This window comes from Nomascus leucogenys, chromosome 19, assembly GCF_006542625.1.
Source record: "Nomascus leucogenys isolate Asia chromosome 19, Asia_NLE_v1, whole genome shotgun sequence".
NCBI lineage: Eukaryota > Metazoa > Chordata > Mammalia > Primates > Hylobatidae > Nomascus > Nomascus leucogenys.
Window position 1 is genome coordinate 21636059 of NC_044399.1, and position 72089 is coordinate 21708147.

Genomic DNA, 72089 nt, shown 5'->3' on the forward strand with positions numbered 1-72089 from the left:
AAATTGACTATATAGAACTTCTCAAAAAAATTATGAAAATATTTCTGGGTCAAAAAGATGGAGAATGATTTTGTACCCATAAGTATAGATGTATTAGTCCATTTCCACACTGCTGATGAAGACATACCTAAGACTGGGAAGAAAAAGAGGTTGAATGGACTTACAGTTCCATGTGGCTGGGGAGGCCTCACAATCATGGTGGAAGGCAAGGAGAAGCAAGTCACGTCTTACATGGATGGCAGCAGGCAAAAAGAGAGCTTGCAGAGGGAAACTCTCATTTTTAAAATCATCATATCTCATGGGATTCATTCGGTATCATGAGAACAGAACAGTAAAGATTTGCCTCCATAATTCCATCACCTCCCACTGGTTCATCCCACGACATGTGGGAATTGTGGGAGTTACTAATCAAGATGATATTTGGGTGGGGACACAGCCAAATCATATCAGTAGGCTACCTTCAGTGATCATTTTATGAATAGTACAGTATAGAAAGAAGGGTGGGAGTAACTTTACAATGGGAGATCTTGGAAAATACTACCTTATTTTGCTTGGGTCAAGGTTTATATAATTAGTGATAAATACTGTTGATAGCATGTACCTGTGAATGATATGTTGAGAATAGCATGTTTTCTCTGTTGTCCTTCTCCCAAGAATCTATAACCACAGTCTTATCATGGGTCAAACATGAGACAAACATAAATTAAGGGAAATTTTAGAAAACACCTGACAAGTACCCCCCAAAACAAAAAGGGCAACAAGAACAAAATAGTCTATTAAATCCTTATAGCCTAGAGAAGCCTAAGAAGATATAACTAAATGCAGTATGGTATCTTAGATGGGACACTAGAATAAAAAAGACATTAGGAAAAAACTAGGGAAATCCAAGTAAAGTAAGGACTTCAGTTAATAACAACGTATCAATATTATTTCACTAGTTTTGACAATATGCAATAGTAAGGTAAGATATTAACAATATAAGAAATAGTGCATGTTATAAAAGAGTTATCTGTGCCATCTTTGCAACTTTTCTGTAAATATAAAACTACTTAAAAGTTTATTTAAATTTTAAAAGGGCAAAAATAATATTATAACTAATTTCCAGTAAATGTATTAACTTAATTAAAATCTACAATTTCCTTGAAAGAGAGAAACTACCAAAATTTACTCAAGAAGAAATAACAAACTACATAGAATGACATCTACTGATATCTAATTGAATTCATAGTTAAAAACCTTTACCCAAATAAAAATTTGAGTCCAGTGACTTCTCTGATGAATTCTACCAAATATTTAAGGCAAAAATGTAACTGACCCTTAAAACTTTTTCATAAAAAGGCAGAAGCACTTAATTCATTTTGTGAGGCCAATATTGCTGCAATATCAAATCCGGGCAATGAAAATAATAGAACATAAAGCTACAGACCAATACTCCTCATGAACATAAATGCAAATAATACAGCAAACTAAGAAGGATAATACATCATGACCCAGATGGAATCATATAAAAAAATGCAAGATCGTTTTTACATTAAAAAAATCAGTATATATAATCCACCATATTGACACAAATACATCATATAATGATACTAAAATAGATAAACATTTGCTATATCTCAACAGCTATTAATAATAAAAGCTCTCGGTAAACTAAGAGTTGAAGGTATCTTCATCAATCTGATACAGGGCCTACTTACAGATATTTAATGGGTTAAAGATCATGTTTTTTCTTTTCAGATTAGAAACAAGGCAAAGCTGTCCTCTCATTATTTATATCCAATATTGATTGGAAGTCCTAGATATTGCAGTAAGTCAAGAAAAAGAATATCTTCTTTAATATGTTATCTCCTTGTTTTTTCCCTCCAGTTTTATCCCTACAGAAGAAATAAGGAAAATAGAACAAGGCATGGTCACAGAGACACAGAGGAAGGAAAGAAGGAAGGCAGGCAGGCAGGCAGGCAGGCAGGCAGGAAGGAAAGAAGGAAAAGGAAAGGAAAGGAGGGAAGGAAAAGGAAAGGAAAGGAAAGAAGGAAGGAAAGAAGGGAGGAAGGAAGGAAGGGAGGGAGGGAGGGAAGGAATTATATTGTACCAACCAGCACTACTATTTTCTCTGTTTTCTGAATCTTCAGTACTAGCAAAGAAGGGAGGAAGGGAATTATATTGTACCACCACTACTATTTCCTCTGTTCTCTGAATCTTCAATACTAGCTAGGAAGGAAGGAAGGAAGGAAGGAAGGAAGGAAGGGAGGGAGGGAGGGAGGGAGGGAGGGAGGCAGGCAATCATATTGTACCATCCAGCACTGTTTATTTTTATTTATTTAATTTATTTATTTGTTGTTGTTGTTTGAGGCAGAGTCTGGCTCTGTCGCCCAGGCTGGAGTGCAGCTGCACTATCTTGGCTCACTGCAAGCTCTGCCTCCTGGGTTCACGCCATTTCCCTGCCTCAGCCTCCCAACTAGCTGGGACTACAGGTGCCTGCCACCACGCCCAGCTAATTTTTTTTTCTTTTTGTATTTTTAGTAGAGACGGGGTTTCACCGTGCAGCACTGCTATTTTATCTTTTCTCTGAATCTTCAGTACTAGCTAACATCCCGGCTCTTTGTGAGAGACCTAACTGTAGCACTTTTCAAGATATTTTTTCAAAGATATTTCCCTTTGATGAATTCAAATGCCAGTTAGAATAATACTTTTATTTTTCACAGAAAATGGACTGTATTTAGGAATCTAGGTTAATCTCTCCTTTCTACAAGAAAGTACAGATGCAAGGAACAGCTCAGTTGATCACTGTAAAGTCTGTGGTAACTGCCATTTAGCATCAAGATGGAAAAGGATGTACAGCCAGCCACTCATTAACCACACCCCCTGTTTATCTTCATGCCATGGATCCTTTTTAGAAATTCACTTGTTTAGTATTTTCCAACTGCTAGTCAAGAACCATTAATGGCTCAAGGCTGTGATATTTTTTTTAAATGAAGTGGAAATATACTAGAAAAGATAATGTAAGCGTGAATACCTCACATATAGAAGTACTACTAATTGTTTAATGGAAATTTTGACTTGGATGTATATGTACATTTACACATAGGAGTTTTAGATTACAATATTTAACTTATGCTTTATTCCAATTAAAAATTAAAAATCTTTAAAATAAACTGCATAAGTTGTTTGCTAATTATTCATTTAAAAAGAACGTTGGTTTTCCCCTACTAAATTTCTAAGTGCTTGCTTTAGAAATCAAACTGAGAATTTACATAATTAAATTGTTTTAATTTGTATTGTGAAGAAGTATCACTATATGTCTCTTATTTTAATAAGGAGATTTTCTTACATTTGTATATGTGTAGTTGTGTTTCGCCTCTTGAACTAGAAGGTATGCCTCTGTGGATGCAAATAATAAAATAAATACTGTAACACAGCCGTCATGCAACTTTACCTTTTCTGAAAAGATAAAACAAATAACTTCATAGAAAAGTTTTCTGAGCAGCCAAAAACAGTTATCACAAACAGTTATCACAAACAGGCACTAAGATCTGTGTACATTATTCCTAGAACAACTTTAGATTTTCATGTATACAGAAATTTAGCAATTGCTATTATCTGTAACAGGTATCTGGCTAAATAATTTCCACACACTGTCTAGTAGAATGTGTGTTGTTTTCAACTATTAAATATGTTTTAGAGAGAGTTGAAATAGTGGAGAGGCTTTCAACACTTTGTTTTAACTATAAAAGCCAATAAAGAGTTATCCATTTTGGAAAACCTAAAACCAAATATGCGTATTTCACTTGAACTTTGTGTAAGTTAGTTTAGGTTGAAATGCTAAAGAATAAGAGTTTTATGAGGTTAAAAAAAAGCCACATAAAATTTCACACTTTAACCATTTTTAACTTTACAATCTAGTATTATTAATTACATTCACTATGTGATGCAACTATAATCACTATTTTTTTCAAAACAACTACAAACAGACACTCTGTACCCATTAAGCAATAACTCCCCGTGCTTCTTTACCCTTAGCCCCTGATAACTTTTAATCTAGTTCCCATCTCTGCAGATTTGCCTAATTTAGATATTTTATATTAATGGAATTGTAAAATATGTGTTCTTTTATGTTTGGCTTATGTTGTTTAGCATCATAATTTCAAGATTCGTCCATGTTGTAGCATGTGTCAATTATACCACATTTTTATTATCTATTCATCTGTTGATAGACACAGATTATTTCTACTATTTTGCTATTTTGAAGAATGTTTCTATCAACATTGATTTACATGTTTGTTAGAGTCCCTGTCTTCAGTTTTTAGGGGTATATACCTGGGAGTGAACTTGCTGGGTCATATGATAATTTTGCTTAGCTTTTTGAGGAATTGACAATTTTCTACAGTGGCTATGACAGTTTGCATTTCCACCAGTAATGTGTAAGAGCTCCCATTTCTCCACATCCTCATCAATTCTTATTGTTATTACTATTATTATTATTGCCCCTAATGGTGGTGAATTGGTAACCCATCATGGTTTTGATTTTGATCTCCCTATAGATGAATGATGTTGAACATTTTTTCATGTGATTATTGGTCATTTGTATATATTATTCATAGAAATATATATTCAAGCCCTTTGCTTATTTTTAATTGGGTTGTTTATCTTTTTGTTTTTTAGTTATAGTAGTTCCTTATAATCTGAATATTAAACCTTTATCAAATAAATGATTTGCATGTATTTTCTCTCATTCTGTTGGTTGACTTTTTACTCTGTCAATAACGGTATTTGATATACAAAAGTTCTTTTAGATTTTGATGAAGTGCAGCTTCATATTTTTCTTTCATTGACTATGCTTTTGATGTAATCATTACAAAAAAATATAGCCAAATGCAAGCATGAAAGTTTTGTGTTAGCTCTTAAGTTTAGGTTTATGATCTAGTTTTAGTTAATTTTCTCTGTGGTGTAAGACAAGGGTCCAACTTCATTCTTTTACATTTGGATATCCAATTTTATCATTATCATGTTGAAAAAACTATTCTTGTCCCATTGAATTGTCTCAGCGTTCTCGTAGAAAATTAATTGGCTATATACGTGTTTTAAAAATAAAAACAGCCGGGCACAGTGGCTCACGCCTGTAATCCCAGCACTTTGAGAGGCTGAGGTGGGCGGATCATGAGTTCAGGAGCTCGAGGTCAGCCTGACCAACATGTTGAAACCCCATCTCTACTAAAAATACAAAAATTAGCTGGACGTGGTGGTGCATGCCTGTAATCCCAGCTACTCAGGAGGCTGAGGCAGGAGAATCGCTTGAACCAGGGCTGCAGAGGTTGCAGTGAGCTGAGATCACGCCACTGCACTCCAGCCTCAGGGACAGAGTGAGATTCCATCTCAATAAAATAAAATAAAAATAAAAATAAAATAAAATAAAATAAAAAGAAAAAACAGGATTTGTTGTAATCCCTTACATTTGAAAGTCTGGAAGCAAAGTTAGACATAAAAAATGTCAGCTAAGTACTCAGCATTTATAAAAGTCTAGGAACAGGACTAACATTTAGATTAGGGACAAAAAATGTGATACTAAATTCAGTAAACCTACAAGATAAACACTGATAATCTTTCTTTCCTTTCCCTAACTTATAAAGAACACATTTTAAACAATCATCTGAAAACCACCCCTAGATTATAAACGTGACTTTGAATGGTAGAGGTTGAAGAAACTAGAAATAATTAGAAAGGCAATGACAGCTTTTTTAATGAGTAAAATCAGCATTTACAGGGAAAGTCAGTTTCATTTTCACCTCAGTGTAAAACTTTCTTCCAGAAAACTTAGGAGAATGTCATTACATAAAATACTGGTTTGACAAATACATTAGAATTTGGGTCAGGCTGATAAATTATACTGGAGATGGCATAACTACAAAATGTTATGTCTCATATAGCTACATCAAATGACTATGTGTAGAAAATTATGCCCTGTCCACTTAAAACTAGATTTTTTTTTCTGATTTTATTGAACAGAATTTACCATTTGAGTGGACACTGAGAGACCTTGATTTTTTTTTCCCATATTCTGCCACAATTTTATTTGACACCTTGGAAAGTAATTTAAACTCAATAAAATGAAGATAATTGCACTTACCTCAGAGAGATGTAGAGAGTGTTAATGAGATCATGTCTACAAAGTGATTCAAAGTCTTTAGTTTGTAATATAAATAGCAAGCATAACTATATTTTTCCAGATGTCTAATAATGATAACTATAAATATGATGAACTGAAAAGTTAAAAGGCTGCCAGTAAAATAAAACGTTTTCATTTTAATTACTAGGCATTTAAATATTCCCTCTTGCATGTTTGGATTACAGGAAATGCACAGAAACATTACTTATGAGTTCCATTTTAATAAGGACATGTCCCCCAAGTTTCAACTCAAGAGTACTTAACTTCTAGCCAAATACGGAAAAAACTGAACTACCTTTTTTTTGGTTTTTTGCAATAATGTCTCATAAATCACTGCAGAAGTTCAATAAAATAAATCACAGCATAAATTTTAATGAAACCTATACATTATTTCTTCAAAATGTTTCTTAATATGAAATAGAAGATCATGGCTTCAGTTCCAAATCTCATTACTCAATTGTCATACCTTCAGTGTGTCTTTATTCCTGAGCTGATAAAGCCAAATATTAATATCCTCTAATCAGTTCCTATCCTGTTAAATATTTCTCAGTGCAGAAATTCATGTAATCAGACCCAAACTATTTTTAAGTTCATAGCCTACACTAATCCTAGTGCTGTCAACCATTTGTGAATTAAAGTACTTATCTTTGAAACTGAACTGCATTTTACATTAAATGAGCCAGAAAAAGCAACGTTGATTCTAACGGGAACAGGCATGATAATCTCCTGGCAAAGATGCTCTTCAAAGTACTAATTTTTGGCAGCTGTGGTTCACTGCCTACTGCACTTGGCCTTGGGATAGACATTGCAGACAGGGCCTTGAAATGAGACCAGACATTAGGTCTGGATTCAATAATTACCAGAGTAAAGGAGGTCATTCTCTGCAGCAACCAGCAGGGTAATTGCATCCTAAAGGACAGCAGAATTTCTTGTCATGTCCTGTGACGGCAGTCTGAGTTGCGTTGATTTGATTGGTTATGTTGGACCACATCCAACGTGTTGCGAGGAGTTAGCAGCAAATCACACTCCACACACACACACACACACACACAATTAAAGTACTCCGAGAGAAAAATTTCAGTAGCTTCTTGTAACAGTTTTATTTTGTTTTTAGCTGTCTTCTGTAATCCATCAAAATTAATGAGTCCATTACTGTGTACTGGATTTAAAAAAAAAAAAAAACACATTCTTCGTCTATCCACCTAGACATTGTTTAAAGGACAACTGATTCAGAAAATATTTCTTTTCTCAAAATCAGCCACATTCTTAGTAGCTTACTGGAAAAAAATCTGTTAGAATTTCAGATTGACAATTGTTAGTGATATTCAAATAAAAATTATCAGTATTTACCCACATATGCACACACACACACACACACACACACACACACACACACACACACACTCCAAACCAGCACCTTTATTTTCATTACTATTATTAGCAGCTGTAGTAAAATGGGTTTATGTCTGCCTCCGATGAGAAACAAGGAGGTCTGGAAAAGACGGGAAATCTTCATTTGAAATGTAAGATTTGTTCCATAACAAATAACTAATCTTCTTGCCAGAATTCAAAAGGCAATAACAAACACAACAAAACCCCCCAACTTTCTGGTAAGAAAGTGAGCCAGGCATCCCATAATATTAGGTAAGGATGTGTCCTTCATATTAGAAATAAATTAAACAAAGTAATACAGATCTTAAATTAAATCTAACCTTTATTTAAATATTAAAGGAAAAGAAGAAGTTTCTGCCTAGTTTTTGGTAATGAACAATTGATGTAAAAGCCACTCGAGTAAACGTCAACTGTATTTATATACAGTAGCAATGAACAATTTGAAATGAGACTAAGACAATGAGTCCATTTACAGTAGCATAGGAAAAGGAGCATACTTACGAATAAACCTAACAAAAGAAATGCAAGACTTATACACTGAAAACTACAAAACCTATTGAAAGAAATCTAAAACCTAAGTAAGTAGAAAAATATCCTGTGTTTATGAATTGGAAGACAATATTCCTGGGATGACAATGCTCCTTATACTGATCTCCAGATTTACTGTAATTATTATCAAAATCCTAGTGGAATTTTTGCAGAAATTTCCCTGCTGATCCTAAAATTCATATGGATATTCAAGGTACCCAGAATAGTTAAAAGAGTCTTGATTTTAAAACTTTCTACAAAGCTATACAAATCAAGATAGTGTGTACTGGTCTCAAGATAGACAAACAGATCAATTAAATAGAATTGAGTGTCCAGAAGTAAATCCATACTTTGTGGTGAATTGATTTTTGCCAAAGGTACCAAAACAACTCAACAGGGAGGAAATGGTATTTTTTAACAACTGGTGATGGAATAACTGGATATCCACATGCAAAAGGATGCAGTTGGAGTCTTCATAGAATATACTATCATTAACTGACAATAGCTTTAAATCATTTAACTACTAAAATTATGATTACCTTAGAGGAAAACGAGTGAATATTTTATTGCTTTAGCTTTAGTGACATCTAAAGCTAAAGCAATAAAATTAAGAACAGATAAATTGGACTTTGTCAGAATTAAAAATCTTTGTATTTCAAATAGCAGGATCAAGAAAGTGAAAGGAAAACTTACAGAACGGGATAAAATATTTGCAAATCATGTATCTCATGAAGTTTAATATCTACTCCCCAGAAAATATACATATGTTCTGAAGAAATATATATATTTCTTACTACTCAATAATAAAAGGGCAGATAACCTAATTTAAAAATGGGCAAAGAATTTGAAATAAGGTGCCTCCAAAAGATGATATATAAAAGGTCAATTAGCATGAGAAAAGATGTTCAACATCATTAATCAATAAAAAATGCAAATAAGAACCATGCCACAACATCAGGATATCTAAAATAAAAAAGACAATAACAAGTATTGAGAGGGACGATAATACAGAAATTAAAATCCTTATACAAGGTTGGTGGAAACATACAATGATGTAACCACTCTGGAGAAACGGATTGACAGTTACTCAAGATGTTAAACATAGCATTGGCAGATGACCCGACATTTCCAATCCTAGTTATATATCCAAGAAAAATAAAAACATATGCTCACACACAAAAATTACACATGTATTTATTGCTGTATTATTCCCAGTGGAAAAAAAGTTGGAAAGAAACAAAAACTCCATCCACTAATGAACAGGTAAATAAAATGGAATATTACACAGTCATTAAAAGGGAATAGAATACTGATGTATGCTACAACAATGGACAAAGCTTGAAAACATTATGCTAAGTCAACCAAGTCAGACATAAAATGCCATATATATGATTCTGGCATATGAAATGTTCAGCATAGGCAAATCCATAGAGATAAGGAATTTGGTAGTTGCCAAAGGCTGGAAGTGGGAAGATTAGGCAAATGAGGAAGAGCAGCGACTCATAATGGGTATGAGGTTTCTTTGGGGGATAAGGAAAATGTTCTTGGATTAGATACGATCATTGTGCAACTTTGTGAATGTATTAAAAACTGCTGGATGTTGCATTTAAATGGTAAATTTTGTCACATATGAATTATCTTTCAACTAAATTATTGGATAATTACATTAAAGTATGTGTCAATAAAGGAATAGTGTATGAGAGCACATAGCAATCATTAAACTAGAAATGTAAATAATTTTTATTTTTTAAATTTTTTCTCCATGTACCCCCTAATAAAAAATTCTGAGAAATAAATGTTCTTGGAATTACTAACTTCTGTATGAAAAGTAGGTATTAGACATATTGTCTGGTATCAGAAACATATTTCTTTTGTGAGATAGTAACTGTGAAATTTTATTAGAGTCTGTATCCTTTTCTCCTGTCAACATCAGGGAGAATGTGTTGTGATTTGTGCTCACACTAAAGACCCCAGTTTTTCTAGTTAAGAGATAAGCAATGTCATGTTACTTGATTTATCAGCAGAATTTGCCCTATTAATTACTTGTTGTGAAGTGGTTTTTATTTGCATTTTCGCTTTCTTCAATAGGTTTTGAGGGACCCTACTTGGTTTTCATCCTCTATTACAGGCCATTCCTTCTCAATACCTTGTTGAGAAGGTATGCTGGTTCCATCCCTTTTCTCTGACCTTACACTTGCATTGCTTAGGATTCAGTCCTTGGTCCACTTATCAACTTTCCATATTTACTATATCAGTACTTATATACATTTCAGAGTTTTAAATATCATCAATGTACTAATGGCCTTCAAATGTATACCCCCAGACCAGATCCGTCATCTAAACTCTAAGCTCATGTATGCAACTACATACTTAATAAATCATCAGAACATTTAATAGAAAATTTGGGCTTAACATGGTTAACTGATTCCTCAATTAGCATGAGAAAAGTTGTTCAACATCATTAATAATTAAGAAACACAAAGAAATGGATAAGTTCCTCAACAAATACACCCTCCCAAGACTAAACCAGGAAGAAGTTGAATCTCTGAATAGACCAATAACAGGTTCTGAAATTGTGGCAATAATCAATAGCTTACCAACCAAAAAGAGTCCAGGACCTGATGGATTCACAGCCGAATTCTACCAGAGGTACAAGGAGGAACTGGCACCATTCCTTCTGAAACTATTCCAATCGATAGAAAAAGAGGGAATCCTCCCTAACACATTTTATGAGGCCAGCATCATCCTGATACCAAAGCCTGGCAGAGACACAACCAAAAAAGAGAATTTCAGACCAATATCCTTGATGAACATTGATGCAAAAATACTCAATAAAATACTGGCAAACTGAATCCAGCAGCACATCAAAAAGCTTATCCACCATGATCAAGTGGGCTTCATCCCTGGAATGCAAGGCTGGTTCAACATACGCAAATCAATAAATGTAATCCAGCATATCAACAGAACCAAAGACAAAAACCACATGATTATCTCAATCGATGCAGAAAAGGCCTTTGACAAAATTCAACAACCCTTCATGCTAAAAACTCTCAATAAATTAGGTATTGATGGGATGTATCTCAAAATAATAAGAGCTATCTATGACAAACCCACAGCCAATATCACATTGAATGGGCAAAAACTGGAAGCATTCCCTTTGAAAACTGGCACAAGACAGGGATGCCTTCTCTCACCACTCCTATTCAACATAGTATTGGAAGTTCTGGCCAGGGCAATCAGGCAGGAGAAGGAAATAAAGGGCATTTAATTAGGAAAAGAGGAAGTCAAATTGTCCCTGTTTGCAGATGACATGATTATATAGCTAGAAAACCCCACTGACTCAGCCCAAAACCTCCTTAAGCTGATAAGCAACTTCAGCAAAGTCTCAGGATACAAAATCAATGTACAAAAATCACAAGCATTCTTATACACCAATAACAGACAAACAGAAAGCCAAATCATGAGTGAACTCCCATTCACAATTGCTTCAAAGAGAATCAAATACCTAGGAATCCAACTTACAAGGGACGTGAAGGACCTCTTCAAGGAGAACTACAAACCACTGCTCAATGAAATAAAAGAGGATACAAACAAATGGAAGAACATTCCATGCTCATGGGTTGGAAGAATCAATATTGTGAAAATGGCCATACTGCTCAAGGTAATTTATAGATTCAATGCCATCCCCATCAAGCTACCAATGACTTTCTTCACAGAATTGGAAAAAAAACTAAAGTTCATATGGAAACAAAAAAGAGCCTGCATCGCCAAGTCAATCCTAAGCCAAAAGAACAAAGCTGGAGGCATCATGCTACCTGACTTCAAACTATACTACAAGGCTACAGTAACCAAAACAGCATGGTACTGGTACCACAACAGAGACATAGATCAATGGAACAGAACAGAGCCCTCAGAAATAATGCCACATATCTACAACTATCTGATCTTTGACAAACCTGACAAAAACAAGCAATGGGAAAAGAATTCCCTATTTAATAAATGGTGCTGGGAAAACTGGCTAGCCATTTGTAGAAAGCTGAAACTGGATCCCTTCCTTACACCTTATACAAAAATTAATTCAAGATGGATTGAAGACTTACATGTTAGACCTAAAACCATAAAAACCCTAGAAGAAAACCTAGGCAATACCATTCAGGACATAGGCCTGGGCAAGGACTTCATGTCTAAAACACCAAAAGCAATGGGAACAAAAGCCAAAATTGACAAATGGGATCTAATTAAACTAAAGAGCTTCTGCACAGCGAAAGAAACTACCATCAGAGTGAATAGGCAACCTACAAAATGGGAGAAAATTTTCACAACCTACTCATCTGACAAAGGGCTAATATCCAGAATCTACAATGAACTCAAACAAATTTACAAGAAAAAAACAAACAACTCCATCAACAAGTGGGCGAAGGACATGAACAGACACTTCTCAAAAGAAGACATTTATGCAGCCAAAAAGCACATGAAAAAATGCTCATCATCACTGGCCATCAGAGAAATGCAAATCAAAACCACAGTGAGATATCATCTCACACCAGTTAGAATGGCCATCAGTAAAAAGTCAGGAAACAACAGCTGCTGGAGAGGATGTGGAGAAATAGGAACACTTTTACACTGTTGGTGGGACTGTAAACTAGTTCAACCATTGTGGAAGTCAGTGTGGCGATTCCTCAGGGATCTCGAACTAGAAATACCATTTGACCCAGCCATCCCATTACTGGATATATACCCAAAGGACTATACATCATGCTGCTATAAAGACACATTCACACTTTTGTTTATTGTGGCACTATTCACAATAGCAAAGACTTGGAACCAACCCAAATGTCCAACAACGATGGACTGGATTAAGAAAATGTGGCACATATACACCATGGAATACTATGCAGCCATAAAAAATGATGAGTTCATGTCCTTTGTAGGGACATGGATGAAACTGGATACCATCATTCTCAGTAAACTATCACAAGGACAAAAAACCAAACACTGCATGTTCTCACTCATAGGTGGGAATTGAACAATGAGAACACATGGACACAGGAAGGGGAACATCACACTCCAGGGACTGTTGTGGGGTGGCAGGAGCGGGGAGGGACAGCATTAGGAGATATACCTAATGCTAAATGACGAGTTAATGGGTGCAGCACACCAACATGGCACATGGATACATATGTAACAAACCTGCACATTGTGCACATGTATCCTAAAACTTTAAGTATATAAAAAAAAAAAGAGAAACACAAATCAGAACCATGCCACAACATCAGGATAGCTAAAATAAAAAACACAGACAATAACAAGTATCCCTCCCAAACTCCCTCAAAACAAAACAAAACTATGTCACCCACAGGTTTTCCAAGTTATTTCATGGCTAGCTCATCTCTCTAGTCTCTCAGGACAAATCATTTGGAGTCATGTTTTATGCTTCTCTTTTACATGCACCATATCCAATCTGATAGGAAATGGTGTTGGCTCTACCTTTAAAATACATCTGAAATGTGTCTACTTCTCACCATGTTGATTGCTTCCTCTCTGATTCAAGACACCACCAACTCTCACTATAATAATTTCCTCAAATGTCTCTCTACTTCTACTTATTTAATGTTCCATGCTATATTCTTACCCAGAAACAAGGTAATTATTTAAAAATATAAATTGGTTTACATCACTTCTCTGCTTATAACCCTCTAGTGGCTTATTGTTTCACTCAAAAAGCTTCAGTTAGTATAAAGTCTGTAAGACCCTAAACGAGAGTGGGATTGTAAGTTTTGGTTGCTATCAGTCACTTGTACAATATTAAGAAAGCTATTGTTCTCTTCTGGATCTAAGTTATTCATGTGTAAATTCAAGAGGCAGACTACAAGATCTCAAACATCTTTTTCAATGATAAATTTTTCAGCTTATCAAAATATTTTTCATACTTTTTATGCTCCAGCCAAGCAATTAGGCAATAGAAAGAAATAAAGGGCATAAAATTGGAAAGGAAGAAGTTAAATTATCCCAATTTGCAGATAATAGGATCTTAAATATACAAACTCCAAAGATCCCACCAAAACAACTGTTAGAATTCATAAATACATGAATTTAGCAAAGTTCCATGACACAAAATCAACATACGAAAACCAATAGTGTTTCTGTACACTAAGAATTAACTATCCAAAAACAAAATCAAGAAATAATTCCATTTACAGTAGCTACAGAAAATTTAAATACTTAGGAACTAACTTAATGAAGAAGGTGAAAGATTTATACAATGAAAACTGTAAGACATTAATACAAGAAATTGAAGAAAACACAAATAAAAGATATCTTGTGTTTATTGGCTGAAAAATTTAATGTTGCTAAAATATCCATAAAATCCAAAGCAATCTATAGATTCAATGCAATACTTATCAAAATTCCAATGACATTTTCCACAAAAATATTTTAAAAATCCTAAATTTCTTATGGAAGCACAAAAGCCCTGATTAACCCAAATAATCCTAAAGTCATTGGAACAGAGCTGGAGGTATCACACTAGCAGACTTCCAAATACACTACAAAGCTATATTAATCAAAACAGCACAGTACTTGCATAAAAACAGACACTTAAAGCAATGGAACAAAATACACAGCCCAGAAATAAATCCATGCATCTACCATCAATTGATTTTGGGAAATGACAGTCTCTTCAATAAGTGGCATTGAGAAAACTGGATATCTGCACATCCGCACGTGGAAGAATGAGTTTAGAACCACATCACATCATATACAAAATTAACTGTGCTCACAGGGAGATGATTAATATCACATGGAATTTTAAAGGAATATACACAACATTTGAGCTCACTGTAATGGCAACAGGAGGTGGCTAAGAAATTATTATAGTAGTACAGTATGTACTGCAGTTAATTTTATATGATTTAATACTGTCTCTTTATATTTGGTAACATATTTCTCAACCATACACTCTGTAAATGTTTTGTGCATATGTTTTGATAAATTCTAACTTTTTATAATAGATATATGTATATATTTATGCTAATAAATTATAAACCAGGCTAGTGGCTACACATATTGTATGCATTCATGACATACCTAGCTTTTTCTTTTTTTCATTTTTTTTTTTTTTTTTTTGAGACAGAGTCTCGCTCTGTCGCCCAGGCTGGAGTGCAGTGGCGCAATCTCGGCTCACTGCAAGCTCCACCTCCTGGGTTCACGCCATTCTCCTGCCTCAGCCTCTCCGAGTAGCTGGGACTACAGGTGCCCGCCACCACACCCGGCTAATTTTTTTTTTTTTTTTTTAGACGGATTCTCGCTCTGTCGCCCAGGCTGGAGTGCAGTGGCGCAATCTCGGCTCACTGCAAGCTCCGCCTCCCGGGTTCACGCCATTCTCCTGCCTCAGCCTCTCCGAGTAGCTGGGACTACAGGCACCCACCACCACTCCCGGCTAATTTTTTGTATTTTTAGTAGAGATGGGGTTTCACCGTAGTCTCGATCTCCTAACCTCGTGATCTGCCCGCCTCGGCCTCCCAAAGTGCTGGGATTTCAAGCGTGAGCCACCGCGCCCGGCTGCTTTTTCTTAATTAAAAAAATATTTCTACACTACGTGGTTTTTCTGCAAGATTTTCAAATTGTTGCAAATCTCCAAAACATTTTTTAATACATTTATTGAAAAAAATATGCATATAAATGAACCCATGGGGTTCGAACCCATGTTGCCCAAGGGCCACCTGCATAAAAATTTTATCTGTCAATTAAAAATAGAAATAAACTAAATAAGCTTTTTTTATGTTTACATTATAAAACAAAATTCTGAGAAAAATTACAAATAAAAATGAATCAAATCATAGAAAAATGGATTTTCTACTTAATATTTACAGTAACTACTATTGACATTTTTTCTACACATGCTAAAAGATATTTTTTTCACTGAGGAATCATTTACATGCAATTAAATGAGTAGATATTTAGATTACAGTTTCATGAGTTTTGAGAATTGCGTACAGCCTGTCCCCACACTCTTATCAAAAGGTAAGCTATTCAGGTTTCCAAAAAAGAGACCAAGTACCTCTTTCTTGTTAATCAATACGCTTACTCCGGAAAACACTGTTTTGATTTTGTTTGCTATGGATTAGTTTTGGTTGTTTTGAAATTACAAATAAATGGAATTATACAGCCTGTACTCTTGTGTGTTTGCCTTCTCTAATTTAGCATAATCCTTTTAAGAAAGTAATAACTGTAAAATAATGTTATAATAAAATGGGCCTCATCAAAACTGAAAACTTGCCAACAAAAGACAATAAAAATATGAATAGGCAAGTCACAGAATCATAGAAAGTATGCATAAGTATTTCTGGTAAAGGTCTTATATTCATAATGTATAAATAACTGCATCACAAATAGCAAAAAGACAAATCAATGAAAAGTTTGCTCAAAAAGCTTGAACAAGCATTTTACAAGGAAAATATGCAAATTTTCCATGCTCTTGCATAAAATACTGCTTTATTCTTTTTTATTACTGAATAATATTTCATTGTAGGGAAATATCACAACTTATCAGTTATTCTATTGACGGACATACTCTTTAGTGTACATGTATTTTCATTTATTTTGGTATGTATGTGTGATATTGCTGGCTACAAGGCACCATAATACTCCTCCAACAAGGTATGAGTGTTCCAGGATCTATAAATTCTTAATAAAATTTGTGTTTAATCTTATTAATTTTAGACATACTGGTAGACATGTAGTGGTATTCAACTGTAGTTTTAATTTGTATTTCCCCGATAACTAATCATATGGAGCACATTTTTATTTGTGCATAAGCCATTTGGATATTTTCCTTTGTAAAATGCCTGTTCAAGATTTTTGTGCAAAGTTTTCATTAGTGTGTCTTTTTGTTATTTGTGATGCAGTCAAATACATATCCAAATGGCTTATGGGCAAATAAATAAAAATGCACTCAATACCATTATATATAGGTCATATATATATATAAAACCTTTATCCCAAAGCTTTATAAATACTTTCCATGATTCTGTGACTTACCTATTTGTATTTGTCTATATTATATATAGATACATATTATCTATATATAATATAGATAATATTATATTATAGGGCCATAATATATATATTATATAGATAATATATATTATCTATATAATATCTATATAATACCATATATTATATATATAGTGCCTATCAAAGAATTCAGAATAGCAGTTATAAGGAAGCTCAAGAAGCTCAAGAAGGAAGCTCAAGAAACTTTGAGAAAGCACAGAAAAATAATTGAGAAATTTATTAAAGAAATTTAACAGAGAGATTGAAGTAATATAAACTCAAGCAGAAATCCTAAAGCTGAAAAACAATCAACAAAATAAAAATGCAAGAGAGAACACTGACAGAATAATTTGTTACAGTAGGTAGCTAGTCAGACATGAAGCAAATTGTTACAGTAGGTAGCTAGTCAGGCATGAGCAGGGCAGGGGAGGGCTCCCCCAACCCACCCCATCAGGAATGTCAGGTGACCATCAGGTAATTGTCAGGCAGTTGTTACACTGTCTCTCTAAAATAATGATTGGTTGCAGCCAGAGCCAAGGAAAGGCAGACTCCCTATGGACAGAAAATCCTGAAACTGGTTATCAGCAACTTCCTGAAAAGATCTCAGGAGTTGGGTGACTGGGCTCAAGCATGTGCATTAAGAGACAAAATGGTAGAGTTTAACTGTTAAATGATATATGACCTTCCAGGGACATTCCCCCAGTAAAAAGAACGCCTCAAGCGAGCATGAGTAAAATTCCAGTAAATGGACTGTGCATGCTCCCCTCCCAAGCAGGCCACTGTGCATGTGCACAGCCCACCCCAAGTGAAGAATCAGGAGAGAAGGGACACAAGACCCCAGAAATATGCCAACATGTAAAACCCCAAGTCAAAAGGTCAAATCATGCACTTGTCTTTTAAGTTGTCTGCTTGGCCCTCTTTCAAATGTACTTTCCTTCCTTTGTTTCAGCTCTAAAGCTTTTTAACAAACTTTCTCTCTTGCTGTAAAATTTGCCTCGGTCTCTTCTTCTGCCTTATGCCCCTCAGTCAAATTCTTTCTTCTGAGGAGGCAAGAATTGAGGTTGCTGCAGACTTATGTGGATTCACCGCCCTAACATATTTTGGTGCCGTGTGACTTGGATAACTTTCACCACCAACATACTTTGGTACTGCATAACTCAGACACATTGACTCAGACACATTCCCTAGTGCCTCGTCTCTATGCCTTACCTTCTTCAGCTGGAGGTGTTCAACATCTATACACGGTTTTCTTCTCCTACTTACTATCCAATCCCCAGAATAATCTCTTAGTCATAAGTGACTCTCTCCTCCCAGATAATCTCTCAGCTTACCCTGATAGGTGACTCACAGAGGTGGAAAGGACCCTGGAATTAGAACTGAGGCACTAATTGCTCTCCTGGACAGGAGGCTCATGAGAGCGGTAGGGCTAAAGCCTAAAATCATACAATGTCTAGGGTTTCCACTGCTTTTTCAACTAAAATCGGCTCTTTCCCAAGAACCCATACTGCCTATTCTTCTATCTTTCTCTCTGTGTGTTCTGAAATGGCCTTGTGTACCCACCAGACTGTCTACCTTGGGGGCAAATCTGCCTCTTTGCTTTCATTTCACATACCACATGACTTCTTAAACACACACTCCCTTTTATTTGTATGCCCATGACTTTTACTCCATTTGTGTGGAGCAAAGACATGGGCTCCCTTGCAGACATCCCTGAGATTTGTATTTGTTTTTACCCTACCAGCTCAGATGACCTCCAACCCTTCACCTGTCTGTGTGCTAGTACATTGCCCAGGCAGACACTAATTGGAACTCCATCTCTGTCAGCAACTTATGACTTAACATATGCTTTTTCTTCCTGCTATTACACAGGGCCAAGTTTTCTATTGACTTTTGAAGTAGTTTGTTTGCCTGCATAAGGCCTCACTCTGGCCTTTTAAGGATCCCACCCTTTTTTTTTTGAGTTAGCATACCTTTGGATAACAAAAAATTCTTCCTTTGCCATTTGTGAACTGTTATCTCAAGCCCCAAGTCCTCTGGAGCTTACTATTTTGCCCTCTCGAATCCAAGGGCTGCTGTTTTTGTGAACGTATGAAGCCTTTCCACGAGTATTCCTTTTCCTTCCTTCCACTTCCTCCTGTAGCCTCCATTTCTGTAATTACTTGCATGCCCTTCTCAATCTGCATCAAGACCTTCAAGGTCATATTCAAAGGGAGCTAGAGGGCAGTCCAGCCCCCTTGTGGCAGTTAGCTGAAAAACAGAATTCTCATCTACTTAAGGAATGTGGGAAATTGGGATCTGAGAAAAGAGATAATCATTTTATTGCACAAATGCTGTTGATGAGAGTCACTCTAAAGTCATGGAGACAAGGATATAGGCCAGCCCAAGGATGCAGGTGCAAGAGACTCATAAGACAAAGATGTAGGTTGGTCCCAGGCTAACAGATTACCATTAGAACAGAGATGAAACATTAGGAGTACATGGTAAGACCAGTTATTCTGGAACCCTAAGGATGAATGGGGTCCAACTCTTCACTCCAGCATCTCATATATTCTGAAGTGGGAAATTGTGATGAGATGGTACCAAGGGTACACAGTAAGACTGGTTTATTCCAGAACCCAAAGAATGATGGGGGATGCCCATCATGATAGTAGTCAAGTAGAGGGAAAGCTTTATTTTACTCTTTTCCTTTTTCTGCTCTGTTCTCTCTTCACAGATGGGTAATCACATCTCCATAACATAGGACGTGCCCCTTGGATGCTTCCCCAAAACTGGGAAAAGTTTGATTTCCCCAAACCTTAAAAAACTAGTTTTCCTTTGTAATACTGTTTGGCTTAAAAATGACCGGGGAGGAAGTTACAAAAGTCAGCCTTGGGATCCAGGGCAGGAGTTCCTTGGTTAGCCTTTTCAGTCTTTTTAAACCAACAGCAAAATAAGGAGGAGAGGGCTAAGGAAAAGGAGAAACCCAGGGAAAGGAGGCAGGCTCAACTATTGGCTGCTCTGCAAGCCCACCAGCCCCCTTCAAGTTGCCCTAAGGACACTCCTCCAGGTAAATGCCATTGGTACAGGAAGCCAGGCCACTGGAAGGCAAACTACGCCCCAAGGGGATAAATGGGAAAATGCCTCCCATGGCTTATCCTCTCTGCTGCAAGCACAGCCACTGGAAATGAGACTGCCTTGAGGGCCAAAGGGTCCCTGAGAAGAATCCCAACCCCTAATGGCCTTGGGCTGAAGGGGCTCTCTGCTCCAGCTGGTTTCCAAATCAGACATTGTCATCAATAGTACAAAGCTATGGACCACTCTGGAGGTGTGAGTAAAACTATAAATTTCCCTTCTAAGAGCTGCCTGCTCTGTGCTAATCTCCTTGTCTGAACAAACCTCCTCCAAATCCTGTTGAGTAATTAGGGCAAATGGCATCCCTTCCCTCCAAGAAATAATTCACACCCCTTTATATATATATATATATATTTTTTTTTTTTTTTTTTTTTTTTTTTTTGAGACGGAGTCTTGCTCTGTCGCCCAGGCTGGAGTGCAGTGGCGCAATCTCGGCTCACTGCAAGCTCCGCCTCCCGGGTTCACGCCATTCTCCTGCCTCAGCCTCTCCCAGTAGCTGGGACTACAGGCACCCGCCACCACGCCCGGCTAATTTTTTGTATTTTTAGTAGAGACGTGGTTTCACCGTGGTCTTGATCTCCTGACCTCGTGATTCGCCCGCCTCGGCCTCCCAAAGTGCTGGGATTACAAGCGTGAGCCACCGCGCCTGGCCCACACCCCTTTATATTACTTAAGGGACCAATTACCATTCTCTGATCAGTCCCTAGTATATCTAAATAACGCACACGTCTTTGGGGTAAAATATACTTTCCAAGATGGGTGCCTCCTTAACATTTACCCAACCCCTGAATTCATCTTTCTTTCTAATAGCTCTATTTCTTTTGGGAAAGCTATCTATATATTTAACCAATAATTTCATCAGGGATTTAGAAATAGCCCACACTTATTCAGGCAAGCCCTGCAAAACTCTAACTGAGCAATCTTTTAAGGGGCGATAACTTCTACATTATATAGCTAAACTTCTCTGCTCCCTCCTCACAGGACTTGCACAGCAACATGCAGTACAAACCTTAACTTTCTAAGAGAAGGGGAAATTACTTGTTTAATTCAAAGGTTATATAGGTAAAGAGGTATTTCTGCTAAAGAAGGTTGTAAAGAAAAGAGATTTATCTTAGCAGGCATGACTATAGCCATGAGTTGCCTGGGCATGTCGGCAGGCTCAGGATTTTTTTGGAGTTGTCCTCATCACCTTATTTTGTTTTAAGTCTTATAATAACCTGAGTTTTCTCCTTTTGCCTTCAGACCATCAAGCTCCAGATGATTCTCAGTGAAGGATAATGTCTTCTCAATCTTTGATTCACCCTGCTACAGAGGACCCCTAGACAGCCCATCAGTGGGACATAACAGAGGTGAAATCCTGCCTCTGTATCCTTTGGACCTAGCTGGATACCGCTTTCACCAACATATAGAGACACCCTCCTGCCTCAACAGCTAGCAAGAGGCCAAGATTCACAGAACCATGACCACTGACCCTCTGTCAGCAGAAAGCAGTTACAGGAGACTGACCTTTATGAATTTTCCCCAAAGAACTGGAGTCTTGGACTCTTGACGCGAGAAATGTTACAGTGGGTAGTTAGTCAAGCATGAGCAGGGCAGGAGAGGGCTCTGCCTGATTGGGAATGTCAGGTGACCATGAGGTGATGATCAGGTGGTTGTTAACTGTCTTTCTAAAATAATAATTGGTCACAGCCAGCGCCAGGGAAAGGTAGTCTCCATATAGATAGAAAATCCTGAAACTGGAGATCAGCAGCTTCCTGTTAAGATCTCGGGAATTCGACAAGTGAGTTCAAGTATGTGCATTACAGGCAAAATAGTGAAATTTAACTGATAATGACCTTCTAGGAGCATTCAGCTGGTAAGGAAAGAATGTGTTAAGTGGGCATGTATACAATTCCAGTAAACACACTGCACATGCTCCCATCCCAAGTACTAGCAGGCCGCTGTGTGTGCAGACAGCACACCCGAAGGGAAGGTTTAGGGCAGAAAGGATGCAAGACCCTGGAAGTATGCCAACATATAAAACCCTAAGTCAAAAGTCAAACCACATACTTCGCTTTCAAGTTGCCCGCTTGGCCCTCTCCCAAGTGTACCTTTCTTCCTTTTGTTTCTGCTTAGAACTTTTGAAACTTTTACTCCTGATCTAAAACTTGTCTCAGTCTCTCCTTCTGCCTTATGCCCCACTGTCCAATTCTTTCTTCTGAGGAGGCAGGAACTGAGGTTGCTGCAGACCCATACAGATTCGCTGGTGGTAACTCAGTTACCTGCCACTGGTAACAAGTTGATCAAGCAGAAGAATGAAACTGTCAACTTAATGAGAAGTTATTTGAAAATATACAGAGAAGAAAAAAAAAGATTTAAAGGGAAAAAAGAAAGCTTATGAGAGTGTGTGACATCATCAAAAGACGAAATTGATGCATCACTGGCATTTAAAAGACAACTGAGAAAGATAAAGGGATAAAAAACTTATTTAAAGAAATAATGGCAGAAAACTTTCCAAATCTGGAGGAAGATATAAATATCTAGGTACAAAAAGTTAATAGAATTCTAATCACATTCAATCCAAAGAAAACTACCACCATGACATATTGTAATCACACTTTCAAAGATTAAAGACAAAGAAAAAAACATGAAAGCATCAAGAGAAAGGAGACAAATGATATGGAAGAGAGTTTCAGTATGTCTAGTAGGAGACTTGTCAGGGGAAACCTTACAGCCCAGGAGACAGTTGAATGATATATTCAAGGCACTGAGGAAAAAAAATGTGCATACTGGTAAAGCTGTGCCCAATGAAGCTGCCCTTCAGAAATGAAGGAGGTATAAAGAAAAACAAAAGCTGGAGTTCATTAGTAATGTATAGATCATCCACACAGAAAATTAACAAAGAAACACTGAATTTAAATAGCAGCCTAGACATAATGGATCTAACAGATATTTACAGAACACTTCATCCTACAGTTGCATAATATACATTATTTTCAACTTCATATGGAACATTCTTCAAAATACATCATATGTAAGGCCACAAAACAAGTTTTAACAAATTTAAGAAGACTGAAAATATACAGTAGATTTTTCTGAATATAATGGTATGGAAGGAAATTAAATTTTGGGACCCCTGAACTCATTTAGCCAAAGGGAAAAGTCAAGCTGGGAACTGGGCCATGAAAACCTGGCTCCCGTTTTGATTCCCAAATAAGATCACCAGAAGATGAAAGGCTACACGCCTCCTCCATATTTCGCCCACAAGTAAATTCCTAGTGAGCTGTCCATGACAATGCAAATTGATAGCTTATCTTTATAGGTGCAGTCACCCCCTTCCCACCAGAAACAAATCCATATCTAATTGTTCCCCTACCCCATTTTGTTTGTGTTATCATATGTAAAATGCGGATTTCCCACATTTTCCTCTGCCCCCTTGTTTATATGAAAACTGTGTGCTTCTCAATATCCTACCCTTTCCCCTTTAAATTTAGAGCCCTCAAAATCATCTTCGGAGAAAAGCATAGACCTGTCTCCCAGGCACTTTCTTAACTTTGGCAAATAAATCTCCGAAAATGATTGAGACTTGTCTCATCATTTTCCCCAGTTGACATCGGCATAAACTAGAAATGACCAACAGGAGAAATTTTGGAAATATTAAAAATACCTGAAAATTAAACAATATGCTGCTGAATAACCAATTGGTCAATAGTGAAATAAAAATAAAAATTTTTTAAATTTCTTTAAACAAACAAAAATGAACACACAATGTATCAAAATCTATGGGATACAGCAAAAGCAGTTGTAAGAGGGAAGTTTATAGTAATAGATGTTTGTATCTGAAAACAAGGAAGTTCTCTAAACAACCTAACATTTCACCTCAAGAACTAGAAAGAACAAACTCAACCCAAAATTTGTAGAAGTAAAGAAATAATAAAAGCGCAGAAATAAATAAAATAGAGACTAGAAAAACAATACAAAAGACCAAAAAAAGAGATAGTTTATGAAAATTAAGCAAAATTGTCAGTTAGCAAGATTAAATTTTAAACAGAGAGAAGACTCAAAAAATAAAATCAGAGATCAAAAATGACATTACAATTGATACCACAAAAATACAAAGGATTGTAAGAGACTATTACTAACAATAATGTCAACAAATTAGGTAGCCTAGAAGAAATGAATTAATGACTGGATATATACAACCTACCAAAATTGAATTCTTAAAAAAATGAAATCTGGCCTGAACAGACCAATAAGTAAGGAAATTGAATCAATAATAAAAATTCAGATGTTTTCACTGCTAAATTCTACCAAACTTTTTTTAAAAACTATACCAATTTTTCTCAAATTTTTCCAAAATATTGAAGAGAATACTTCCATACTCATTCTACAAGGCCAGTATTGCCCAGATGCCAAAACCAGACATGAACACAGCAAAAAACTACAGGCCAGTATCCCTGATGAATGTACATGCATAACTTTTCAACAAAATTATGCAGTAATTAAGAAGATTGAAATTATATAGCATCTTTTTGGAAGATACTATATAACTGGAATTATACAGGATTTAACTAAAGAGGTGAAGGCGTTCTACTTTAAAATCTATAAAACATGGATGAAAGAAGTTAAAGAACACGTAATTAAATAAAAAATATCCCATGTTCAGCAATTGTAGGAATAAATATTAAAATGTCTATACTACTCAAAATAATCTAAAGATTTAATGCAATTTCTACCAAAATACCAATGGCGTTATTCACTGAAATAGATTTTTTTTTAACTTTTATGAAAACGCAAAATACCCTGAATAGTCAAAGCAGTTTTGAGCAAAAAGGACCAAGGTAGAAACATCACATTACCTAAATTTAAAATATACTACATGGTAGAAAAGGAATTTGAGGAGATATTTAAAAAAATAGAATAAAATAAATAAAATATACTGAAAAGCTGTACCCAAAAATAACATTAAACTGGCATAAAAACAGACACATAGATCAATGGAACAGAATAGAGAGCCCAGAGATCAATGCATGCATTTACAGCTAACTGATTTTTGACAAAGTAGACAAGAACACACAATGGTGAAAAGAGGTCTCTTCAATAAGTAGTGTTGAAACAAATATATATCCACATGAAGAAGAATAAAATTAGACCTTTATCTCTCACCATACACAAAGTCAACTCAAAGTACATTAAAGACTCAAATGTAAGATCTGAAATTATGAAACTACTGGAAGAAAACATAGGGGAGAAGCTCCATGACACTGGTTTGGAACCATCAAGAAAAAATACCGTTTAGAGTAGTTACACACACACACACACACACACACACACACACACACACACGAATACTTAGGAATAAATTTAAAGAGGTGGAAAACCTCTGCATTACAAACTATGAAACGTTAATAAAAAAAGTTAAAGAAGACACAAATGAATCAAAAGATATCCCATGTTCAGTGATTTATTTTTATATCCAACATCTAAAAATAGCATCCAATTTTTTTGGATATAATCTCAAAAGCATACTCAACACAAACAAAAATATATAAATTGAATTATATCAAACAAAAAAGGTTATTCAGCAAAAGAACCAATCAACATAGCAGAAAACCTACAGAATGATAGAAAATATTTAGAAACTATATATCTGATAAGAGGGTTATATCCAGAATTCATAAAGAATTCAAATGACTCCATAGCAATACAACAAATAACCCAATTTAAAAATAGCAAAAGACCTAAAAGGGTATTTTTCAATAGGTATATGAAAAAACGGCCATTAAGTATATGAAAAAAAAGTTCAACATGACTAATCATCAGGAAAATGCAAATTAAAACTACAATGAGACATTACCTCACTCTAGTTTGAATGGCTATTATCAAAAAGAAACAAGATAAGGGTTGATGAGCATGTGGACAAAGGGGACACTTACACACCATTGATGAGAATGTAAATTAGTACAACTCTCATGAAAAACAATATGGAGTTTCTTCAAAATTCTAAAAATAGAACTACTGTATGATACAACAACTACTACTGGCTATATACACAAAGGAAATGAAATCAGGATGTCAGAGATTTCTGCACTCCCATACTTACTGCGGGACCATTCACAGAAGCGAAGATGTGGAATCAGCCTGAGTGCTCATCAACAGATGAATGAATAAAGAAAATGTGGTATATATACTATATACACAATGGAATATTATTCAGCCACAGAAAAAAGAAAGAAAAGAAAACCCTGTAATTTGTTACAACATGGATAGACCTGGAGGACCTTATGTTAAATAAAATGAGCCAGACACAGAAAGACAAATACTCCATAATCTCCTTCATGTGGAATCTAAAAACAGATGACCTCACAGAAGTAGAGAATAGAATGTTGATTATCAGAGGCTCGGTAGTTGGGTAGAGAGGTGTGGAAATGTTGGTCAAAGGATTTATAATTACAATTAGGATAATTTTAAAAGATGTTACACCACTGTGTCTATAGAAAATGACCTTTTATTGTATTTTTAAAAAATTTAAAGACATGTTCTCACCACAAAAATAACTATATGAAGTAATGCATTTGTCAATTAGCTAGATTTAACCACTCCACAATGTACATACTGTTGGTCCTCTGGATCCTTGAGTTTTATATCTGTGCATTCAAGCAACTGGATGGACATATTTAGAAAAAAAATGGGTGGATATGCCTGTACTAAACATGTATAGCCATATTTTGTCATTATTTTCCAAAGAATACTGTATACTAACTACTTACAAAGCATTTACATGGTAATAGGTATTATAATTAATCAAGCGATGATTTAAAGTATATGAGAGGATGTGAATGGGTTATATGCAAATACTATGGCACTTTGTATAAGGGATTTGATCATGCATGAATTTTGGTATCTGTAAGAGATCTTGAAACCAATTCCCCATGGATACCAAGATACAACTGTATACGTCAAAGCATCATGCCGTACACAATAAATACTTATCTGTCAATTTTTTCTAAAGTTAAACAAACTTTTAAAAGAAATGTGGGGATAATGAAGAAAAGGCAATATTTGAATTTTACAGTGCCAGAAACTAGATCATGTAAATTCTTCAAATAATCAGAAATTTAAAATTAACAAGGAGAACTCAGTTTCCAAAGCAGCCTGGTCAAAATAAATTTTTATGCTAAAATATCTATACATATATATATTCAATAATATTTTAAAAATTCACAGCTCATAAAGAAAATTGAAAGTTTTCCCAAGTTTGACTACATATCAAAAACGTAAATGACATTTTCAATAACACATTATGATGCTGAAGTATTCTTTCCTAAAATGTTATCAATGAAAATTAATTTATATCACTAGAGAAAAGATTGCTTTGACTTTCTAATCTGACATCTGAATTTCTTTTTTTTTTTTTTTTTTTTTTTTTTTTTGAGACGGAGTCTTGCTCTGTCGCCCACCCTGGAGTGCAATGGCGTGATCTCCGCTTACTGCAGCTTCTCCCTCCCAGGTTCTAGCGACTCTCCTGCCTCAGCCTCCTGGGTAGCTGGGATTACAGGCACCTGCCACCATGCCCCGCTAATTTTTGTATTTTTAGTAGAGACAGGATTTCACCATGTTGGCCAGGCTGGTCTCGAACTCCTGACCTCAGGTGATCTGCCTGCCTTGGCCTCCCCAAAATGCTGGGATAACAGGCATGAGCCACCATGCCCAGCTGACATCTGAATTTTTTTAACAGTTGTATTGAGATAAAATTTGCATATTATATTATTCACTCATTTAAAATATGCAATCTGATGGCTTTTAGTATATTCACAGAGATATGCAACCACCACCAAAATCAATTTTAAAGCTTTTTCTTCAGTCAATAAAGTAATTCCATAATGATTAGTAGGCATTCACCATTTCTCTCTCCAACCCTCCTATCTTCTCCTTGGCTCCCCATCCCACACCGGACCCTCTAGCCTCAGGCAATCACTTGTCTAGTTTCTGTTTCTATATCAGAAATTGATATGACATAATCATTTTCCTGTAAAGGGACAATGAAGGAAAATATGGCAAAAATAATAGTAGAAAAATACAGATTTATGTTAGAAATTTCATAAATACTATATTTTTATTCTGAATTTTATCATGATTATGGTATGTATTATAATTTATTTCCTCATTACATGTAAATGTTTATTTTATTAATTTTATATTGATTTCCTTAAAGCAGTGTTCATCAAAATCATATACACTTCAGGCTTCAATACATAGAATGAGATAAATTTCATAAAATTAATCAGATTTTCAATGTGTAAGGAATATAATTCATAATAAAAATAAGGATACTTAGCAAAATTATCAAAATTCTTTAGCTCAGTAGTAGTATAATAAATACAAGCTGAAAAACATTCAATACATTGATCAAATTAACCAAAATTTTATATATATATATATATATATATATATATATGCTGTTATTTCTCATACATTTTTAGAATAAGTAATAATTGGTATAACATTTTCTGGAAATAAATATATCCATACATATCAAAAGCCTTAAAGTATTCCTACTCTTCAGTCTAGTAATTGTACTTCTGTGAATGTTTCCCATCTAGGAAAAATACCATATGTTACTCAATCACTTTATAATTACAATAATAAAGGAGACCATAACCATAAATACCCAACATAGGAAAATCGGGAATTCTATTTTTAAAAATGTTAGCTGGAAAATTAAAATTTAAAAGAATGTCTACCAACTTACGAAACTTCTGATTTTATCAAGTTAAATGATAACATCAAGACTTAGAGGGTATGATCATAACAATTTATAAGACAAAATTCATACCTTAAAAATGAAATATAAATGTAAATATGAATCGTGTTTGTCTCTGGTTAATCATGTTCTTGCTTCATTGTCCTCCTTCTTCCTCTTGTCTTCCCGGTCTCCTTCCTCCTATTCTTTCCTTTCTCTTTCTTCCTTATATTTCTCTTCTCTCCCTCCTCCCTATCATTTGTTCTGTTGTTCAGAATTTTTGAAATTTTCTGTAGTAAAATAGCACTATATTATTCACTTTAGTTCTTAGTATTTTAAAGCCTGGGACATACTCTCTAATGAGAATGAATGCATGAATCACAGGAAACTGTAGCAATGCTCTCGGTATATGGAAAAACACGGTAGACTAGAGCTTTCAAATCCACCTCTATTTGTAATTAGTTGTATCACTTTGGACAAGTTATTTAAACTCAGAGATTTCTGTTTTATCCTCTGCAAGAAGGAGCCATAAAACATCGTGTTTTTTAAAGCTCAAATCATATAATGCACAAAAAATTTAAAGAGAAAAAATGTAAATTTCTGGACTTTTATTACTTACTTTGTGGCTTGATAAAGCCTTTCTTTGAAAAAGCAATCTAAATATTAGAAAACACTGAAGAACAAAAAAGACAAGATACAAAGAAAGAATACTTGTAAGATATATTTTCAAACAAAGAGATACCTCTCAAATAAGAGTTGCCAGAGAAGAGGGCAACCTTTTCCAAGGGAAATCAAGTTTAATAGATGCGTTCTCCTTGCTAACCACAAAGAACTTCTCGTGAAAGAGGCAGAGAGAAAGCTACGCCCTCTGGTTTCCCCATCATATGTTTGGTGTCCCCATCACATGTTTGGTATCCCCAGCTGCGGCCACTGCTCACAGCAAGACCTGAGATTATCACCCAATACCAGGACACGGGGCACACAGAATGTAGTGCTGAGGGTAAGAGTTTTATTCCATCTTTGGCATCCAGTTTCTAGTCACTTGACACTTCCCCAAAGACGTCAGCAAAGCATCTGCTCTGTGACAGCATGGGCAGCTTGACATTTCTTCTGAGGAATGAACTATCAGGGCTCTTGGAAGGCATGACGGAGCCCAGCAGGAAGCCTCACAGTTTTGGGCCCCTTCACAAACCGCCTCCCAAATGTCATGGATACTGTTACATTTATATTTTTTTCTCTTTATAATTAACTGAAGGGGTAAACCACAGCCTGTATCTGATGCCAAATCTGTTTAAGGCATGGTTCCTAGGATTCCACATTTATCGTGAGCAAAAGATGAGTGAAAACTTTCTTTACTAAGTATGTACATTTGGTGCAGACCTCAAGAGTGGACATGATCCAGACAGAGTTGATTATCTGTTTTAATCACATTTTTTCACTACCCAGAAAGGTTTAAATGCCCCTGACAAACATTTAAAACCATGCATCAATGTAGAATTGAAAAATAAAATTATGAAATAATGAAAAATAAATCTGCCTCTGACTTTGGATTTCCAGGATTCACTGCAAAGTTAACTAGTGCCACCAGGTTTTTATATATTTTTTAATCAGCACTTACAGATTTATAGCATTCTTTACCAGGTTTTTATATATTTTTTAATCAGCACTTACAGATTTATAGCATTCTTTTCTTAATGATTACTTCGTATTTCATTTCTTGAAGATAATTTTTTTTAAAAAATTCTATATTACTTGGTATTTATATCTAATACTATATTGATAAAGCTGCTACAATGAATATCCTCAAATATTCATAGAAAGGCAGTTAAATTTGATTAAGAGCCTGGAGTGTCAAGTCAGACTAGGACCAAATTTCAGCCAAAAAAAAAAAACCTAGTTTTAATCTTGGGCAAGTTACTTTACCTATATTTGTTGTATTTATATAACAAATGAAATGAGATAATAAAAGGCCTGGCTTTATAGGGTTTGGGGAGGATAAATTGAGTTTATGGTTATATGCACAAGCAGAATAGCTAGGCCAATACAGATATGGATTATGAAAGGTATCCCATATTTCCATTCCCACCAACGGAATATAAAAGAGCTGGTTTTCATTCACCCTCAGTAACAGATTATGCTAACGTGTAAGTAACCTTTGCTATTCTGATAGAATGAAAATTGCATCATTTTAAATTTTATTAATTATTAGAAACAAATATATTAATGTTCATACACCATTTTTATTGATTTTCCAGTGAACTCTCTGCATTTATTTCCTTTTACAAATTTTCCTTTTGTGTTGCCGATAATTTTCATGCTGATTCATAGAAGTGTTCTATAGCTTAATGAACTTAACTTGTGGTCAATAATATACAATACCAGGAAAGTATATTTCTCTCAGATAGTTGATTATATGTTAACTTTTGTTCACACATTTATATCAGGCTAAGACCTTTAAAAATTATCTATTTAATAATATCAAATCAGATTTGTTGATATTTTTATGACTTCTGGGTTTTTCATCTTTAATACGGCCTTTCACCCACCTGTAGTAGAATGGAACAGAGGGCCTAAGGGGACAATCACCTATATGAACATTCAATTTGTTTTTAGAGATGCTTCTAAAGATCAGTGGAAAAAGAACTACTTTTCCAGGGAGATGATTGGATCTCCATATGAAGAAAAGTGATGTTTAGCCACTTTGTCACAGCACACACAAAATCAAATCCTGCCAGATTAAATATTTATGTGTTAAAGTCAAACCTTTCAAAAGATTATAAAGGATAATATCCTCATGATATTTGGGGTAGGAAAAAAATTAAGGGAAACCAAAAACCAATAACCATCAAAGAAAGATGGATACATTTTACTACCAAAAATAAGAACTTATCTTCATTGAAAGATAGAATTAAGAAAACAAAAAATCAAGCCACTGAGTAGGAGATGATAATTAGTACTCATGTAACCAGAAAAGTTTTATATTCAGATTATACAAAAACGGCTTTATATCAATAAAAGCAAAGCTATTCAAATGTAGGTGAGAAGTTTTAACAGGAACTCTCCAAAAGAAGATATCCAAATGGCTAATATGAAAATGTGTGAAGACTCATTAGTAATCAAAGAAATGCAAATTAAATCAAAATAAAATGTCACTGCATATCTACCACAAAAGACTGACAATACCAAATGTGGTGAGAATGTGGAACACATTGAGGGTGGAAATGTACCACATTGACAAACTGGCATTATCAAGTGAAAAATGATGGTAGCTTGAACCAGAGTGGGCAGTGGGGGTGGCAAAAGGCAGCCAAATTCTGCATGCATTTTAAGAGGACAGGCAATCGTTTTGCTGTTGTAGTACATGTGGCAAGGGAGCAAAACAGTAGAGTCAAGAATAATTCCATTTTATCTGTTCTGAATGAATAGATAAATGAGGCTGTCATCAATTTGTGCAGGAAAGCCTGCAGAAAAACCTTGTTTTTTCATGCAGGAGAGGATGGTTCAGTAGGTCAGTTTTTTGCCATGTCAATTTGAAATGCCAGCTTTAAATCCAAGTGATGTCAGGTAGGCAGGTGTGTATATGAGTCTGGCATTCAGAGAAAAGGTCTAGGCTGGGAAAATATCCTTGGAAGTCCTCAGTGAAGAGAAAGTATTCAAATTATGTAACTGGAAGGCAATGAACACAGATAATGAAGAGAGTATATCAAAAGACTGATCATTGGCATTAGAATGTTTGTGGAAGAACCATCCAAGGAGGTTGAGGAGTGGCAGGGAGTTATGAGGGAAAGCAGGAGATTGTGGTGACCTGAAAACAAAGTAGAAAATAAATGTTTATATAAGCAGACAGTAAGTAACTGTTCCATGCTGTTGATAGGCCTAGCAAGCTGAGACATGAGAATTGATTATTGGATTTAACCAGGTGGAGGTCATTGGTGACCTTGAAATGAGCATTTTCAGGAGCCTGGTGAAATTGAAATTCTGAATGAAGTGAGTTCAGCATAGGCCAAGAGTGGAGAAATCAGTAGTAGTGAATATAGACAACACCATAGAAGAGGTTTGCTCCACGGGAAAGGAAAGTGAAGAGCAATAGCAAGAGAGGGAAGTAGGGTAGAGAGACCAGGTTAAGTGTGCACTCATAGTAGAACTCTAGTAGAGAGATAAATGTTAATGATACAAAAGATGACTGACATAATTATTGGCACAATATGCTATACTGGGGAAGAGAAGATGAAATCTCATGTGCAAACTGACAAACCTCTGTTTAGCAGAAGTAATGCATTTATAATAACAGGAGAGAAGAAGATCACTGGGCACACTGCTGTAGACAGGTGTCAGATGTAAAGATAGAAGTTCATGAAATGTTTTTCCTAATCAGCTCTATTTTGTCACTAAAATAGGAAGGCCACCCCTGTACAAAAAAAAAAAAAAAGGAGAAGGGTATGGGGATTTTAGGAGAGAGAAAATGATATGGAAATAATCTTCCAGAAGAACAGGGGGATTAATGGGCATAGGAGTTGTTACAAGAGTGCCAGGAAGCTTTAAAATACAAATTTGCATAGATTTTTACACAAGTATTCTATAATGTAACTTTTAAAATCAGAAAACAGTACTTTTTTGATGCTAGTAAAATTTATCATGTTGTGAGAGTTCTTGAGGAAGCAAATAAATACGTTCATTGTCTTTAGCATGCTTGTAAAACTCTGCCTCCTCTAAGATGGTTTCCTTGGAAAGCTAAATAATTATTTTCATTGCTTCATTATTGATAAAAATAGATTTGATTCATCCTTCAGATATTCACTCATAACATACATATTCAACTACACAAAGAAATGTCATGTTATGGCAGGGCAAGGTGGCTCACACCTGTAATCCCAGCACTTTGGGAGGCCAAGGCAGGTGGATCACCTGAGGTCAGGAGTTCGAGACCATTCTGCACAACATGGTGAAACCCCGTCTGTACTAAAAATACAAAAATCAGTGAGGTGTCTTGGTAGGTGCCTGTAATCCCAGCTACTCGGGAGGCTGAGGCAGGAGAATCGCTTGAATCCGGGAGGCAGAGGTTGCAGTGAGCTGAGATCATGCCATTGCACTTCAGCCTGAGGGACAAGAGTGAAACTTTGTCTAAAAAAAAGACATTATGTTATATATATTTCATTTTAAAGAAAATTATATTCATGTTGTTTCAAACCAAATTATCTTTCCATTGCTTATTTCCTATCTGTCCTCTGGATTTCAGTGGCAAAGAGGGCAAGAAGACTGTCTTCAGCACCATTCAGCCTTCAGGCCCTTATGGTAAGGGCACATGCTAAGATGCCAAAAAGCATATGTTGAATATATAAATTAATGAAATTAAGACAGTAAATCAGAATATACTATATGAATAAATACCTGAGGAAGGAAAAGTATCCTATATATTTTCCATTTCTATATCCTACACTGCTTTGTCAAAAGTGGAGACTTAATCAAATTTGGATAAACTTGATTAACCTATTCAAAATATTTTGACTATAAGATATATGTAGCATTAGATTATCATAGGAATACAATATAATAGAACTCATAGATAATTTTACTAGATATTATTTTAAAATATTAAGAAAAGTTTTCAGCTCATTGAATTTCAGTCTTCAGCAAATAAAGAAAATGTCATTAATAAAAGCCTTTTCATTTATTAATCTGTGAATTGTATGTGCAGAGATGAATCATTTGTTAATAACAAAATGTGAATGTGAAAGATAACACACCCAACCATCAAGTTTGCTGAACAAAGTAAAGTTCTTACCTCTTCTGGGAATACATTTCTTTATGAAAAATGAATATGTTGAGGATGGAGAAATTGGACATGGATGAGGAAGTTATGACATTGACACATATTCCTCTATAAATACTGAGATTTAGTCTGTGCATCATTCAATAAATATTTGTTAAAACTTGAGTTAAAGAATCTCATATCAGTGATCAACAGAACATAATGTGAGAAACATGATAAATTAAATGATTGATTGTTCATATTTTCATGGCTCACACATCTACTGATACTGAAAAAAGTGGTTTATTTATTTAGGATCATTAATTACAAACTTCAGAACCATTTAGGGATAAAAAAACAACTTGCAAGTTAATCTTCTGCTGTCAGTTTTTGAATGAATTACTAAAGAAAACTGGTAAACTGGTTAGCTGTGGAATTAAATTTCAAGTTACTCATATCGACTTTAATGTGAGAGTTTACTTATTCATTTAATAAAACAAGCTTTTGTAGTAAATTATTTGTCTATTAAATATAAGCAGGTGCATTATTTTAAAATTGAAAACATCTAAATATGCATGGTTTTTATTGAATTAAATAATTAGATATATTTTGTGTTATAAAGTCATACTTAAATATAATTGCAATTGGTTAAGAGCTATTTAAACATTTGTTAACATAACTAAATTCTATCATACTGATTACTTAATAACTAAAATTTTTTCAAATATAATTTACTTTGTTTTGGTGCTAATCCAGGTAATATTTTGAAGTAAACCTACAGTTCTCTGTAGATAGTACCTCTCCCTGATAGGATGAAAAGACAGCTGGTAAATATATTAAAATAATTTTCTCTGAAAACAATGATGGTTTCAATAGGTTATTGCTGCTCATTGATTATGACTAGAATCTCTTTAAAGAATTACTTTTGATGGCAACCTCACCTCACCTGACTGTCCCATATGGGATGTGCAAGTTAGGGGACATTCACCTTCTTTTTAGTCTATTTTCCATAAGTGGGGCTTTGCAAGGATACATTATATTTCCAAGATCTCCAAAAGCTTTCAGTTAAGTAGAATGTTTAAAATGATTCAGCTGTATATTTAATATGTCCACCATTACACTCAGCACTTCTAAAAGGATATTGTCTTGCTCACAATTTGTTGGACCATTTTACGTATTTTTGAATGCCTGCTCTGACATTGAACTGTCATTTATTTGTTTGAATTAGCTCTTGATTTTAGGTCTTGCCTTTAAGTCTATGCAATCAGTAGCACAGTTTCATACCTATGTCATAGAGCCTACACCATTTTCCCATAATACCATCACTTTGTTAAGCAGAGTTTATCATATTGCTCCAACATAGGCAGAGATGCTCTATAAAGACAACTTAACCTTTCTGTTACTTCTTGCTGTTGACAATTCCCCCAAAATGAACTTATTTCCGAGAATCGCCATATCACCCCAACCCTCATGAGAAAAAGCCTACTTTCTCTGTGCTCTGTGCACAGTCAAAAGCAATGAAATCCATGTGTGCTCTGCAGTCAGCCTGTGTCTCAAAGTAAGAGAGAAAGGAGGGTTGGCTACCTGAATTCAGGTCCTCTCTCAAACTCACCAATATGAGAACTTAATCCATCTCTATATGAGAATAGTAAAGGGCAAGATTTGGTATAATCATAAGGCCTTAAACCACATGAGAAAACACTAATTTGAGAAGAATTATTTTCCTCCAAATATTCCATGTCTTTCCATCTCTTAATTCACTGGGTTTGGCCATTAAGCTTATAGTCAACCAAAGATGTGGTTACTCTGAAGGAAACTGGCATTTATGCTCTACTCTGATGAAACCACTTGCCCACAATAAAACTATCGCCCTTGATTATCTTCCTAAAATACTACTGGAGAATATAGATCTTGCCCCTACAAATCTATAATAGATTAGAACAGTACATTAATCACATCTACAATAGATCCATACTGTATCCAAGGCTGGAAGTGTTCCTGCCTATTTCCCATTCCAAAATATTTTAAGCCACTTTGTCCAAAGCAGTGTGTCAGAGATTCTGTAATGAAATCAAATGACAACAACAAGATTGATGCAAATGCCAATAAAGATATCACCCAATTTAAATACAAATCGTTTTATCAGATTTTCCAAAATAAAATTGTGTCAAAGCCTGAGAAAATTAACAAAAATATTTTATTTTCAAGTCAATCTTAGAGAATGTTAACTCTGTTATCATTTCTTATATTATTATATTTATTCCTGAAAATATGAAGTTAGACATTTTGGTGTTCCTTTAAAGGGAGAAAAGACAAAGGAGAGGGAAGAAATGGAAAAGGAGGGAATGAGGAAGGCAGAAGAAAAAGGAGGAGGAGGAGAAGGAAAAGGAAACAGGAGGAGGAGGAATAGGGAGAAGAAGAGAAGAATAAGAGAAAGAAAAGGAAGATGGGCATGCCCCTACCTCATTCTCCAGAACAGTTGATATAATCACACTAACTGAGGACACAGCATCAACATTTACTTTTTTCAGTTGCCCATACTCTGGCCCTAGCAAAGTTCCAGAATGGAAATAATGGGCTACCCTATCTTCAGTCCTGCAATTCCTCAGAGCATTCAAGTGCCTGATTTTCTATTATCAAGTTTTCTTTCTCCACTCTGTGTCCACAACATTTCTACTGATGCTGCATTCTCCTGACAGTGGGGTGTTTATATCGATGACAGGCAATTCTACTGGCAAAATACATTGATTCATAATTTGGACAACTTCAGTTATTTGCTCTCCAAATAGTGCTTGACCTCATTCAGTCATATTTGGGTGTCTTCAATTTCCTGATATCCCTAAACATCTATCAACCTAATTCTGCCTGTTCTTCCAACTTGGATGTTGCCCTTCCACTATTCCTTAGGGCTCCTCTTGATTTATAAATGTGCCATTGTTTAGATGATTGAAAAAACAGCTACGTTTAATTTTCTCTGTTGAATGCTCTTTTATGTTTTTCTTTATAATATACATCTCAGACTCTACTGGGGTCCTCTATAGCAAGAAATGTGTTGCTTTCATTTCTGTTTCTGTCAAAATATTTCTGCCTTGTTATCCCGAGCAGTGTAATTCCATCTAAGAGTTATTCCTCTCTCAATCTAAAATGTAGCTCCAGCCTGGGTTCAACTTGTTGAAATCTGACAGTCTCCCCTAGTTCATATCATTTATCTTTTATCTTGCCTCAGACTTGTAATTTCATAAAATTACCATAGCATATTGCCTGATAAAACACTTAATACCTGTGTCTCTATTCACAGTGATCAATTTACTTTGAAACTCACTCAACAATTATTTGAGGATTTTACACTGTTACTCCTGGTCTTTTCCTATTGCATTTGTTAAAATAGTATAGAATCTGTTGTTATAATTATCACAATATTCAAGAAGGCAGTTTTCCACTAGCACTTAACGTGTACTTTATCTGTTGCTTTGAAATGGCATTTTAAAACAATTTGCTGATTCTTAGATCTATCTGGGGAAATTATTTCAGCTTGATCACTGTCATCTTTATTGTATTACTCTGTGAGGTTTTCTTAAGCCCTAACCACTTTTGCTGACCCTGTTATCAATAAAAAAAATTTCCCCTTGTTCAGAAAAAAACTTAAAAGTAGTTAAATTTTGGTATATAGTGTTCTAAGTATATTTTTATATCCCTTTCATTTGAATTATGGCCTTTAAAACCTTGTCTTTGAAATATATATGTTTATATAATTTCTACATGTATGTTTATATATGTATTATACATTTATATCTGCATATATTTATATAAATATGTATACATTTATAAAGAGAATATACGTTATAGGGAATATATGTATTATATAGGTGTATTATATGCATTTATATGTATATACACTTATATGCATATATACATTTATATATATTAGAGAAAATATATAAATATATATATTCTTTTAACTTATTTTCCTAAATTGTCCTCATTTTCAAAGATAGACGTTTCTTAAAACACCATCTCATATAAAGCATTCTTCAATTTCTCTGCTACTTTCCTATGCCCTAAGACTGTCCCTGTACCAGGCTAATAGTCCCAAGATTAACTCACCCCAGGTGTAAACTTTCTTGAAGAATAACATTTAAAGAGATGGTTAAAATATTTATGATCAGCTCTCTTCTACCTTTATCCAAGCGAAGGTTATATATCCAAACCTCATAGAAGGCTCCATTTTTATTTTATTCAATTACAAAATATATCAAATTACTGTGACTAGGGCTGCTATTTAGATCTCCAATATTCGCAAGCATAATCAACTGATAAGGAATACAACCTTTGGGGTATGTTAATACAAAAATCAAAAATCAAAACAAAACATGTAATTTCTTAATTGATCTTGCCTCAGCCCTGGTGAAGGATGGTAAGTAAAATCTCAAAGCTTTGTTAAAAAAAAAAAAAAAGAAAAAAAAAAAAGAAAAACTCTTAGTGGCTTACATACCTGGCTGAAAAATAAAAGTTTTGTAAGTACACAGAAATTATTCTAAACAAATATTAAAGAAAGCCATGAAGATAAGATACCATGTGCCCCGGATTCTTCAGTATTTGTCCACTTGCAACGTTATGCTTCACAATTCTTCTTCTCAAGGTTTACTACCCATATGTAAGGATATGAGGACACACTACTAAAACTGCCAGCCTTACCAGTGGAGGGAGAGGGGTTTTTCCCTGTCAACCTTATGACATAGAGTGTCTGCCAACTTCCAGGAGAAAGGAAAGAGAAAGGAGGTGGATCTCACATGCTTGTTATTGTCTTTCAAAACTCACTAACAAGGTAAGCTCTCCTTCCCCTCATGGGAGGATGTAACAGAGGGGCAAGTGAATGGCCAGGAGTGTTATGCTAGTGAGGATTCTGCTATACAGATGGAAATAACAGCGTGGGCCCAGGAAGAGTGGGTGGGGAACTGCTCTGCTTTTAAAACCTGTAAACACACTAAGTTATGTTCATCAAGAAAAGGCTTTTGGCCAATGGAAGGAATTTACACATTAAGCTCTATTGTGTCTTCAAACTCCTTGTATCAAAGAAAACGCATTTGGGCCTGCTACTAACAAAAATATGAGAAGGAAATTCAATTATAATGAGAGGACCTGTGGCCATTGGATCCTGCTGTCTTGTTAGTGTGACCCAGAGCAAGGTCTTCTTATCTGTGTAGATTCTGTTCTGAATGTTTGTGATCCATTAAGAGATAAACTTTCATTTTACCTGCTGGAGCCAGCTATAGATCTCTGCTGCTCCGGAAGCTGTCCATAGTGGTGAATATAGATACAAACTTTCTTTAATCTACTCTATACTGCTCATTGTTGGGTAATATCTGTATTGGTAAGCAAGCAAGAAAAAAGCAACTACGCTGAACATATGGACATTGTTGATTTTTTATTTTGTTTCTGGGTAGGAAGTATGGTATGAGATTTATATAAACTGAACTTAATAGCAACTTCTTTTATTTTGACTAGCTGGTATGTTATGTCATTTCTGAGATTCCAGCAGCTCCTACTGAGTTTCCAGAAATAAAAGGGGCCAAAAGAAAGACAATTAGAGAGATTATCTCTCTTATGGTTAAGAACTAGAATAGCAGGTCATCACACTGTAGGGATAGGGCAGTCTTAATTGTAAATGTAAATAAAAGTCCATTATATTATGGAAAAGAAAATTGGCCATTTTTTTCATATGAGAAATTATTTGTGGAAGAAATACATCGCCATAGTCTGTGTGGTTATTATCATGGGATAGGAAGCTTAGTGTCAGTGCCTTGAGAGTCATTACCAGCTGGTTTTGGTGTCTGAGGTTTTCCAGAATGTGTGCCTTAGACATAAATACCAGATGTGGGGCTTGTCACTTCAGTATCCACACCCAAGAACTGATCTCTAGACCACATTTAGAAAGGTAAAATTTGTGGTCTCGGAGAAAATAACTTTGAGACATTATCTTCCTAATAAGTTCATGTGGTTTTTTCTAACTTATTAAAATTTTTATATATTTGGGGGTACAAGTGCAAATTTCTTTTCTTTCTCCCCCAACCCCGCCTGAGACGGAGTCTTGTTCTGTTACCCAGGCTGGAGTGCAGTGGCGTGATCTTGGTTCACTGCAACTTTCACCTCCCGGGTTCAAGCGATTTTCCTGTCCCAGCCTCCCGAGTAGCTGGGATTACAGGCGGAAGCCACCATACCTGGCTTTTTTTTTTTTTTTTTTCTATTTTTAGTAGAGATGGGGTTTCACCATGTTGACCAGGCTGGTCTCAAACTCCTGACCTCGTTGAGATGGTGTTTCACTCAAAAAGAGTGCACCGTCACATCCGGCCAATTTTGTATTTTCAGTAGAAATGGGGTTCCACCATGTTGGTCAGGCTGGTCTTGAACTCCTGACCTCAGGTGATCCACCCAACTCCTCCTCCCGAAGTGCTAGGATTACAGGCATGAGCCACCATGCCTGGCCTAAGTGTGAATTTCTTACGTGCATATATTGTATAGTGATGAAGTCTTGGCTTCTAGTGTACACATCACTCAAATAGCAAATAGTATAGCCAATAGATATTTTTTTCAACTCCCTTTCAAGTCCTTTCCCACCTCCCAGCTTTTGGAGTCTCCAGTGTCTATTAGTCCACTCTATATATCCATGTGTACACAGTGTTTAGTTCCTATTTATAAGCAAGAACATGACATATTTGACTTTCTGAGTCATTCCACTTAGGATAATGGTGTCCAATTCCATCCACGTTGCTGCAAAGACATTATTTCATTCTTTTTATGGCTGAGTAGTATTCCATAATACATATGGGACACATTTTCTTTATCCAATCTTTTATTGATGGACACTTATGTTGCTTCCATATCTTTGGTATTGTAAATACTGGTGTGATAACCATACTAGTGCAGGCATATTTTTGATATAATGTTTTTTTCCTTTTGGGTATATATATCCAGCAGTGGGACTGAGGGATTGAATGGTTCCACTTTTAGTTCTTTGAGAAATCTTCAAACTGTTTTCCACAAAGGTTGTAATAATTTACATTCCCATTAACAGTGGATAAGCATTCCCTTTTCTTTGCATCTTTGCCAACATTTGTTGTTTTCTTCTTAACAATAGCTATTCTGACTGGTGTAAGATGGTATCTCATTTTGGTTTTAATTTTCTTTTCTCTGATGATTAGTGATGTTGAGCATTTTTTCATGTTTGTTGGCTGCTATTACTTCCTCTTTTGAAAAATGCTTGTTCATGTTCTTTGCCCATTTTGTAATGGGATTGTTTTTTTTTCTTGCTGAGCTATTTGGGTTCCTTGTAGATTCTGGGTATTATCCCTTTGTGGAATGCATAGTTTGCAAATATTTCTCCATTCTGTGAGTTGTCTGTTTACTTTGTTGATTATTACTTCTTTTGTGGAGAATATTTTAATTAAGTCCCATTTGCCCTTTTTATTTTTGTTACATTAGCTTTTGAGGACTCAGTCATAAATTGTGTGCCTAGGCCAATGTCCAAAAGATATTTTCCTAGATTTTCTTCTAGAATGTATGTACTTTCAGGTTTTATGTTTAGGTCTTTAATCCATCCTGAGCTATTTTTTTTTAATATGGTGAGATAGATGGGCACAGATTTCTATCAGTTGGTTTTAGGTGTGCTTTTATTCTGGGTTTATTCTGTTTCATTGATCTATGTATCTATTTTCATAATAGTACCATGCTATTTTAGTTACTATAGCCTTGTAATATAATTTGAAGTCAGATAATGCGATGCCTCCAGCTTTGATCTTTGTACTTATGATTGCTTTGGATATTTGGGCTCTTTTCTGATTCCATATAAATTCTATGATTCTTAAAATAATTCTGTAAAAAATGACAATGGTAATTTGACTGGGATTGTGTTGAATCTGTGGATTGCTTTGCAAAATATGGTCTTTTTAACCATACTTGTACATTATGGCACATGACCATGGGATGTTCTCCAATTTGTTTGTATCATCTATGATTTATTGTATCAGTGTCCTGTAGTTCCCTTTATAAAGATCTTGAACTCCTTAGTTAAATATATTCCTAGGTATTTTATTTTTTGTAGCTACTCCAAATGGCATTACTGTCTTGATTTTGTCCTTAAGTAGATCATTACTGGTATACAGAAGTGTTACTGATTTCTGTATGTTAATATTTGATCCTGAAACTTTACTGAATTCATTTATCAAATCTAAGAGTTTTTTGGTGGAGTCTTTAAAAGGTTTTATAGATATAAGATCATATCCTCAGTGAACAGGGAAACTTTAACTTCCTCTTTTCCAATTTGGATATCTTTTCTTTCTCTTGCCTGACTGCTGGGTGAAGATTTCTGGTGCTATGTGGAATAAGAATGGTGAAAGTGGGCATGCTTGTTTTGTTCCAGTTCTTAGGGGAATTGATCTCAACTTTTCCTCATTAAGTGTGATGTTGGCTGTGGGTTTGTGGTATATTGTCTTCATTACGTTGAAGTATGCTTTTTTCTATGCCTAGTTTGTTAAGAGTTTTTAACCATAAAGGAATGGTGAGTTTTATCAAATGCTTTTTCTGTGTCTATTGAGATAATCGTATGTTTTTTGTCCTTAATTCTATTTATGTGATATATCACATTTATTAATTCAAATATGTTGACTAATTCTTGCATTCCTGGAATAAATTCGAGCTCATCATGATGTATTATCTTCTTTATGTGCTGTTGGATTTGATTTGTATTTTATTGAGGATTTTTGCATCTATGTTCATCAGGAATATTGGTCTGTAGTTTTCATTTTTGTTGTATCTTTATCTGGTTTTGGTATCAAGTTGCACTGGTCTTATAAAATAGGTTAGGAATAATTTCCTCCCCTTGAATTTTGGAATAGTTTCAGGAGGATTAGTAATAGCTCTTCTTTGTATGTAGGGTAGAATTTGGTCCTGGATAGTTTTATTGGGAGATTGTTTGTTAATTATTGATTAATTATTGAACTAGTAATACTGCTTTTTATTGGTCTGTTCAGGAGTTTTGTGTATTTCTGGTCCTATCTCATGAGGTTGTATGTTTCCAGAAATTTCTTCATTTCTTCTAGGTTTTCTAGTTTGCGAGCATATAGTTGTAATGGCCTCTGATGATCTTTTACATTTCTGTGGAATCAGTTGTAATGTCATCTTTTTCATTTCTGATTATGTTTGGTTGTTTTTTTTTTTGATAACCTCTCTTCTTGTTTAGTCTAGCTAATGGTTTAACAGTATCATTTATCTTTTGAAAAACCAACTTTTTGTTTCATTGATCCTTATTTTTTTTGTTTGTATTTTATTTAGTTCTGCTCTAATCTTTGTTATCTCTTTTCTTCTGCTAACTCTAGATTTGGTTTGTTCTTGTTTTCCTAGTTCCTTGAGGTGTGATGTTAGGTTGTTAATTTGTGATATTTCTACTTTTTTAATATAGGCATTTATTGCTAAAACCTTTCCTCTTAGCACTGCTTTTGTTATATCCCACAGGTTTTGGTATGTTGTGCTTTCATTTTCATTAGTTGCAATTAAAAAAATCATCTTGTTGATTCAGTGATCATGCAAGAGCACCCTGTTTAATTCTATATATTTGTATAGTTTCTAAAATTCCTCTTGGTATTAATTTCTAGCTTTATTACACTGTGATGTGAGAAGATACTTGATATGATTTCGATTTTTAAAAATTTTTTGAGACTTGTTTTGGGGCCTAGCCTGTGATCTATTTTGGAGAATGTTCCACGTGCCGATGAAAATAAGTTATATGGTGGTGTAGTGGAATGTTCATTAATGTTGGTTAAATCCATTTGGTCTAAAGTCCAATTTAACTACAATGTTTCTTTGTCAATTTTCTATCCTGATGATCTGGCTAGTGCTATGAGTGGGGTGTTGAAGTCTCCCACTATTATTATCTCTTTCTTTAGATTAGGTTTGTGTGTGAATTTTGGTACTCCGATATTGGGTTCGTTTATATTTAGGATTGTTACATCTTCTTGCTGAACTGAACCCTTTATCATTATAGATTATCATTATCTTTGTCTTTTGTTACCTTTTTTGATTTAAGTCTATTTTATCAAATTTTATCAAATTTTAAGTCTATTTTATCAAATCTATTTTATGGCTACTACTGCCAACTTTTGGTTTCCATTTGTATGAAATATCTTTTTCCACTCCTTTATTTCCAGTTTGCGTGTGTCTTTATGGTAAAAGTGAGTTTCTTGTACGCAGCATATAGTTGGTTTATGTTTTTATTTAAATTCATTCTGCCAATCTGTATCATTTAAGTAGAGCATTTTATTTGTTTACATTCAATATTAATATTGATATGTGAGGCTTTGTTCCCATAATATTGTTAATTGTTTTCACACTGTTTCATGCATTTTGTTTCTTTTATTTCCCTGTCTTTTGTCCTTCTGGTTTGATGAAATCCTATCATGTTGCCATTTGATTTCTTTTTCTTTCTCCTTTGTGTGATTGTTTTACAAGAACTATGAAATTTGTATTTCCATGTGTTTTCATGATAATGAATATTGATCTTTCATTTCCATGTTTAAGAGCCCTTTGAGCATTTCCTGTGGAATTGGTCTTGTGGTGAAAAATTCTCTCAGTGTTTGCTTGTTTGAAAAAGACTTTATTTCTTCATTTGTGAAGCTTATTCTGGCAAGACATAAAATTCTTGAATAACAGGTTTGGTTTTTCTTTTACTTTCAGCACTTTCAAAATGCAATCTCATTCTCTTCTGGCCTATAAAGTTTCTGCTGAAAAGTTTGTTGCTAGTCTGATATAGTTTCCTTTACCGGTAGGTAGATGCTTTTCTCTTACTAATTTTAGAATTCTTTTGTTCACTTCTACTTTACACTTTCTGAATGTAATATGCTGTGGTGAAATCCTTTTTGCAATCTATTTGCCTAAGATTGCTGGGCTTCCTATATCTACATGTCTGACTATCTTTCTAGATGAGGGAAGTTTTCATCAAATGTTTTCTTAAATAGGTTTTCTCAACTTTTTGATCTCTCCTTTTGTCTTGGAAATACCAATAATTCCTATGTTTGGTAACTTTATGTAGTGTCAGAAATCTCAAAAAATTTGTTTATATTATTTTTTCCCTATTTTTGTCTGTATTATTTCAAAAGACTGCTCTTCAAATTCTGAGATTCTTTTTTCTGCTTGGTCTAGTCTATTATTGAAGCTTTTGAATGTATTTTATATTTTCTAAAATGAGTTTTTAGATAAAGAATTTCTTCTTGTTTTCCTTATATGAGGATATCTATCTCTTTGGTAAATTTCTTATTCATATGCTGAATTGATTTTCTGATTTCTTTATATTGGTTATTATATTTCTCTTACATCAAATTGAGCTTTTTCAAATCAGTATTTTGAATTATTTGTCTGACATTTTAAGGAACTATTTTTGATTAGAATCTGTTGCTGGACAATTGTTGTGGTCCTTTGGCTGTGTCACATCTCCCTGCTTTTTCATATTTCCTGTGTCTTTCCATCAATACATGTGCATCTGGTGTAGCAGTCACTTGTTCCAATTTTTTTTTTTTTTTTTTTTTTTTTTTTTTTTGAGAGGGAGTCTCTCTCTGTTGCTCAGGCTAGAGTGCAGTGGCACCATCTCGACTCACTGCAAGCTCTGCCTCCTGGGTTCACGCCATTCTCCTGCCTCAGCCTCCTGAGTAGCTGGGACTACAGGCACCCACCACCATGCCTGGCTAATTTTTTGTATTTTTAGTAGAGATGGGGTTTCACAGTGTTAACCAAGATGGTCTCGATCTCCTGACCTCATGATCCGCCCACCTCAGCCTCCCAAAGTGCTGGGATCACAGGCGTGAGCCACCTCGCCCGGACTGTTCCAATTTTTTGAACTTGCTTTTGTAGGGGAGAATTTTTTTTCCTGAGGATGTATATGTCTTATTGATTCAGAAGGATAATCTGGCTTTGATTTTGGGTACCCATGGTAGTGTGATCTTTATATGACTTCTTTGGCAGCACACAGAGTCAATGGTATATATGATTTCCTTGGTGGCATAGGGCACAGTTATCACTTTAAGTTGTGGTTAAGTTTTGTTGGGGACTGGGACACCACTTGAGCCAGTCTTTGGGCCCCAGTGGTGACAGCAGTGGGGCAAATGTACCTGGTGTCTGTCCCTGGAGAAGCTTAGACTGGTTTCAGTGTTAGTGGTTCCTGCAGGGCTGATTCTGGTGCTTCCAGGTGGCTTTCTTAGAAGCTAGTAGTGGGAGCAGTGGGCCAACACTGCTTTTATGGGAGAGTTTTCAGGCCTCTGGTCAGCTGGTGTGGTGCAGGTGATGGCAGTAGCAGTAGTGGAGCAACCCACTGGGACCCAAGCAGTACATGGTAGTGCTCCTGATAGCTGTGATGACTGGGGCAGACTAGTCCCCCATTCCCACAACTGCCTGTAGCAGGGAAGTAGGTATTGTCCTAAGTGTGCTTAGGAGAGCTTGGTCTCTGCTGTCCTTCCTCCAGCTGTGTGGTCGTGCAGCCATGTCATGTCACCTCAAACTCAGCCCAAGTGTGGGGGCACAGCCAAGCATTAAATACTCAAAATGGTGCCAGATGTGAGATTGTGACCAGAGAGGGTGATCTATCCCTCAGGCCATCAGCATGGGCAAGAAGCTGTAGGGAGTGTGGTCTGCTCAAGTCTCGGCCTCACGGCAGCTTGTAGCATGGTGGTGGGTAATTGTTCTAGGTATGTATAGGAGAGCCTGGTTTTATTGTTCTTCCTCAGCCAGGTGGACATGAACTCAGCCTGAGGACAGGGTGCAACCCAGCCCTACTCTCTCAGCATGGCTCCTTGGATCAGAAACTGGGGAGAGTGGAACCCCTACCAGACAAGCAGTGTGGGGAGAAAGCTGTGGGGAGTGTGGTCACCTCACATCTCAGTCTCACAGAAGCCCATTGTAGGGCTGTGAGTATTGTCCTAGATGTGTAAGAGAGTCTGGTTATCTGTTCGTCTTTGGCCAGAAGGCAGCTGCAACCAAGTCAGGCTGAACTCAGCCTTAGGATAGGGCACAGCCTAGCATTAAACTCTCAGAATGGTGCCTTGGGCCTGGAACTATCGAGGGGCTGGGTCCCTTCCAGGTAAGCAGTGTGGAGAAGAAGCCGTGTAGAGTGTGGTCCGCTCACATCTCAGTCTCAACAGCAGCTTACAGCAGGGTGATAGGGACCCTGCCAGTGGGGCATGGTTTTTTCCAGTCTCCTTTCTCCCTCTTGTGAGCAGTGTAGCAGCAGCAGTCGTGTCTGTAGATCTCCAGTACCTAGGCTCTCAAAATGGTGCCTGGCTGAGGCTGCTCCAGACTTGAATACCTACAGGATTTTGTGTGAGTTCCCTTTCTGGAGCAACGTCTCTGTGCAATATTTAGGCAACTCTATGTGTCAGGCCCAAGGCTCTAGTGGGTCCAGGGTTTCTCCTATAGCCAAGATCATAAATTCCAAGCCCTAGGGGTTTGTCTTTTACTGTTTCCCTGTGTCCAGAAGCCTCTCCTGGCTCTCAGTAAGTTCCCTGTGGGGACTGCTGCCTTGAACCTTCTCCTTACTTCTAGTATTTCTGTCTCTCCTCTGGTGAATCCTAAAATTCTCTCCTTGACAATCTATTCAAAATTTGAGTATCTACATACTTTCCTGGATACTCTCTGTAGACGAGGCACATACTACCTATGGCTAGTCAGTCATCCTAATTCAAAGAGACTCATATATATATATTTGGAGTGTGATAAGATTTGGAAAATCTCATCATCAGCCTTGAAGCCACCTTTGAGTGTCAGAGAATGGTCATTCCCCAGCACGTGATTTCCTAGCACAGACTTACAACTCATGGGTGAAGAGAAAGAAGGGGTAATAACCAATGTGAGATTCTTTATATAGAAGTGGAGAAATTAGGAGCAATAAAAATCCTGGATATTCTTTGTCAAGCCTTACAGTAGTTCCCCTTTATTCTTCGGGGATATGTTCCAAGACACCCAGTGAATGCATAAAACCGTGGATAGTACTGAACCTTATATATACTAAGATTTGTCCTCTACATACATACCTATGATAAGGTTTAATTTATTATTAGAGATGGAACTCTTGTGCTTTGGGGCAATTATTAAGTAAAACAAGGGTTACTTGAAAACAAGCACTGCAGTATCATGATACTTGATCTGATCACCACGATGGCTACTGACTAACAGGCAAGACACGTAGACAGCTTGGAGATGCTGGATGAAGGAGGATTCACATCCTGGGAAGGATGGAGCAGCACTGTGTGAGATTTCAACACACTACTCAGCACAGCGTGCGATTCAAAACTATTTGATTGTTTATTTCTGGAATTTTCCATTTAATGTATTCAGTCTGCAGTTGACCTCAGCAGAAAACAAAACCACGGATAAGGGGGACTACTGTATTTGACAACAATGCAGAGTCCTTTTATGGACTGACACATAGTAACCTAGAGAAAAACTCTTTAAACTTTTCAGCTTTTAAAAATAGACATTATACAAAACAACAGATAATAGGATGTTTTTTTTTTCCAGTCAAATACTTGGCATCAGAAAAAAGCAGGAAAAATATCTTAAGCATTTTCTATAATTATCTAAAATTATCTAGATTAAACTTGAATATATCTACTGTACCTCATTAAGCACACTGTTCCACTGCCTGCCCTTTCTATCTGAAAATGTTCTCTCATTTTCAAATTGAATTTCTCCTCCATTAACTTACTGCTTAGGTATATTTTAATGGCTTTCCTTTCAACGTGAGCCCACTTGTTTTGGCCAGGAAATTATCTCATTTCCTTGTATAAAGCCCAGTTTCATTTCTAATTTTCAGTAATTGTATCCATTTCTAGGTGAATAATGTATGCCCAAACAAAAGGTCTCTTAAAACTGGCCTGTCATTTTCAATTCTTTCTCTCCCAGACACTGGTTGTTAATTTTCCTTACAATAATGCATGTCTGTTCTCTCTCTCCAATGTACTCTTATAACTAATACAGTGAAGCATCTGCACCTTGCTGTGTGAGGTCATCTCCTGATAGGAAGCTGACAGCTTCACACAGCAATGGGCAATGCAGATGTAGTGACTTTCAGGAACCTATCATCCATTTGCCTTCTGAGTAAAAGCCTGAGGAGAAGCACAATCCTGTCCTCAATTTGCCATTAACTTGAAATTCACAGGCTGAAAGCTTTGTCATAAAGAAACTCTGGGAAAAAAGTGCATTTTCTTTTAATCCTCAATACACATATTCCCCTACAGACTGTCTCTTACACATGCACACACTGATAGACATACATGTGTATGCATGCTCCTTCATACACATACACTCTGAAAAATTATATATATTCAACTATTATGATACATTTCATACATACACACACAGAGCCTTTTAAAACTTATCTGGAAGATGATCTGTCAATATCTTTCAATCTTTGATGTGTGTCAATTTGCCAATGGAGAGGGGGAAATGGTAGATGGCATTCCAAGTAGACAAACAAGCTTGTGGAAAGACATCATGTGCTGAAAGAACCTTGAAATTTTGTAAAACTTAGGAAGGTAAGTACATCTGGAACAGAACACACACACACACACACTGAGATTGTAGCTGTCATTTGGAGTGAAACTGGAAAGAATCTATTTGCCAACCCTGAGACTCTGGACATGACCCAAACACACTGTATGAATCAAGCATCTGAAATTAATCCAAGTGATACAAAGGGCATAAAATCATTTCAAGTAAAACAAAATTTATTAACCATTTTTATAAATACACATAATGTTAGTTAAGATGCAGTTACTTATGTTCTATTCCTTCATGGGCATAAAACACACAGCAAAATTTTAAAACATGAAACAAAAACCTGTGCAGCAGTAGGAGAGTAGTAAGGTAATTATTATTATCAGAATGAGGAAACTCAGTGAATTTTCAAACTCACACAACTCCAATGAGTTGATGTCTTCAGACTCAATAGCTTGCATGCTGCTATACCAAACTGGAGAGGGTCACTAAGAATTAGCAAAGAGGAAGCTTAGCCTATATAAATGAGTCTCAATGGAAGTACATGAAACTATTCTTAAGTTCCCATTAGAAGACCAGGCACCAGTGCAAAGGATCACAGGAGTGTGAAATGTAATATCCAGATTTAGGCAACTATTTTGACAGAAATTATTGCTATTGGATTATTTATAACAAAAAATGGAAATAATATATGTTACTGAATATGAAGCTAAATAATTGGGAGGCCGAGGTGGGCAGATCACCTGAGGTCGGGAGTTCGAGATCAGCCTGAACAACATGGAGAAACCACATCTCTACTAAAAAAAAAAATTAGCCAGGTGTGGTGGCACATGTCTTTAATTCCAGCTGCTCAGGAGGCTGAGGTAGGAGAATCGCTTGAACCAGGGAGGCAGAGGTTGCAGTGAGCCAAGATCGTGCCATTGCACTGCAGCCTGGGCAACAAGAGCAAAACTCCATCTCAAAAAAAAAAAAAAAAAGAAAAGAAAAGGCTAAATAATGTGTGTTTTATGTTTGACTATCATATGGCCATTAGAAACAATTTTCAATTAAATGGAAAAGATTTCCTGGATAATGTTAACATACACGCACACGCACACACAGAAAATGAAAAAAGAAAAAACTATACACATTATCACATGCAGTATGCTTTCAAACATAACTATTGTTTTCTATTTATCTAGCTCTGTATCATCTCTTGATCTCTGGAACAGACTATACTTTCTACCTATTTATCTGATAAAAATCGGATACTGGAGGAAACACAGCAAGTAGATATTGGGTGTTTTTCTCTTCTTTGTTTCTCTCACTACAATTTCCAGAGAAACTTGGTGAGGGAACACATACTCCACCAGTTTCTAGGATAGATACTTTTGCCTTATCCATAAAATTCACACAGTTACTTGGTGGCTTGTATTCAGATAACGAGGGAGAAATGTTGGCACAAAAGACTACCAACACAATAACAAGTCAATAAATATTTGTCCTGTGCCTATGAGGTTCTTGGCAAGAGAGATGCCCAGTCCTCGTGGAGTATAGTGGAGTCTACAAATGATAAAACAATCAACAATGTAAATGTAATAAATAGTATAACAGAATAATACAAAGTATTACTTTGAAAAGTTTTATAGAGGAAGAGATATTAACACCGAAGTCCTAAAGATGTGTAAGAAATATTCCTTTAGAAAGAAAGATCAAGACATGTGAAGGCTTTAAAAGAAAGACCCTTGCCATATGGAGGAAGTGAATGGTTTTAATAATGTTTAGCCTATGAGGTACATGTTTTAGGGGGATGGAGTGAAAAGATGAGGCTGTAGAAATAGTCATTGGCAAGTCCTAAAAATATCTAAAAGCAAATAGAGAAACTTGGGTTCCCGCTCCAGGGCAGTGAGAAGGTATTGAAAGATTTCAAGATTTCAATGAAGCTAGTTGAAGGGTAGAGGTGGTCAGATTAGCAGTTCAGAGTGTTTATTCTGGCTGTGTTGTGGAGTGCTATTTGGTTGTCAGCTAGTTACATGGAGGGACATCTGTTCTGAAGGCCATTTCAGTAGTGCCAGAAAGAGATGATGATCTCAATTAGTGTAGTAAAAACATAAGTAAAGAAAAAAATGTAATAATCTATAGAACTTAGATACAATGATGTGAATAGAAAGATGAGGACCCAATTATGACTGAATTGTCTTCTTGAGACAACTGGGATGAGATATAAGTGGCAAAAGGTGAAAAAACAAATTTTTTTCCCATAAAAATGTAAACTTATCACGTAAACATATCCCATCATGGATGGTAGTGTTCACTTGATAAAATTTACAGAGGCAGCAGCCCTGAAATGCTGTAAAGCAGCTTGTGTGTGTGTGTGTGTGTGTGTGTGTGTGTGTGTGTGTGTGTATCGGGGGGGAGATAAATTTAGAAATTGGAGGGAAAAATAAGAAAGGATGAAGAACTATGGAAAATTTTAGAGAGTTGTAGAAAGCACCCCTTTTGTGTATTCTCAGAGAAAATAGTGAGGATGGTACTCTGAGGTCTATGTTCTTGCGTATGCTGGGGAAAACATTGTAGGAGATAAAAACGGAAGTACTTAAAAATGTAATTGTGGCATAGATGCAATACATACCTACTTCTAAGTGACATTTGGGTACATCTGTATTTTTCAAGTTTTCTACAATAAGCAGATATCGTAAAACCCTTGACATTTACAAGGGATAAATCCCAAGACCTTTGCAAATTGCTAGCTTTGCAAATACAGAAAAGTTTGTATAGTCTCTTGACTTTCTCAAAAACTATATTTCCTTCAAGAAAAATAAATTTCCAGTGCATTTCCCTACACGATCAGCAAGTCTCACTACCTCTAACTATAAAATATATGTGTAGTCCATCTGACCTTATCATCTGCACTACTACCACTATAGACTAAACTAGCGGTTTCCAACCTGTTTGGCACCAGTGACCAGTTTCCTGGTTTCCATGGACATTGAGTGTTGGCAGGCAAGGGGATTATGGTTTTGGGATGAAACCATTCCACCTCAGATCAGGCATAAGTCAGATGCTCAGAAGGTGTATGCAACGTAGATGCCTCGCTTGCACAGTTCACAATGAGTTCAGCCGCCTATGAGAAGCTAATCGTGCATCTGATCTGACAGGAGGTGGAGCTCAGGTGGTAATGCTTGCTGGTATTGGTCCATGGTCTGGTGGTTAGGGACGCTGATCTAAGCAACATTATCTTTTTCTTGGAGAACTGCAATAGCTGCAAACATTGTTCTCCCAGTTTTCACTTTGACATGCACGTAACCCAGAATATGTATAAAATGTATCTCATATGTCACTCTAGTTATTAACCTTGTTCAATGTCTTTATACCACTTATAGAAAAAGAAATTTACATTGTCATGACTTGAAACACTCTATATTCTAAACTTCTAAATGTAGAACTTCTCCTGAGCTACCCCTTTGCATGTTTAATACATTGAGCCACACTTGCATGTGGGAGCATAAATTAACTATCATTAGCACATTACCTCACTGAGAAAAAGACAAAATCATCCTTAAAAATATTCCATTATTATTTTTTATATTTTTAAATTTTACTTTAAGTTCTGGGATACATGTGCAGAACAGGCAGGTTTGTTACATAGGTATACATGTGTCATGGTGATTTGCTGCACCTATCAACCCATCATCTAGGTTTTAAGCCCTGCATGCATTGGATATTTGTCCTAATGCTGTCACTTCCCCTTGCCCCCCACCCCCCAACAGGCCCCGGTGTATGATGTTCCCCTCCCTGTGTCCACATGCTCTCGTTCAACTCCCACTTATGAGTGAGAACATGCGGTGTTTGGTTATCTGTTCCTGTGTTAGTTTGCTGAGAGTATGACCAGAAATACCATTTAATTAATTTTTTGATTGAGAAATAAAAATTGTATATACTTATCATGTACAACATGGTATTTTGAAATACGTATACATTGTGGAATGGCTAAATTGAGCTAAATGACATATGTGTTACTTCACATACTTATACTTTTTTTTGTGATGAGAAAACAGATCTAACAGATCTACTGTCTTAGTTCTTTTCAAGAATGAAATACACTTTTATAAACAGTAGTTACCATGTTGTACAATAGATCTCTGGAACTACACATTCCTCCTATAATTTTTTAATCTTTGATGAACATTTCCCTCAACCTCTGCCCTCTGTCAACCTCTGGTAACCACCATTCTACTCGCTGCTTTTATGAATTCTACTTTTTAAAATTCCACGTGTATGTGAGATCATGTGATATTTGTCCGAGTCTGACTTATTTTACTTAACATAATATCCTCAAGTCAATCTGTATTGTCGCAAATGACAGGATTGCCTTCATTTTTGAGGCTGAATAGTATTCCACTATGTATGTATTACTGCATTTTTTTTCACTCTGTCGCCCAGGCTGGAGTTGCAGTGGCGAGATCTCAGGTCCCTGCAAGCTCCGCCACTCCGGTTCACACCATTCTCCTGCCTCAGCCTCCAGAGTAGCTGGGACTACAGGCACCCACCACCATGCCCAGCTAATTTCTTTTTGTATTTATGGTAGAGATGGGGTTTCACCATGTTAGCCAGGATGGTCTCGATCTCCTGACCTCATGATGTGCCCGCCTCGGCCCCTAAAGTGCTGGGATTACAGGTGTGAGCCACTGCGCCTGGTGCAGTTTCTTTATTCATTCATCCACTGATGGGGACTTAGGTTGATTCCATATTTTGGTTATTGTGAATAATGCTGCAGTGAACATGGGAGTGCAGGTATCTCTTTGACATACTGATTACATTTCCTTTGGATATATACCCAGCAGTGAGATTGCTGGATCATATGGCAGTTATATTTTTAATTTTTTTGAGGAGCCTCCATACTTTCTCATGATGGCTGTACTAATTTACATTCCCGCCTACAATGGGAATGCAAGGATGCCCTTTTCAACACAGCCTCATCAATAATTATCTTTTGTCTTTTTAATAGGCCTTCCAACAAGTATGAAGTGGTATCTTACTGTGTTTTTGATTTGCATTTCTCTGATGACTGGTGATGATGAATAGTTTTTCATATATCTGTTGGCAATTTGTGTATCTTCTTTTAAAAGTCTGTTATGATTCTTTGTCCATTTTGTAATCGAGTTCATTGCTTTCTTACAATTGAGTTGCTTGAGTTCCTAACAGATTTTGGATACCAACTCATCAGCTATATGGTTTGCAATTTTTTTCATGCTATTTATTCTCTCTTTATTCTGTTTATCATTTCTTTTGCTGTTCAGAAACTTTTTAGTTTGACATAATCTCATTTATCTATTTTTGCTTTTGTTGCCTCTGCTTTTGAGGTGATATCTAAAAAATCATTGCCCAGACCACTGCCATGGATATTTTCTCCTGGTTTCTTCTAGAAGTTGTGAAGTTTGAGGTCTTACATTTAATTCTTTAATCTATTTTCTGTTGATTTCTGCACATGGTGAAGGATAAAGGCCTAATTTTATTTTTCCACAGATGGATAGCCAGTTTTACCAACACCATTTATTAAAGAGGCTGTCCTTTCTCCATTGTGTGATCTTGACTTTTTTAATTAATAGACTATACATTTGTGAATTTATTGCTGGGATCTCTATTTTGTCCTATTGATCTATGTTTCTGTTTTCATGCCAGTACCATGCTGTTTTGATTACTATAGCTTTGTGATATATTTGGAAGCAGGTGGTGTGATGCTTCCAGCTTTATTCTTTTTGCTCAAGATTTCTTTGAGTGTGTGGGGTCTGTTGTGGTTCCATACTAATTTTAAGATTTTTTTCTATTTCTGTGAAAAATACCATTGGGATTTTAATAGGGCTTGCATTAAATCTGTCAATGTCTTTGGGTAGTAATGGACATTTTAACAGCATTAGTTATTCCAATTCATGATAATGATATATTTTCCATTTATTTGTGACTTCTTCAGTTTCTTCCATCAATATCTTATAGTTTTCAGTGTGAAGGTCTTTCACTTCTTTGGTTAAATTAATTCCTAAGTACAGTCATCCCTTGGTATACATAGGTGATTGGTTTCCTTAGCTGTAACCCTAACCCTAAACCTAATCTTAACTAAGATTTCCCATTAATACACAAATCTGTAGATGCTCAAGTCCCTGTGTATTAGTCTGTTCTCAGGCTACTAAAAAACATACCTGAGACTGGGAAATTTATAAAGGAAAGAAGTTTAATTGACTCACAGTTCCACATGGCTCAGGAAGCCTCACAATGATGGTGGAAGGCAAATGGGGCACAAAGTCATATCTTACATAGCAGCAGGCAAAAGAGCTTGTTTAGGGGCATTTCCCTTCATAAAACTATCAAATCTCATGAGACTTATCCACTATCACACGAACAGTATGGGGGAAACCAACCCCCCAATTCCATTATCTCCACCTGGCCCCATCCTTGAACGTGAGGATTGTTACAATTCAAGGTGAGATTTGGGTGGGAACACAACCAAACCATATAACCCTGGTATAAAATTGCCCAGTTGAGAATCCACAGACCCTTTGAAGGAATTGAATTGCTGCTGCAGATTCCATAGGACAGCCAAGAAACTGTGAGTCAGCTTGCTTTCTCACCTGGGAGGCATGTAGCCTGGGGCAAGTTATCACCACTGTTCACTGGCTACCTGGAAATAAACCCACTGCTGTTAGAGGAGCACAGAGGGAGTGAGACTAGTCTTTTGCGCTTTGGACTCTCTGGGAGCTGGGTGAGGCCTGTGCCTACCAGCTGTGCCCCACTTCCCTGGTGACCTGTGTGATGCAGCAGGGGCAGACATAATTCCCTTAGGAACATAACTCCATTGGCCTGGGAACCACACCTAAGAAATGAAATACGTGGCAACACAATATTAGTGCAGGACTTCAATACTCCACTGACAGCACTAGACAAGTCATTAAGCAGAAAGTCAATGAAGAAACAATCGACTTAAACTATACCCTAGAACAAATGGACTTAATGGATATTTGTCCAATATCCTTAATGGGATATTCTACCCGACAACTACAGAATATATATTCTATTCATCAGCACATGGCATATTCTCCAAGACAGACCATATGCTAGATAACAAAAGAAATCTCAATCAAGGCTCAGGCTGGGGGTATCACTAGCCATGGAGGTCCCCAGTTGGCAAAGTGTCTGAGAAAAATTCTGCATCAAAATCAAGATGGAAATTAAAATCCTGCATCAAAATCAAGATGGAAATTAAAAAATTATTTGAACTGAATGATAATAGTGACACAACCTATCAAAACCTCTGGGATACAGCAAATGCAGTGCTAAAAGGAAAGTTCATAATATTAAATGCCTACATCAAAAAGTCTGAAAGAGCACAAATAGACAATCTAAGGTCACACCTCAAGGAACTAGAGAAACAAGAAGACACCAAACCCACACCAAGCAGAAGGAAATAAATAACCAAATCAGAACAGAACTAAATGAAATGGAAACAAACACAAAAGATAAATGAGACAAACAGCTGGTTATTTGAAAAGATAAATAAAATTGATAGACCATTAGTGAGATTAACCAGGAAAAAAAGAGAAAAGATTCAAATGAGCTCAATTCCAAACAAAATGGGAGCTATTACAACTGATATAATGGAAATACAAAAGATCATTCAAGGCTACCTTGAACACCTTTATGCACATAAACCAGAAAACCTAGACGAAATGGGCAAATTCCTGGAAATATACAACCCTTCTAGATTAAACCAGGAAGAAATAGAAACTCTAAACAAACCAATAACAAACAGTGAGATTAAAATTGCAATTTTAAGTTACCAACAAAAAAAAGTTCAGGATCAGACGGATTCACAACTGAATTCTATCAAACATTCAAAGAAGAATTGGTACCAATCCTATTGACACTTGCAAAAGATAGAGAAAGGGAATTCTCCCTAAATCATTCTATGAAGCCAGTATCACCCTAATACCAAAACCAGGAAAGAACATAACAAAAAAAAAAGAAATCTACAGATCAATATCCCTGATGAACATAGATGCAAAAATCCTCAACAAAATACTAGCAAACCGAATCTAACAGCATATCAAAAAGATAATCCACCATGATCAAGTGGGTTTCATAGCAGAGATGTAGGGATAGTTTAGCAAGTCAATAAATGTGATAGGCCACATAAACAAAAATCACATGATCATCTCAATAGACACAGAGGAAGCATTTGACAAAACCCAGCATCACTTTATGATTAAAACCCTCAGCAAAATGGCATACAAGGGACATACCTTAAGGTAATAAAAGCTATCCATAACAAACCCACACCCAACACTATACTGAATAGCAAAAGTTAAAAGCATTCCCCCTGAGAACTGAAACAAGACAAGGATGCCCACTTTCACCAATTCTATTCAACATACTAGAAGTCCTAGCCACAGCAATCAGATGAGAGAGAAATAATGGGCATCTAGATCAGTAAAGAGGAAGCCCAAAATTTCACTGTTTGCTGATGATATGATCATATACCTAGAAACCCCAAAAGACTCATCCAAAAAGCTCCTAGAACTTGTCAATAAATTCAGCAAAATTTCAGGATATAAAATTAATGTACACAAATCAGCATCTCTACTATATACGAACAGCGACCAAGTTGAGAATCAAATCAAGAAATCAACCCCTTTTATCACAGCTGCAAAAAATAAAAATGAAAAGATACTTAGGAATATACCTAACCAAGGAAGTGAAAAACTTCTACAAGGAAAACTATAATACAAAATACTGCTGAAAGAAATCATAGACAATGCAAACAAATGGAAACACATCCTGTGCTTATGGATGGGTAGAATCAATATTGTGAAAATGACCATACTGCCAAAAGCAATCTACAAATTCAATGCAATTCCCATCAAAATACCACCATCATTCTTCATCGAACTAGACAAAACAATCCTAAAATTCAGATGGAACCAAAAAAACAAACAAACAAAAAAAAAGAGCCTTTGTAGCCAAGGAAAGATTAAGCTACTGGAGGCATCACATTACCTGACTTCAAACTGTAAGGCCATAGTCACCTAAACAACATGGTACCAGTATAAAAATAGGTATATAGACCAATGGGACAGGATAGAGAACCCAGAAATAAAGCCAAATACAGCCAACTGATCTTTGACAAAGCAACAAAAACATAAAGTAGGTGTGATGGTTAATAAGGTGTGCCAACCTGATTGGATTGAAGAATGCAAAGTATTGTTCCTGGATGTGTCTGTGAGGGTGTTGCCAAAGTTTAACATTTGAATCAGTGGACCGGGAGAGGCAGACCCACTCTTAATCTGGTTGGGTACCATCTAATCAGCTGCCAGTGTGGCTAGAATAAAGCAGGCAAGGGAAGATGAAAGAGCAGATCTGCTGCGTCTTCCTGCCTTCATCTTTCTCCCGTGTTAGATGCTTCCTGCCCTTGAACATCACACTCCAAGTTCTTCAGCTTTTACACTCTTCGACTTACAACAGTGGTTTACTAGGGGCTCTTGGGCCTTTGGCCATGCACTGAAGGCTGCACTGTCAGCTTCCCTACTTTTGAGGTTCTGGGACTCAGACTGATCCATCACTGACTTCCTTGCTCCTCAACTTGCAGACGGCTTATCGTGGGTCTTTACCTTGTAATCATGTGAGCCAATTCTCCTTAATAAACTCCCTTTCATATATACATATATTCTATTAGTTCTGTCCCTCTAGAGAACCCTGCTAATACAGTGGAGAAACGGCATCCTATTCAACAAATGTTGCTGGGATAATTGGCAACCCACAGGTAGAAGAATGAAACTGGATCCTTGTCTCTCACCTTATACAAAAATCAACTCAAGATGGAGGAAGGACTTAAATTTAAAATCTGAAACCATAAAAATTCTATGAGATAATATTGGGAAAACCATTCTAGACATTGGCTTAGGCAAAGACTTCATGACAAAAAACCCAAAAGCAAATACAACAAAAACAAAGATAAATAGATGAGACTTAATTAAAAAAAAACCTTATTCACAGCAAAAGAAATAATCAGCAGAGCAAAGAGAAAACCCACGGAGTGGGAGAAAATCCTCCCAATCTATACTTCCAGCAAAAGACTAATATTCAGAATCTACAAGGAACTCAAACAAATAAGCAAGAAAAAAACACACAATTCCATCAAAAACTGGACTAAGGACACGAATAGACAATTCTGAAAAGAAGATATACAAATGGCCAACAAACATATGTAAAAAAAATGCTCAACATCACTAATTATCAGGGAAATGCAAATCAAAACCAAAATGCAATACCACCTTACTCCTGCAAGAATGGCCATAACCAAAAATCAAAAAGTGATAGATGTTGGTATGTATGTGGTGAAAAGGGAGCACTTTCACACTGTTAGTGGAAACGTAAAGTAGTACAACCACTATGCAAAAGAGTGTAGAGATTCCTTAAAGAACTAAAAGTAGATCTATCATTTGATCCAACATTCCTACTCCTGGGTATCCCCCAGAGGAATAGAAGTCATTATACAAAAAAGATACCTGCACACGCATGCTTATAGCTGCACAATTTGGCAATTGCAAAAATATGGAACCAGCCCAAATGCCCATCAGTGAGTGGAAAAAGAATATGTGGTACATACATATACCATGGAATACTACTCAGCCATAAAAAGAAACAAAATAATGGCAGCAACCTGGATGGAATTGGAGACAACTATTCTAAGTGAAGTAACTCAGGAGTGGAAAGCCAAACATCAGCGTTCTCACTCATAAATGAGAGCTAAGTTATGAGGACGCAAAGGCATAAGAATGATTCAATGGACCAATGGACACTGGAGAATCGGAAAAGGATGGGAGGGGGGTGAGGGATAAAGACTACCTATTGGGTACAGTGTGCACTGCTCATGTGATGGATGCACCAAAATCTTACAAATCATCATTAAATGACTTATTCATGTACAAAAATAAATAAGAAAAATATTGCATATTGTTTGCATATTACCTATGCACATTCTTCCACATATTTTAAATCATCTCTAGATTACTTATAAAACATAATATAATATAAATGGTATATCAATAGTTACTATTATGTATTGCCTATGAAATCATGACCCAAAGAATTCTGTTTGGTTGGGCGTGGTGGCTCACGCCTGTAATCCTGGCACTTTGGGAGGCCAAGGCAGATGGATCATGAGGTCAGGAGATTGAGAACATCCTGGCTAACACAGTGAAACCCCGTCTATTTAACACAGGGTAAAAATACAAAAAATTAGCCAGGTGTGGTGGCAGGTGCCTGTAGTCCCAGCTACTCAGGAGGCTGAGGTAGGAGAATGGCATGAACCTGGGAGGCAGAGCTTGCAGTGAGCCGAGATCACGCCACTGCTCTCCAGCCTGGGCAACAGAGTGAGACTCCATCTCGAAACAAGAAAAAATTGTTCGTACATTTTCAGAACAGAAATTTTTTTTCTAAGAATTTTGGATTCAGGTTTGTTTGAATCTGTGCACATGGAACCCATGGATACAGAGGGCCAATTGTATTTTATTTTACTTTTTTGTAGCTATCCAAAATGAAATTGTTTTCTTGATTTTTGGGGGGTGGGGGGTAGTTCCTTGTTAATGCATAGAAACCCAACTGATTTTTGTATGTTGATTTTTTATCCTGCAACTTTACTGAATTTATTAGTTCAAACAGTTTTTTGGAAGAGACTTTAAGATTTAAGATTTGAATGCCTTTCAAGATGGATTAAAGCCTTACATGTTAGACCTAAAACCATTAAAACCCTGGAAGAAAACCTAGGCAATACCATTCAGGACATAGGTATGGGCAAGGACTTCATGTCTAAAACACCAAAAGCAATGGCAACAAAAGCCAAAATTGACAAATGGGATCTAATTAAACTAAAGAGCTTCTGCACAGCAAAAGAAACTACCATCAGAGTGAACAGGCAACCTACAGAATGGGAGAACATTTTTGCAACCTACTCATCTGACAAAGGGCTAATATCCAGAATCTACAATGAACTCAAACAAATTTACAAGAAAAAAACAACCCCATCAAAAAGTGGGTGAAGGACATGAACAGACACTTCTCAAAAGAAGACATTTATGCAGCCAAAAAACACATGAAAAAATGCTCATCATCACTGGCCATCAGAGAAATGCAAATCAAAACCACAATGAGATACCATCTCACACCAGTTAGAATGGCCATCATTAAAAAGTCAGGAAACAACAGGTGCTGGAGAGGATGTGGAGAAATACACTTTTACACTGTTGGTGGGACTGTAAACTAGTACAACCATTGTGGAAATCAGTGTGGCGATTCCTCAGGGATCTAGAACTAGAAATACCATTTGACCCAGCCATCCCATTACTGGGTATATACCAAAAGGACTATAAATCATGCTGCTATCAAGACACATGCACACCTATGTTTATTGCGGCACTATTCACAATAGCAAAGACTTGGAACCAACCCAAATGTCCAACAACGATAGACTGGATTAAGAAAATGTGGCACATATACACCATGGAATACTATGCAGCCATAAAAAATGATGAGTTCATGTCCTTTGTAGGGACATGGATGAAACTGGAAAACATCATTCTCAGTAAACTATCGCAAAGACAAAAAACCAAACACCGCATGTTCTCACTCATAGGTGGGAATTGAACAATGAGAACTCATGGACACAGGAAGGGGAACATCACACTCCGGGGACTGTTGTGGGGTGGGGGGAGGGGGGAGGGACAGCATTAGGATATATACCTAATGCTAAATGATGAGTTAATGGGTGCAGCACACCAACATGGCACATGGATACATATGTAACAAACCTGCACATTGTGCACATGTACCCTAAAACCTAAGGTATAATTTAAAAAAAAAAAGATTTGAGTGCCTTTTCTTTCTTTCTCTTGCCAAATTGCTCTGGCTAGAAATTCTAGTACTATGCTGAATAGAAGTGGTGAGAATTGACATCCTTGTCTTATTTCTGATCTCAGAGGAAGAGTTTTCAACTTTTCACTATAGAGTATGATGTTAGCTGTGGACTTGCTACATATAGCCTTCATCATGTTGAGGTACATTCTTTCCATATCTAGTTTGTTCAATTTTTATTGGGGAAGGATGTTGAATTTTTGTCAAATCAGTTTTCCAAATCTATTGAGATGACCATATGGTTTTTGTACTTTAGCCTGTTAATGTGGTGTGTCACATTTATGGATTTGCATATGTTGAACCATCTTTGCATTCATGATATAAATCCCACCTGATTATGTTGTGTGATCCTTTTCATGTGCCATTTAATTTGGCTTGCTTGTAATTTGTGGAAGACTTTTGTTTCTATGTTCATCAGGTATATTGGCCGGTAATTTTCTTTTCTGGTAGGGTCATTGTCTGGTTTTTCTGTGTAATGCTGGTCTGGTAAAATTAGACTCTGGGTCTAGAAAAGTCTCATTGGCATCTCTCCTCTATCCAGCCTGTAGCACTTGAGACTCCGCCATCTCAACAGGAGGACTCCTTCACAATAGTTGCAGAAGTGAGATAATGAGATAGAAAATTATCCGGGTCTTTTCACTGCCTCCACTTGAAATGATGCATTTTGTTAGCTAGAACTAGCCACATGGTCTTTTATCTAGTTTAAGAATGTTGAGAAGTACAGTTTCTTTTTTTCTTTTTTTTTTTTTTTTTTTGAGATGGAGTCACACTCTCACCCAGGCTGGAGTGCAGTGGCACCATCTCAGCTCACTGCAACCTCTGCTTCCCAGGTTCAAGCAATTCTCCTCCCTTGGCCTCCTGAGTAGCTGAGATCACAGGCACGCACCACCATGCCCACCTACTTTTTTTTTGTAGAGTCCTGGGTTTCACCATGTTGACCAGGCTGTTCTTGAACTCCTGGCCTCATGAGCTCCATCTGCCTTGGCCTCCCAAAGTACTGGGATTGCAGGCGTTAGCCACCCCACCCGGCCAGGAAGTACAGCTTCTATAAGCCAAGGAATGAGAGAAGAATTGGATACTATGAGCACTGGTAAAGTTTGCCAATTTGTTCTTCCAGTTCTAATATGTGAAGTTTAATTTTTTTGCAAAGCACACTTCCCCTTGCCAAGGAAGACCACCCAAAGCTTATCCTATAACAGCTCGAACGTTTAGATGTTGTGCGATAGTCTATCAGGTCTGGATGTGGCTCCTCTTAAACTGGAACCTATGAACTCTAAAGACAACCATTTGCCCCCACTCACATATGTAGGGTATAATAGTAAAGTAAAGCTAGGATAATTACAATAAACATCCTGATTCTGAACAGAGAAGAATAAGGGATAGAGAGAGGTCACTGGTCTTTAGAAATTTTTAAATCCCACCGGGCAGACGTTACGTGAACAGCCTCACCTGAGGGTAGAGAATATTCTTTAATGGGGCCCTTATTCTGCTCTCTGGGAGGAAGTTCCCTTTTGCATTGTCCTCAGAAACCTCCTTATTCCATCTTCAGAAAGTTGTTTCGCTTTTTCCCTCTTACATTATTCTCTGTGCTCATATTTGAAGTGTTTTGGGAATATGTCCTTCTTGGGGCTATAACAGTTTCTCAACCCACTACCTGCCCGTAGAAGCATGGAAGCCCAAAAATAATTTTGGCAGTAAACGTTAACATTTATTGGATGCTTTCTATGTGGCAGAAATTATACTAAGCAATTACATGCATTTAATCTTCACAATGGCCTTTTGAAATGGCATTATAATTATTCCCATTTAAATTGCCCAATGTTCCATAGCTAGTCCATAATGGAACTTGGATCCAAATTCTGCTCTGTCTGATATCAATCTGCAAAGTTTCCTGCATAGTCCTTTATAGTACTCAGTTAAAGGAATTGTTACAGGAATTGTCGGAAGTGATTCCTGGAGCGGGTGAACATAATCAATATTTTTGACAAATGCAAAGATCATTTTTTAGTCTCAAAGAATCACAGGCTGTTTCAGCGTGTTCTCCAAGTTTCTGTAGCAATACAGTACTATTTAAAACAATAACAACAAAAAACACCGTAGGACTTTTATATGCTTGAATCAATTCAGATCCATGTACTAGGAACCATACCTGCAGTTGCTTCAAAGACATTTTTTACATGTTCTCGGTCCAGTATGTTTCTTTGATTTTATTTATTTTTTATTCTCTTACATTTATTTATCGACTTACTGAGTCTATTTTGAATTGTAGATGAAACACACTCTAAATCTTATATTTACCCCAAGATATTTTAAGAGTTAATATTAATTTATTGGGCACTGATACTTAATCTGATTTTTTGTTTTAAGGTACTTATGTCTTTTGAGAAGTTTTAACAAAAGGTGAAATGTCCCTTAATTTAATCATTGTTTCATGGCTGGGTTTTTACAGGCTTTTTGACTTTCAAAGTCCTTAATTTATTAATCACTTACATTTTGGAATTCAAAAGCAGTTACATTCTCTATTGTTGCAAGACCTGGAATGCTTAAATTCTGTTCCATGGCCAATTCTTTGCTGAGCTCATCACTTTCTCAAAATGCCCTACAAAATGTGGTCAATTCCATTCAAAACACAGCCCTAAAATTTGTTTTCCAAACTTTTTCTCTAGACTCCCAGATCTGGAGGACAAGTTCGTTATCTATATGATTTAATTCTCAAGTTAGCCTAAACAAGCATTTTGCCATTCTATCACATATGACAAAACTTCTGCAAATCACAGTACTTTAGACCTCCATAACAGCAATGACAAATATTTCCTATTTTTATTGTGATAGGTCCTACTTCCAATATTAACTTTCTGTACAGGTTAGGGAAGTGTCTCAATAGTCCCAAAGATCACCCTATGTTTGTTGATTCACTAAAAGGACTCAAAGAACTTGGGATTCACTTATGGTTAGAGTTTATTGTAGTCAAAATTTACAAAGTAAAATCAGCAAATGAAGCATTAGGCAAAGCCTGGAGAAAACCAGAAGTAAGTTTTAAGAGATTTCTCCCAGAACAGTCACTCAAAGCACACTTACTTCTTCCTGCTATAAACTATAGCAACATAAGTACAGTGTGAAGCTTGCTTGAGCCTAAGTCTGGGGTTTTTATGAGAGGCTGATCACATAAGCACTAGGTGTCTTCTGGACTGACCGCAGTTACTCCAATTGCAGACCTCACCACATCTCTTTTTCTTTTGGAGGTCTGCTGTTGGAGTAACTGCAATCACATCATTTATACAAACTCTCTAGACAAACTGATATAGCTTCCTTCAAGGCTCCAGGCATGCAAAACAGTCTTAACAGTTTGAACATTCCAAGCACTCAATTCTCAGGAGCCCACCAAGGGCCAGTCAAAAAAACTAGGCCCTTCTGGGAATGTGCAAGTTTTATGCAACTCAGACCCAATCAATTAATGCTTTCCTGCACATGCTTGCTACACTGTAACAAACAACTTCATGGTAATATTGACTTATTACAACAAAATCTCTCTCCTCATTTATGTAAAGTTTCCTGCAAATCTGGGACACTCTCCAGGGCACTCAATCTCTACTCAGTAACTCAATGCCACTTTGATCCTTTGGTTCTGCCTTATTGGCACAGGCCTTGTTGGTCACAGTTGTTGCAGAGGAAGAACAAACTGTACAATCCTGCAGGGCTCTTGATTGTATCAGCCAAAAACACAAATTATTTTTATTTACATTTCATTGGTTATCACATGGCCCCAATAATTATTAAGGGGTGAGAATTTTAGACTCACGTATGTGCAAGAAGGAACAAAGATCTAGCTATTAGTGAGTACTACTGGCGTTTATCATATTCATAAATTATCTACATTGTGGTTGTTACTCTTTAAATGGCATAGAATACAATAGTTTATAATTAGCAAAATGTAACTTAAAAGATATTTAGAAGTATACCACTGCACTCCAGCCTGGGCGACAGAGCGAGACTCCGTCTCAAAAAAAAAAAAAAAAAAAAAAAGAAGTATAAGCAGCAAACCAAGAGAGCAAATGATAACAAAAGGAATCTCTTGAAATAGAAAAGATTTGTTATTATTTTTACTAATTTCAGCATCAAATCTTTTGAAAAGGAATAGCATACTTTCCCCCTAAGTAGAGATGTATCATATAGGAATAAAAACGCCAAACATTGCAATGTCCCTGGGAGCCTTTGGAGAAATTCTACACAATCTTCTAAGGGAAAAGGGAATTTTTCCACAGTCCGCTGGTGTAAACTCACCAATGGGCTGGGGTGGTACTTCTACCAGTTGTGAACAGTATAGATAGCTATTCAATGCTTTCCATGATCCTAAAACTTTGGTAAGAAATGTACATATATTATTTTTAATTCCTTGTAAGAATCTTTTAAAAATATTCTATCACCCCATTTGAGAGATACAGACTAGGTGAATTAACTAGGTCACCAGCTAGGAAGAGTTACAGTAAGAATGTGAATCCAGGTTTATCTTGCTCTGAAATACATGCTCATAAGTACTAGACCAATCATTTCTCAAAGGAAAATGACCACAGGTACTTGAATGAGGCTGTGTTCACTAAGCATGGACAAACAAAGCAATCGAGACGATCACTATATTTTTTCTGTGTTATTCATTTTTCCAGCCATTGTCATAAAGGTGAGGAAGATGTATCTGGATATAAGAAAAGCCTACTTATAATACTATAATTTCTTCTATTTTTACGCTGAGCTAAAATATATCGAGCTTATCTCTCTATCCGTAGAGAACTGTGGTCCAAGTTAGGGCAGGGGACAGAAGGATGTAGGAGGCATAGGCAGGCAGGGGCGTAGAAGGGCAGTAGGCACAGTAGGGCAGGGGACAGTGAAGGGCAGGTGGAATGGGGGTTAGGAGCATGGGAAGGAAGGGCACGCAGGAGGGTAGGGGACATGGTAGGATGGGTGTATTAGTCTGTTCTCACAGTGTTATAATGACATACTCGGCTGGGCGCGGTGGCTCACATCTGTAATTCCAGCACTTTGGGAGGCCGAGGCAGGCAGATTACTTGATGTCAGGAATTTGAGACCAGCCTGGCCAATATGGTAAAACCCCGTCTCTACTAAAAATACAAAAATTAGCCAGGCATGGTGGCACACTCCTGTAATCACACCTACTTGGAAGGCTGAGGCATGAGCATCCCTTAAACCTGGGAGGCGGAGGTTGCAGTGATCCCAGGTTGCAACACTGCACTCCAGCCTGGGGAATAGAGTGAGACTCTGTCTCAAAAAGAAAAAAAACAAAAACAAAAACAAAAACAAAAAAACCCTCAAGACTGGATAATTTATAAAGGAAAGAGTTTTAATTGACTCACAGTTCTGTAGGGCTAATGAGACCCCAGGAAACTTACAATCATGGCACAAGGGGAAGCAAACAGGTCCTTCTTCACATGGCAGCAGCAGCAAGAAGTGCTGAGCAAAAGGGGGAAAAGCCCTTTATAAAACCATCAGCTCTCATGAGAACTCACTATCATGAGAACAGCAGCATGGGGGTAACTGCCCCCATGATTCAATTACCAACCAACTATCCTTCCCATGACACATAGGTATTATGGGAATTATAATTCAAGATGAGATTTGAGTGGGGACACAGCCAAACCCTATCAATGGAGGAGAGAGATAATCAGGACAGGCAAAGAAGAAATAGACAAGGTTAGTGTCCTAAAAGGTCTTGTTAAAGAAATAAAATAGATATGTAAAACCGATAGCCAGTATCTCAAGCCTATATATTTTCTCATAAAAGTCCAATTGGTGATCAGAATAGGATGCCACTCAAAGAAGAAGGCCACTGTAGTCTGCTTCACAGAACATGTTGGAAAATGAGCCAATTAGGAAAGAAAATCAACAGGACAAAGAAGGGTCAGTATGGTAAAGTAGGTAGAAAATGGATTTCCAAATCGGATTTGAAGCCAAGTTCTTCTTCTCAGTAGTTATGTGACTGTGTGACTTTGGTTAAGCTGTTCCATTGTTTTTAGCCACAATAGATTCCTGTAAAGTCAGGATAACTATTCCTTTGGTTTGGTATGAGGATTTAATGAAAAATAATGCATATAAAATACTTAGCATCTGTCTTAGCATAATGTAGGATTCAGTGTCTATTTGTTCTTCCTCATCCTTTCTTCAAGACAGAAATTATCATTGTTCTTCTGCCAATCAATTTTTAATTAAAACATATTTACTGATTCCTACTCTTCCAGTTGCTTGGGATTGCATAATGAACAAACCATATTTCAGGAGTTCATGTTCTAATATGAGTAATTATATATGATTTCAGATGTAGGTAAGATTTATGAGATTGTTAAAAGTACAATCAAAAAGTGGTAGGAGAGTATAGCCAGGGAAATTTCACAGATAAGGTGACATATGAGTGAAGGGAACTGGAGAAAAAAACTTCCAGCAACAATAACATGTAAAAACACATTGATTAGATGGATGAGCTTCAAGTTTTGGTGGGAAGAATCAGTGGCCACAGCTATGCAAACAACAGGGAAATATAGGATAAAGGCTGGTAAGAACATGATGATGCAGATTATAAAGGTCCTTTTAAACCTCAGTGAAGGGTCTGGGTTAGTCTCAAGGCTCCTCCTCCATGCCAAAGAGCCAAGGAGATGATGGTGAGAGAGGAAGCCTGTGGGTAGATGGTGAGGACTCCGAGGGCCCTTCTTATGAATTTAAACAGTCTCATATCACTTCAAAAACCAGATACACTCTTCCCAAGCATCTCAGTACCCTTTTTCTTGCCTGACCAAATGTGGTCATTAGCAGATTCACATTTTTTTTCAACCAATTTCTTCCAGGCCATTGATCCATGTAGTCTGGTCCAGCCATGCTGAATTGTCATTCCAATGAATAAAATCCCTTTCATTGCCTCCCTTGTGCGATTTCCCTGGGTGTTTCTTCCATTGGTTCCTAGTCATGCCTCTGTTACTGTTTCCATTATTTTAAAAATGGAGAGGATGTGTTTCTGCTGAAGTTGCCCAATCTAGTTTTCACTCTATTGGACTCTAAAGTGTGCTGTCTGGATTCAGGCAGATGGATGAGGCAGAAAAGCCACTGATTTGATTTTCTCTTTCAATTTTCAGATCTTTTACTGCTTGCCTGGCTTTGTTTTCTATTCCAACAGAGCATCTAAATATGTGTTCTTGTTTTCTCTCCCTAGAGGTAATCCTTTTTATTGCTTTTACCTGTAACATTTGTCTTTGACGGCTTCTGGATATGTGTAGAGGATCAAAGATGTTCTGTTGCATGCTTATTTATCATGTCTGGGCATTAACTTAGTTATTTTCCTTTTGTACTGTGATTTTTTGGCTTATTTTTTCAGCTCTTTCTTAGAAATTTCTTTAGAGCGTCACAGTATTTTTTTTTTTTAATAAACTTATTGGCCGCCAGAACTTTTAATGTATCAGATGGTATCCTATGGTCGGTATTTGGAAAGAGAAACACAACCTCAGAGAAGCTCAACATTCCTGCATGGGTTCTGTGCTTTACCCTTTTCAAATACCTAACAATCAATTAGTTGGTAAACACTCCCTAAAGCAGGTCTCCACCCAAGCCAAAAGAGAGCTAATCATCCATCTGTCAGTGTGCACTAAATCTAAGATGCTTACTCAAATAAGTATCTTCAGTAAATTTAACATTGTTTCTTAACTGTGGTTGCTCCCTTAGTTCCCAGAAATCACAACAACCACAGTGATTTGAAATTATGTTGTATGTCTATGGTAGGGGCAGGATACACACAAACTGTGTGATTATGAAAGGACATCTTCCTGGCTAGATACCGGAAATATCTATATTTGTTTAATGTCATCCTTTATAATTTACTTCCTTTGTGTTTTTTTTTTTTTTTTTAGAACAGTTAGCTTTCATTATTAGAGGAGTGAATTGAACCTCAGTTATACACACTTTTTTGAAACAATACGTGGAGTATTGGTTTGGCTAAGTTATTTGAAATTTTTATGCTTTAATATACTCTACAATGACATTAAAGTTGGCGTCTATAGACAAGCACCATTTCTTTTTTGTTTCCTTCCATCTTGACTCCAGATTTCAAATAAATATTTAAACATTTTAATAAAATATGTCATTATTCTGCAAGTAGATCTAAAATTTGCTGGTTGAAGAGTAATACTGACACAATTATAGACATTATATATTGGCTTCATATTTCATTTTGTTTAAATGCATATATTTTGATCAGTATACAAACGGTACAACCACAGTATAAAATTATGGGAAAGTGAGAAAAATGGAAACACGGTATCTTAATCGTAATATCTTAATAGAAACAGTGGCTGCACTTCAGAACATACAGGTTTAGTTCCTAGAAACTTACAATACTTCCTACATGGCCAGCACTTGCTAGTTTGCTAGGTCCTGAGAATATTTAGAAGAAATAGAACAACAGCCTCTGAGCTCACAAGGAGCCCCGGAGTAGGCAGCAACCGAAGAAAAGACCATTTTTAAAATAACTTGTCACACTTTAGTATTGCAAGATATCTAGAGGAACCCATACATGTACATGGAAAAGGGGCAGAAAAAAATTATTAGGAAAGGTAAATCCTGTACTTTATCTTAAAGGATAAGTTAGGTTGGGCCAGGTGTGGTGGCTCACGCCTGTAATCCCAGCACTTTGGGAGGCCAAGGCGGGCGGATCACGAGGTCAGGAGATCGCGGCTAACACAGTGAAACCCCGTCTCTACTAAAAATACAACAAATTAGCCGGGCATGGTGGCGGGCGCCTGTAGTCCCAGCTACTCGGGAGGCTGAGGCAGGAGAATGGTGTGAACCTGGGGGGCGGAGCTTGAAGTGAGCAGAGATCGCGCCACAGCACTCCAGCCTGGGAGACAAGCGAG